The sequence below is a fragment of the Pogoniulus pusillus genome, chromosome 11 (genome assembly GCF_015220805.1).
Source record: "Pogoniulus pusillus isolate bPogPus1 chromosome 11, bPogPus1.pri, whole genome shotgun sequence".
In the NCBI taxonomy this organism is placed as follows: domain Eukaryota; kingdom Metazoa; phylum Chordata; class Aves; order Piciformes; family Lybiidae; genus Pogoniulus; species Pogoniulus pusillus.
This window is the reverse complement of record NC_087274.1, coordinates 14,264,947-14,332,641: the sequence shown is the minus strand read 5'-3', so window position 1 is coordinate 14,332,641 and position 67,695 is coordinate 14,264,947. Positions and strand designations below refer to the sequence as shown.

Here is a 67,695-nt window from a genome sequence, read left to right as displayed (position 1 = left end):
ACATATCAAGTATCTCTCTCCCAGGACACAGATAGACTGATTTTATTACACAAATACACAGCTTTGTTACAAAACACTCCCCAAATTCACCCATTGCAAGAGGTTTCTCACTCAATAAAGAAAGCAGGTGTCACACTGAGGAAAAGATATTATCACCCAGCCCAGCAGCACAGTCAGCCCATGGAATGCCTTGGGATTGCCTGCAAAACATTTTCTTCCTATGAATTCTCAGGTGAGAAATGGAGACAGCAAAGTGTTACTGAGAAATAGACCCAACTGAGAAGCGACCTGCAGAACCTCACGGGCAAAGGGGACAGGGGAGTTGGGATTCTTGTGCAAGGGGCATTCTGCTCCACAGGTTGTGAGGTGGAGATTCTGTCCCTCTGCTGCGACCTCCCTGCAGCACTGGGGCAGCTCTGGAGCCATCAGCACAGACCCCTGTCTGCGGGAGCAGGGCTAGAGGAGGCCACAGCAGTGCTGGCAGGGCTCTGCTGTGAGGCCAGGCTGAGAGTTGGGCTTGGGCAGCCTGGAGAAGAGAAGCTCCAGGGAGACCTTCTGGAGGCCTTGCAGTGCTTCAAGGGCTGAGCAGAAAGCTGGGGACAGAGTTTTGAGCAGGGCCTGTGGTGCCAGGACAAGGGGGGAGGGTTTGAACTGACAGAGGGAGATTGAGAGTGGGGAGAAGGGAGAAATGTTTGTCCCGGAGGGTGGGGAGAGCCTGACCCAGGCTGGGCAGAGAGGTGGGAGCTGCCCATGGCTGGCACCAGTGCAGGTCAGGGTGTCTGGGGCTGTGAGCAGCCTGCTCTCGTTGGGGATGTCTCTGCTGGCTGCAGGGGTCGCACTGAGTGAGCTCTGAACATCCCTTCCAACCCAAACCATTCAATAATTCTAAGTCCATAGAAATGGATTCTGTCACCTGCTGTTTTCTCTGGGCACCTTAACAATTCCTTCTCCTCTTTGATTCATCTTCTTAACCTTCAATTCAGTCCCCAGTGTGCCAAGGGAAGTAGGTCAAAGTAGGAGTGCACACAGAGACACAGCAGAGGACAGCAAGAGAGGAGCAGGGTGTAGAAGCAAAGGGTTCAAGCAGAACTGATCCTCTCCCGTGACACAGCAGGTGACAGGAAGAAATTCAAGTAAGGGTTTGTCTTTTCATCAAGATTAGTGGAGATACTTGGAGAATGTCAAAACACAATGATGGTAATTGAAGGAGAGCAGCATGGGAGAGAAGTGTCATGCTGGAAAGATTGCAATGAGCAGGCTCCAGAGCGAGTCCCAGTTCTGCAGAGCTCTGAATCAGAGAGTGACAACGAGTGTTTAACTCTGGAGAACTGCATCTTCACTTCATTTTAGCAACACTGCTACAGCTTCCTGGCTGCAAGACAGTGTCAGATCACCTGAAGGACTCTGGGAGGGAAAGGTGATGAAGCTCCAGGTGACTGAGTTATCAAAATGCAAGGAGTGTGAAGAGGAAAATTAAAAGAGCATATGCCATGGACAGGACAGCAACTAACAGTTAGAGAAGCTGCAGAAAGGATCATTTATCATCTTTGGTAAAGAACATCACAGGCAGTTTCAGCTGCTGGGGAGAGGCAGGAGAGTTGCAAAAACCAACAGTCACTTTACAAAAGCCTGAAGGAATGACAGTAATAAAGCAGCAAGAAATCACAAAGGGTGAAGGACGAAATCACAGGAGGAACCTTTCAAGCTCTAACCATACACAGCCCAGGTCACAGTGCTGAGCAGGACTGAAAGCTGTTTGCAGCTCATCACTGACCAGGATGTAACATTCCCCACTGCATAGAACCAGAGAATCACATAAGCACAGAATCATCAAGGCTGGGAAAGCCCTCTAAGATCCAGTCCAAACAGCAACCCAACACCACCATGCCCACTATACCATGTCTCCAGGTGTCATGGCCACAGGCTTCTTGAGCACTCCCATGGATGGGGACTCCACCACTTCCCTGGGCAGGCTGTTCCAGGCCTCAACAGCTCTTTTAGGAAAGAGATTGTTGGTTGTGTCCAATCTAAACACCCCTCGTGCAAATTAATGCTGTTCCTCTCCTTCTATCACCTGAAACTAGGGAACAGAGCCAAATCTCCACCTCTCTGCAGCCTCCTTTCAGGGAGCTGTAGAGAGCAATGAGGTCTCCTCTTCTCCAGGCTAAACAACCCCAGGTCCTTCAGCTGCTTCTCCCAGCCCTGTTCTCCAGACCCTTTCCCAGCTTTGTTGCCCTTCTCTGGACCTACTCCAGCCCCTCAACATTCTTCTTGTAGTGAGTGGCCCAAAATCAAACGCAGGATTTTCAGATGTGACCTCACCAGTGCCCAGTACAGGGGCACAAGCCCTGCCGTGGTCCAGCTGACTACACCATTACTGTTGCAAGCCATGATGCTGGTGGCCTGCTTGGCCACCTGGGCACACTTTGGCTCATTTTGTGCTTGTTTGCAAATAGCTAGAATGTTTTGGTGAGAAGAACTAGATTACAGGCTGTGGAAAGAAAATAATGGTGATGTCTACTTCGCTCATAGGCTTGCTGAGATGTATAGGAACAGCAAACAAAAACATAGGTAACGCACTTGGCATCACTCTCACTCGGGCTGCTGGCTGAACTGCATCTCTCTAACCTCACCCTCCATTTTGGGCTAATCCACTTTGCTTCCTAACCCTCTGTCTGAACCTCTATTCTTCCTTGGGACTGGGGTAAGGCTGAGAGGGGTAGGGGGAAGGTGAAGGGGTGGTTGAGAGTCCCTCCTGAGGACTCAGGTTTCTGGGAGGAAAGGTGTGTTTCTGTATTACCTTTTACCTTGTGTATTTATGTATATAGCTGTATATACTGTAAATATCTGCTTGTATATTCTGCTAGCTGTAAATAAATAGCTTCATCCATACTCCCAGAGCCGACTGAGTCTAGCCTGGGTGATTTCTAAAGTAGGGGTGGGGCGGAACACACATCTTCAACCACTCCCAACCAGCACGCCTAGGTCATCTGCTGCTGGGCAGTTTTCAGCCCCAAGCCTAGAGTTTACAGGGTTGTTATGCCTCAAGTGTCTTGAGGCTCACACCACTCACCTCAGCCCATCAATGCAGATGAAGATGCTAAACCCATGGCTCGGAGACCTTAACCAGAGAGCTAAAATTCAGAGCAGACAGTGCAAGAGCCATTCCTGCCACAAGGTTCTGTGAGCTGACTTAGAGGTAAAACAGAATCTCAGGAGGATAACAGAAAACTGTTTCAGGAAGCAGAGTGCTCATTTCAGGACTTGGAACTAGCTTCTGCCCTACCCAGCCGGGGGGCCCACCAGGCCCCCCGGCCTTTAGATCCCCTCCACCATTCACCCAGTGCACACCATGAGGACTCACCAGTGACGATGGGAGGAGGATCCCTCTGCCCAAATGGGCAAGCTTAGGGCTTGCCGTTCCTAGGGCTGATTATAAAGGGGAGTGGGGAGGGAGGGCAAAGTGGTCACACCTGGGGAGGGTGTGCTGGATGCAGGTGGTCCTTCCCAACCATAGTGATTCATAGTGATTAGATGTTTGATTTAGCCAAGGAGTTGTCAGTGTGAAACTGATGTTTGGAGTCGATGAGCTTCAGGGTCTTCTCCAGTCTAGGAGATTCTGTGGCTCTGTGGTTCTGTGAATGTTTCTTCTCCAGATAGTGGGATTGGTGTCACCTGGGTGTAGCAAACAACATCTTATCTAGACACTCTTGACTTGCTTGACAACCAGGGGAGGGAAGAGACACTTCTGGAGCATGATTCATCCACCCCAACATAGCTGCCTACCTAAGGAGGAGATGAATATACGTTCAAATACCTAGAGCTCCTGTCAGCTATAAAGGGAATGTGGACTACCTCAGAAGTAAATATTTGCATTGGAGGCATCTAAATCTGTTGGATGAATCCTGCCCTAGGTCACTCAGACAGAAATTATACTGCTAAGGACATAACCTCACCAAGAAGAAAGAAAACAGGGAGATGAAGAGAAAGCAGAACTGAAGACAAGTATTATCATGATAAAGGAGAAGCTGAATTCCTGGGAAGGAGGCAAATGCTACAAAGGAACTACAAAAGTAGTTTTGATCCTGTCAGAAACCAGGAAGAAAGAAAACCATCACAGAATCACAGAGTGGCTGAAATGGAAGGGACCTGAAAGCTCATCCAGCTCCAACCCCCTGCCATTGGCAGGGACATCTCCACCAGCCCAGGTTGTCAAGGCCTCATCCAACCTGGCCTTGAACACCTCCAGGCAGGGCACATCCACAGCCTCCCTGGGCTGTGCCAGTCTCTCCCCACCCTGAAAAGGCAGAGCCAAGCCCAGACTCTGGTGTCAGACAGGTAAGCAGGCTCTGGAAGATTCAGCTTTGTGGCTGGCCCATGTGGTTTGGTTCCAAGAAGGAAACTCAGGGCAGTGCTGCTGCTGTCAGGGGTGAGCACTGGGATCATTAGGGAACATGGTTGCTAACTGTGTCCTGCAGTACACACGTGAGGTGCCTGTGGGACAGGCAGTATTCAGCATGGCAGTGACAGGCAGTGGATGGCACTGGGCTGCCAGACCTGGCCATGTTCTGCTCAGGTCTCCTGCACCAAGCCCAGGGGGATGTGGGCTCCTCACCAGCCCTGTTCTCCGAACCCTTCACCACCTCTGTTGCGTTCCTCTGGACAATGTCCTCCTCGGAGCGAGAAGCCCAAACCAGAACCTACTACTCAAGCTGTGACCTTACAGTGCCTAGCACAGGGGCACAGCTGCCTCACTGCTCCTGCTGGCCACACCACTGCTGACCCAGGCCAGGCTGCTGGTGGCCTTCCAGGCCACCTGGACACACAGTGGCTCGTGCTCAGCTGCTGTCAACCAGCACCTTCAGGTCCTTTTCTGCCAAGCATCTTTCCAGCCACTCTGCCCCAGGCCAGAAGCACTGCGTGTCCAGTCTCCTTTGGAGCCTCATGAGAAATATCTCCTTGAGGAAAGACTCTTCCCACAACATCCTTCTTCAAAAGGCTCTGGATCCCTCATTCCCTCAGGCTGGCAGGGAGAGAGCTGGTTTTCCATCTCAGTCTTATGAAACACCTTTCCCACACCACTGCAGACATCATTCTCAGCATATCTCATGTACCATAACACAAACTGAGATCAGGTTGATCACATCAGACCTACCTTCTCTAAGGTCGTCGACTACAGCTCAATAAATTCTCCCTTTCTTGACAGAATCTCATCTCAGCTTTTATGGTGTTTCCATCACTGAGGTCAGTCTCCCAAGCCTGCAGGCATTGTCCATCTGTTTGGCAGAGCATTAACACTCTTCTGAGCTTTGAGAGCAGAGTCAAGTGGAGGGACTTAGGGGTGTCAGTTGGTGCCAAAGTGCCCAGCAGCCAGCACTGGTCACTGGCAGCCCAGAGCCAGCTGTGTGCTGGCTGCAGCCAGAGCAGGCAGAGCAGCAGCACAGGGAGGGGGTTCTGCTCCTCTCCTCTGCTCTGCTCTGCTCAGATCTCACCTGCAGCAGTCTCCAGCTCTGGGGAACCCAGCACAAGGAGGGCAGACTGAGAGTTGGGGCAGTTCAGCTTGGAAAAGAGAAGGCTGCAGGAAGACCTCAGAGCAGCCTGCCAGTACCTGAAGGGGCTCCAGGAGAGCTGGGGAGGGACTTTGGACAAGGGCTGGGAGTGCCAGGATGAGGGACAATGGCTTTGAGCTCGGAGATGGGAGAGTGAGAGTGGAGATGAGGAAGAGATTGTTGAGAGTGAGCTGAGGAGAGACTGGCACAGGCTGCCCAGAGAGCCTTGGATGTGCCCTGCCTGGAGGTGTTGAAGGCCAGGCTGGCTGAGGCCTTGAGCAAGCTGTGCTGGTGGGAGGTGTCCCTGCCCATGGCAGGAGGCTGGAACTGGATGAGCTTTCAGGTCCTTTCCAGCCCAAACTATCCTGTGAATCTCCGAACCATCTTCCATCATTCCCAGGTGTGTTGGTACACCCTGCCCTAGAGCAGGCTGCCCACAGCCTCATCCAGCCTGGCCTTAAACACCTCCAGGGATGGGGCCTCAGCCACCTCCCTGGGCAACCCATTCCAGGCTCTCACCACTCTCATGGCAAACAATTTCCTCCTCACCTCCAGTCTGAATCTCCACACCTCCAGCTTTGCTCCATTCCCCCCTAGTCCTGTCACTCCCTGACAACCTAAAAGGCCCCCTTCAGATACTGGAAGGCCACAAGAAGGTCACCTGGGAGCCCCCACTTCTGCAGACTGAACAGCCTCAACTCTTTCAGTCTGTCCTCATGGCAGAGGTGAGAGCCTGGCCCAGGCTGGGCAGAGAGATGGGAGCTGCCTCATGGCTGGCATCACTGCAGGTCAGGTTGTTTGGGGCTGTGAGCAGCCTGCTCTGGTTGGGGATGTCCCTGCTGGCTGCAGGGGTTGGCTGTGTAAGAGGGGTGCCTGTGTATCACCTGTGCAGACATCTACGAGCAGCAGCAGCAGGAGATGAGCCATGAGAAGATCCCAGTTGTTAACATCTTGTTGCCGAGCAGATGATCACAACTCAGGCAGTCCCCCAGGCAGTCGGAAGGAAGATAAAATCTGGCTGCTGCCTGTGCCTCCAGGTGCCTCCCTAAGATGGAAAGCTCATCCTGATGGAGACACAAGACACTCTTCTAGTGAGGTCAGAGGCAGCAGAGTTTAACCCAGCCCAGCAGAAATGCCAAGCAGCAGTGCCCAGCAGGTTTCCCAAGGCCATGACAGCCCAGGTCAGTGCTTGCCCCATGGTCACTCACAGAGGTGACATCAGGGAAACTGATGTGGCCAGAAGACAAGGACCTGCCGAGAGCATGCCAGGGTATGCTGAGATTGCAGCTGGTAAATAAAAGACTGGCAGGGAATGGTCCAGGATTGCCTGCTCCAAAAGCACAGTTGAAGAAGAGGGGGGGCTGGGTTTCTGGAGTGCTTCCACTCACAGCCACTTAGCACATTCACTGGGCAAGGTCAAAATCCCAGGTGTGCCTTGCCTCTCCTCCACACTGCACTCCAGCAGCATCCAGCTGGCACGTGGAGGCCAAATCACCCATGGAAAGGGATGGCAGAAGAATGCTGCTATCCCAGGCTTTCTCAAGGTTAGACTCCGACAAGGACACAAACCCAGGTCTTGCTCCCTTCAGATCAAAGCCTCGGTGTCTGCCATCACTCCTGTGGTCACATTTGGTGGCTCTCTGGCTCAGGCCAGAGAGGTTGCAAGTACCAATGGGGTAAGGCAGGAATCACATCAGCTTCCTCCCTCTTGCCAGGGCTGTTCTCACCAGGTACATGTGCTGCAGGAACGACTCAGGCATCTCTGGGATAACTCCAAAATGTAGTCTCCAGGGGCTCAAAGGAGGGTGGAGGAATGCTCCTGATGTTTAGTTGATGTTTAGTTTAGGTGTCTGCCATGTGCCCAATGCCATGTGGCACACCTGAGCCCTAAGTGTAGGCATCCAAATGCTGTGTGAACTCTGCCAGTTTGCCTTTAGCTTATCAATGCTGATTTACACCAGGGGAAGGATGGAAACCTGAGCCTGGCAGCTTGGGAATGAAGAAAGAGTACCTATGAAGTTCAGAAAAGACAGGTGTAGGGTACAGCACCTAGGGCTAGCCTGCCAGAGGCAGCTCTGCCCAGCCCTGGTGGACAAGAGGTTGGCCATGAGGCAGCAGTGTGCCCTGCTGGGCAAGAAGGTTCCTGGGCTGCATTAGCAAGACTATGGCCAGCAGGTCAAGGCAGGTTCTCCTGTCACTGTGCTCTGCTCTACTGGGCCCTCACTGCAGCACTGCTTCTAGCTCTGGGCTCCCCAGTTCAAGAGAGACAGGGAACTGCTTGAGAGGGGACAGCAAAGGGCTGTAACGATGATGAGTGAATTAGAACATCTCTCTTATAAAGAAGAGATTAAGGGCTTGGGGCTTCTTAGCCTGGAGAGAAGTCTGAGGGGGGATCTCATCAGTGGTGTCAGGAGGATGGGACCAGGTTTATCTCAGTGGTACCCAGTAACAGGAGAACAGGCAATGGGCACAAACTGGAGCATAGAAAGTTCTATCTGAACATCAGGAGGAGCTTCCTTAGCTTGAGGGTGGTGGAACGCTGGAACAGGCTGCCTAGAAATATTGTGCAGTCTCCATCTTGAGTCACTCACAGCCCACCTAGATGCTGTCCTGTGCAATCTGCTCTAGGTGAACCTGCTCTGGCAGGGATGTTGGACTGGACAATCTTCAGAGGTCCCTTCCAACCCCACCATTCTGTGCAAATCCAGTGTGTTAGAGAGAGACCATTCCCCATTCCTCTCCCCCAGCCTGCAAGTGCAAGAGATTGTCTCCTGACTTTACTTTCAGGACAGGAAACCATCCTAGACAAAGGATACCTGCAGCTCTCAAAGGCTGTGATCCTGGCTGAGCTGTCTGGAGTCCAAGCCAGACAGAAAATTATGATCTCACCCTGGATTACATTGGCTCAGCCAGAGTAAGTGCTAGGAACAGGAAGAGACAAGAATTATGGGTCACCCAGCAGCAGGAGGGCTGCTGAGTGTGGAGGGTCTGAGCAGTGGCGTGAGGTCCAGACAAGCCTGGGGAATATTTCACCTGGCTGCCTCTTGCTTTGTTGGGGAAACAAAAAGGTACAGATGCTGGATTATAAATTACAAAGCAATTCTGCTTGAACCTGCTTTTGAACTGAGAAGAGAATCATTCATACAAATGTATTGAGAAATTCTGCCTCTGGAGCCATCCATCTTCTAAGAGGACATCCTGACAGCAGCTGAGTCAATCCAACGTCCATTGTCGCTCTGAGTGTGCTCATCCAAGGCTGAGGTGACATTTCTTTTGTTGACAGAGCTCATAGCTCACGGTGGCCTGGCCTTTAGAATTCCCTGCACTGCTTCAGCAGCTGCACAGGAGAACCTGCTGCATGTATCCATTCCATTTCTTCAAGGTCTGTTTCCTAGAGATTCCCTTCTCCAGACAGGGACAGTATTTCTCTGTCCATCCTGGAGTTCAGTTGGAGAAGGATTCTTCAAAGGCCAATGCTGCCAAGTTCTCCAAGACACAGGAGCAGTTGATTTAATTTCAGAGGCAGATATATAATAGTGAAATTATTGATCACCTTCCATCCCAACAGATTGTTCTCAAAGCCTGACTTTGACAGACAGTTCTGCAGGTGGGTCTGGATGAGCATCATGCACCAGGGCACTGCTGGACAGAAGCATGACAGGTAATTTGAACACTGTCATATCCAAACCCAAACCTCACACACACTGTTGGGATGAGGATTCAAGTAGACAACTCTGCTGCTTCTGCATGACAGAATCTGCAATGAGAGCAACCTTCAGTTGTGTAAGCAGTGTAGCTGACCTGGGAGCCCAGTCTGGAACAAACCCTGAACTCTGGCTCAGGAGGTTGGGAAAGTGCTCTGGAAAGCATGATCACAGATCACAGTATCACAGATCACAGTATCACCAAGGTTGGAAGAGACCTCACAGATCATCAAGTCCAACCCTTAAGCACATCTTGGGCCTGTTCTGGTGACCCAGACACTGTCTGCAGATGCCCCTCAGGGTCACCAGTTTCACATGACACTGGAACATGCTTGTGTTATTTTCTCCAGATATCAGTTAGTGTGGACATAGCTACGAGCACAAATACTGCTCTGCAGGTTGTTCCTTTGGCAGCCAGCAACCTGTGCCAGGCTGAGAACCTTTTCAGGGGAAGAAGTTTCTTCCAATATCAAATCCCCTGGTGTGGCTTGAGACCATTTCCTCTTGTCCTATGCATTGCCCTGTTTAGTGGAGAGATGGGGCTGAAGCCCACCTATTAGGTGACAGCTGGACAAGTTTTCTGTGGCTCTACTGATCTGGACCTTATGATGAGGTCAAACACCACCATCCTCAAGCCTGGACTCCCTCTTACCCACCAGAGTGTGTTACATGGGTTATAACATGAAAATGCCTCAAATCCAAACCTAACTGGAGCAGCAGCCAGGAACTCTTGCCCTGTCCTTTGGCCCCACTTTCTTCAGTGGTGCTCAGTGACAGGACTACTGGGCACAGATTTGAACAAAGAAAGTTCCATCTCAACCTGTGGAGCGACTCCTTTACTTTGAAGGTGGCAGAGCCCTGGCACAGGCTGCACAGAGAGGTGATGGAGTCTCCTTCTCTGACACAACAGTCCAGCTGGCTGCAGGGAAAGTCCCTACAGAGACACATGCCACACACATGCTTCAGCTTGGCTGGCACCCAGGCTGACATTATGTGTCCTCCCTGTCTCAGCCCCATCTCAGGTCACAGGCTCTGCTCTCTTTCCTGGAGGAACACAAGGAAATACTCTCTACCACGTCAGTGCTCTGCTGCACCTTGCCTCATATTGTATTAAAGACTTACATGGGATTTTGCACACAGCTGCCCAACCAATGCCCTGCACAGCACAGCTCCAGCTCTTTAAATATTCACAAGGCTGCCTAATTGAATTTCCTCTATGACTGAATCAGTTCTTTTCCCATCTCCTGCAGGAAAGGTGCAGATGTGTAGAATGTCTCCAGCCAGGATGGACTGCCAGATTCTCCAGCCCCTGTTCGAAGAAGGGATAACATCAAAGACAGAGGAACTTGCTCAGAGTTGCAGTAGAGCTTCAAGTATCCAAGGCTGGAGACAACACCCTTGTCTGTGCCCTTGCTCCAGAGCTGAGACTCCTTCATTTTGCAATGTTTGTGTTCCTTTACATTTATTGCTGTGTCTGTTGCCTCTTGTCCTCTTACAGTGCATCTCCATCACGAGCCATGCTCCAGCTCTTCTCTGACCTCCCTCAGGCAGCTGGCAGCAGCAGCAGCCTCTCTTTGAGCTTTCCCTTGTTCACATCAAGCAATTCCAGCTCGCTCAGCCCTCCCCTGCATCCCAGCACAGTCACCCTGTGCCTCAGCCCTTGAACTAGATGCAGCATTCCCGATGTAATCTCACAACTGCTGAATAGAAACAAACCACAGAACTCGGATGGAAAAGCCTTCTAAGAGCACTGAGTTCAGTCATCAACCTAACACCACCACGGGCACTAAATCACGTCCCCAAGTGCCATGGCAACAGGTTTATTGAACACTTCCAGGGATGAGGACTCCACCACCTCCCTGGGCAGCCTGTGCCAATCCCTGACCACTCTTGCAGCAAATAAACGTTTCCTCATCTCCCCTTGAGCATGTTTTCAACCACACACTTGGCAGCATGCTCCATCCCATGAGCCAAGCTGTTAGAGAAGACATCAAACAGCACTGACCTCACTACCAGCCCAAAGGATGCTGCAAGCAACCAGACACCAGCTGGACTTTGGAAGGCTGATTACAGCACTTTGAACTTCAGGTTCCAGGCAGTTTTCTGCCCAAATTATCATGTCAGTCTGGTCTGGCTGTGAGGATTCTAAGGGATTAATGGAGATGTTTTTGCTCCTGCTTTGCTCCAGAAAATGAAGATCTTGAAGTCCCACTCTGAAATGCTCAATGTTTTTGCTTAGATGATCTAGAAAGTCCCACTCAGGAGGGATCCATAACTCTGTACAGTCACACAGAATCATGGATCACAGAACTATTTCTGTTGGAAAAGACCTCTAAGTTCCAACCATCAGCCCAACGTCTCCATGGCCACTAAACCAAGGCCCCAAGTGCCATGGCCGCACCTTTCTGGAACACCTCCAGGGATGGGGATTCCACCAGCTCCCTGGGCAGCCTCTGCCAGTGTCTGACCACTCTTGCAGCATGGAAATTTTTCCTCATGTCTAACCTAACCCTCCTCTGGCACAATTTCAGGACATTTCCTCTCCTCTCATCTGAGCCTAGGGAGCAGAGCCCAACCCCCACCTGACCACAGCCTCCTCTCAGGGAGCTGCAGAGAGCAGTGAGCTCTGCCCTCAGCCTCTTCGTCTCCACACTGCACACCCCCAGCTACCTCAGCTGCTCCTCCCCAGCTCTGTTCTCCAGACCCTTCACCAGCTTCATTGCCTTTCTCTGGACATGTTCCAGCCCCTCAATGTCCTTCTCTTCTGCACTGTTTCAAGGCTCTACAGGTGTTTTGAGCCCCAGGACCATGTGAGGTGTGTGACTGTAGCCTCACTGCTGCAGTAGGCAAGCAGGCATTCAAAGAGCAGCAGGGAACTTTAGTCTTCCCCAGCCTTCTATGTGCCCCAGGCAGCAGAATTTCCCCCAGCTCTTCAGAATTAGATTCACAAACTTTATAGCACCATAGAATCACAGAATGGTTTATGTTGGAAGGGACCTCAAAGATCATCCAGTTCCAAACCCCTGCCATAAGCAGGGACACCTCCCCCTAGAACAGGTTGCTCAAGGCCTCATCCAACCTGGCCTTGAACACCTCCAGGGAGGAAGCATCTACAAGTTTCCTGGGCAACCTGTGCCAGTGTTTCACCACCCTCACTGCAAAGAACTTCTTCCTAACATCCAGTTGCAATCTCCCCTCTGCCAGTTTAAACCTATTACTCCTTGTCCTGTCATTACAAGACCTTGTCAATAGTCTCTCTCCAGCCCTCCTGTAGCCCCCTTCACATACTGGAAGGCCACTCCAAGGTCTCCTCAAAGCCTTCTCTTCTCCATGCTGCAAAGCCCCAACTCTCTCAGCCTGTCCTAATAGCAGAGCTGCTGCAGCTCTCTGAGCATCTTCATGGCCTCCTCTGGACTTGCTCCAACAGTTCCATGTCCTTCTTGTGCTGGGGGCTCCAGAACTCCAGAACTCCAGGTGGGATCTGAGAAGAGCAGAGCCAAGGGGCAGGATCCCCTCCCTTGCCCTGCTGGCCACACTGCTCTTGCTGCAGCCCAGCACAGGGTTGCTGTCTGGGCTTGACTAAAGTGCCACAACCAAGAAGTACACAATGGCCTGAGGAAGCAGAAAGTGAGGACTGCACCACTTCCATCGAGTAACTGAGCCAGCACTTTAAAGTGTGCTAAAGCTTATGCCTTCTTTCTAGTTGTCTCTTTTTTTTCTCCACAAGAAAAGAGTGCTCCGAGTAGCACAGAATTTTCTCTACATGAAGACTTCTAAAAGAAATTCTCTCTTCTTCATGTTTTCCAGCCTTGAGTTTGTCTCTTCATTAAATTCCATCTCCAATTTGAAACGGAACTGAGAGTGACTCTGCAGCTTCTTTTTCTGCATCCCTCTGGTCAATCCACAATGGTAATTACTCTCTGTTGGTGGAAACTAGCTGGATCTTAAAACACAAGTAGATCTGTTCTTTTGTGGAACTTCAGTCCAGAATCTCATCTGCTAGGATACATCTCCATAGGTCCTGATCCAGGGCAGCCCTGCAGAGAAGGACCTGGGGATGCTGGTGGGGGAGAAGCTGGACAGGAGGCAGCAATGGGCACTGGCAGCCCAGAAGGCCAATGGTAGCCTGGGCTGAATCCAAAGCAGTGTGGGCAGAGATGGAGAGAGGGGATCCTGCCCCTCTGCTCTGCTCTGCTCTACTCTGGGGAGACCTCACCTGCAGGGCTGGGGCCAGCTGTGGGAGACCCAAAACAGGGAGGACCTGAAGCTGCTGGAGAGGGTCCAGGGGAGGCCACAAAGTTGATCAGAGGCTGCAGAACCTCTGCTATGGGGACAGGCTGGGAGAGTTGGGGCTGTTTAGCCTGCAGAAAAGAAGGCTCTCAGTGCCAGGGAAACTGATGGAGCAGGTTATCTTGGGGGTGATAAGAGCACACCTAAGGGATGGCAAAGGGCTCAGGTCCAGCCAGCATGGGTTTAGGAAGGGCAGATCCTGCCTTTCTAACCTGATCTCCTTCTATGATCAGGTGACCTGCTTGGTGGATGTGGGGAGGCCTGTGGATGTGGTCTATCTGGACTTCAGCAAGGCCTTTGACACTGTCCCCCACAGCAAACTCCTGGCTAAGCTATCAGCCCATGGCTTGGATGGCAACACCTTGTGCTGGATTAGGAACTGGCTGGAGGGCCGGACCCAGAGAGTGGTGGTGAATGGCGCCACATCCAGCTGGCGGCCAGTCACTAGTGGTGTCCCTCAGGGATCTGTGCTGGGCCCCATCCTCTTTAACATCTTCATAGATGATCTGGATGAGGGCATAGAGTAAGTCATCAGCAAGTTTGCAGATGACACAAAGCTGGGGGCAGATGTGACTGAGTTGGAAGGCAGAAGGGCTCTGCAGCGGGACCTTGACCGCCTGGACAGATGGGCAGAGTCCAATGGGATGGGGTTCAATAGCTCCAAGTGCAGGGTGCTGCACTTTGGCCACAACAACCCCATGCAGAGATACAGGCTGGGGTCAGAGTGGCTGGGGAGCGGCCAGACAGAGAGGGATCTGGGGATACTGATTGATACCCACCTGAACATGAGCCAGCAGTGTGCCCAGGTGGCCAAGAGAGCCAGTGGCATCCTGGCCTGCATCAGGAATGGTGTGGTCAGCAGGAGCAGGGAAGTCATTCTGCCCCTGTACTCTGCACTGGTTAGACCACACCTCGAGTACTGTGTTCAGTTCTGGGCTCCCCAGTTTAAAAGGGACGTTGAGATGCTTGAGCGTGTCCAGAGAAGGGCAACGAGGCTGGTGAGAGGCCTTGAGCACAGCCCTATGAGGAGAGGCTGAGGGAGCTGGGATTGGTTAGCCTGGAGAAGAGGAGGCTCAGGGGTGACCTTATTGTTGTCTACAACTACCTGAGGGGTGGTTGTGGCCAGGGGGAGGTTGCTCTCTTCTCTCAGGTGGCCAGCACCAGAACGAGAGGACACAGCCTCAGGCTGCACCAGGGGAGATTTAGGCTGGAGGTGAGGAGAAAGTTCTTCCCTGAGAGAGTGATTGGACACTGGAATGGGCTGCCCGGGGAGGTGGTGGAGTCGCCGTCCCTGGGGCACTTTAAGGCAAGGTTGGACGTGGCACTTGGTGCCATGGTCTAGCCTTGAGCTGTGTGGTAAAGGGTTGGACTCGATGATCTGTGAGGTCTCTTCCAACCCTGATGATACTATGATACTATACTATGATACTATGATCTTAGAGCTGCATTTCAATATCTGAAGGGGGCTACAGGCAGGCTGGGGAGGGACTGCTCCTATGTGGGGATAGGTCGAGAGGCAATGGTTTGGAACTGGAGCAGAGCAGAGTTGGGTTGGACATCAGGAGGAAGCTCTGCACAGTGAGGATGAGGAGTGACTGGCACAGGCTGCCCAGGGAGGTGGCTGAGGCCTCACCCCCGCTGACATTGAAGGTCAAACTTCGTGAGGTCCTGAGCGACCTGCTCTAGTTTCAGTCCTTCTCAGGTAGAACAGCTTGGAGAGCCTTCAGCAGCCGGTGAACAGCTCTGCCCCTCAAATACTTCTGAACTACTGGAATGCAACCCCAGGCTCCAGTGCTCAGGGGAAGCTCTCCGGCGCCCTCTACTGGCGGCACTGGGAACGGTCCTTTTCCAGCCGCCTGCCTTTGTCACCCAGACCGAGCTCCCAGAAACCTTCCCTGTGTGCTTGCCCCATCCTTTTATGCACAGAATCCCAGAATGGTGGAGGGTGGAAAGGACCTCTGGAGATCATCCAGTCCCACCCCTGCTCCAGCAGGGCACCCACAGCAGCTTGCCCAGCACCACAATGCCCAGCTGGCCTTGGGAACTCTCCACACAGGGAGGTTCCACAACCTCTCTGGGCAGCCTGCTCCAACCTCCAGCACCCTCACACCATCAGCTTTCTCCTCCTGCTCAGGTGGAACCTCCTGGGTGCCAGGCCCTGCACATTGCTCCTTGTCCTGCCCCTGGGCACCACTGACAAGAGTCTGGCCTCAGCCTCTTGCCCCCCACAGCTCCTTCAGCTCTTGCTGAGCCCCAGGGCTCTCAGCCTTTGCTCCTCACAGAGCTGCTCCAGGTTCCTCAGCAGGTCCCTGTTTTGCTTTACCAGCTCTGTTATTGTCAACTTTAAGGCACCAACTTATGCACATCCCAGTCTGGCCAAGCGAGTGTTTGTTCAGCCTCTGACAGGACTCAGGCTTCCACTGGCTGCCTATATAGTTACTGGCTGCAGGAGAGAGTATTGTGAAGAAACTCTGACCTTCTACCCATGGGCTCTCATTTCCCTTTGCTATCACCATCTAGAAATTTGGAACACAGGGATGCTTCATCCTGCTGGCCCTGCCAATCTCAGCTCCCCATCTCTCCAAAGAAATCCAAGTGTGGATTACTCTGCTTGCTGGGGACTGCTCTGAGCTGTATCTTCAACACACTATACAGAAGGCAGCAGTGTGGCAGCTGCATGGAAGGCAGTGTGACCAGCAGGATGAGGAGGAGATTCTGCTGCTCTGTTCTGATCTGCTCTGTTCTGCTCTGCTTAGACCTCACTTGCAGCACTGCCTCCAGTTCTTGTGCCCCCAGCACAAGAAGGACCTGGAGCTGTTGGAGAGAGTCCAGAGAAAGCCTGACGGGGACGGGCTGGGAGAGCTGGGGCTGTTCAGCCTGGAGAAGAGAAGGCTCCAGGCAGACTTCAGAGCAGACTTCCAGTACCTGAAGGGGCTCCAGGAGAGCTGGGGAGGGACTTTGGATAAGGGCTGGGAGTGCCAGGTCAAGGGACAACGGCTTTGAGCTGGGAGAGGGGAGACTGAGAGTGGAGATGAGGAAGCAATTCTTGAGAGTGAGGATGAGAAGAGACTGGCATAGGTTGCTCAGGGAGGTTTTGGCTGCCCCATCCCTGGAAGTGTTGAAGGTCAAGCTTGCTCATTGAAGGTTGGAACAGCAAGCTGGGCTGGTGGGAGGTAACCCTGCCCATGGCAAGAGGTTGGAGCTGGATGAGCTTTGAGATGCCCTCCAACACAACCCACTCTGTGTTTCTATGATTCTGCTCAGGATGACAGAGTAAACCTGCAATGGCTCAGCTTAAGAGAGCCTGGACTGAGATTTAGTCCTATTTAGGCCAGGGTGTTTGAAGCACCTCCATGGGAAGGTTGTTCTAGCAGGGCTTCTGAGCAGGCTGACAGTGGGGAGCTGCTGTCGCTGCTTCCGCTCTCATTTCCCTTTCCTCACTTTGTCAGGCAGACCTTGCCTAAGTGCTGCCCTTCTCCTCATTCAATAGCAGATGAAAGTCAGGCACAGAGTGCTATAAAGTGGCTCCACAACAAGCTCCATTCCCTGTCAGCCCATATGTTGTGGGCAAGGAGAGCTACGCATCCCAGAGGAGAATTAAAGAGTTTTAAAGAGAATTAAGGAAGCCTCTGAAAATTCATCAGCCGAGCTCCTCAGCGCAGGGAGGCTGCAGGGACTGTAGAACAGGAGCCCAGCGCCAGCCAACAGCTAAAGATCTCCACCTAGTGCGATGCAGCGACAGGACAGCTCCGGGCGGGGGACGGCTGCAGCCTTCCTGGGAACACCAGGCAGAAGGGCAGAGAAATGGACCAAATGAAATGGCAAGTTCAACATCTAAACCCTGCCAGAGAGCATCGGGGCCGCCACAACAGCTCTGCTGACACCATTCTCAGTGCCACATCACGCTGCAATCAACGGCTGCTGCTGCAGCTTGCAGGAGGAGTGAGGAAAGGTCTGGAGAGCAGCTGAGGGAACTGGGAGTGTTTAGTCTGAAGAAAAGGAGGCTGAGGGGAGACCTCCTGGCTTTCTACAGCTCCCTAAGAGGAGGCTGGAGCCATGTCGGGGTTGGACTCCTCTCCCCCAAAAAAACAAAAAAACAAGAGGAGACAGCCTCAGGTTGCACCAGGGCAGGTTTACTTTGGGCATTTGTTCTTCCAAGGGGTTGCCAAGGCCTGGCCCAGACTGTTCAGGGCAGTGGTGGGGGTCTCCATCTCTGGAGAGGCTTAAAAGCTGTGTAGCTGTGGTGATGAGGGCCATAGGTTAGTGGTGTCCTGGCAGTGGTGGGTTGCAGCATGGACTAGATGATCCAAAAGGTCTCTTCCATCCAAAACTATTCCATGATTCTTTGATCTGACCCTGGGTGCCTGCAGGCAGCCTGGCACTGTGATGGCAAGAGCCATGACTTGCACAAAAGGGACAGTGCAGGAGGTTCTGGTTAACTGCTGTGGCAAGGCTCCATTAGGAGAGCATTAACGCTGCCCTCCAAGCCCTAACCCTTACCCAGGGTGATGGAGGCTCGGCATGAACCATAACCTGACAAATGACACTGCAGTAATGAGGGCTTTGGGCTGGGAACCTTTTCAGCAGATGACATTTCTCCTGCTGATGGATTCCCCCTGCCATTGCAGGCAGAAGGTAACTGTAATTTCCTGGCCTGCTCTGGAACACATAAAGGTCCTGTAACATCTTCCACATTAGTGGACAATTGTGTGTTGTGAGCTGGGAGAAAATGACTGGCCACTCTTTGATGGGTTTGCATATGATTAAATCCCCAGGGTGGTGTTTCCAATTCATCTCAAACAGGTCCCATGCACTCTATTGGAACCATCACCCTCTTCCCTCCCTGCACTGTGAAGCTCAGTCTGTCCTGCTGAGCTCAGCGTGTGAGCACACTGCCCAGCTCTGCTCTGCTCTCTCTGCACCCAGCCAGTGCTATGTGCTTCTTCACTACCTCCAAAGGAAGCCTGTCAAATGGAGGAGGCAGACTGACACTGTGCTGGCTTGGTGAGCAGCTGCTGAAAACCAAAAAGCAGTTGTCAGATATGGTTGCAGCAGAAGGACACTGTAGCAGAGGTGGGGCTATGGACCTCCAGCGTTACAAACTCATGCTCATAGCATCACAGAGCCCTTTTGGTTAGCAGAGACCTTTTAGCCCATCAAGTCGAACCATTAACCCAGCATCGTCAGCTCACCACTAAACCATGTCCTTCAGCACCACATATCCAAGGCTTTCTAACCCCTTCAGGGACAGAGACTCCACCACTGCCTTGAGCAGCCTGATCCAGGCCTCAGCAACCTTTTTGGGGAATAAATTGTTCCTAATGTCCAACCTAAATCTTCTCTGGGGCAACTTGAGGTCATTTCCTCTTGTCCTATCACTTGTTTTTTAGGAGAAGAGACCAACCCTCCATTCAAAGAGATCTAGAGAGACAGAAGCTCTCCCCTCAGCCTTCCCTCCTTCAGACTAAACACCCCCAGTTCCCTCAGCTGCTCCTCACAGGGCCCGTGCTCCAGTCTTGTGACTGGACTTGGGATGATGTTGCCAAGCAGTTTCCAGCACTGGGCCATGCTGAGGTGTCTCATTTCATTCATGCTTTGTCTTCTCTAAAAGATAACACCACTGACACCTTTTCTTTGCAGGCTTCAAACCTTTTGTTCTCCCAAGAGGAGAACTGATGCTTTGTTTTCCCTCCTGAGATATACTCCCAGAACAGCAATTCTCTGCCTTGTCAAAACAAGATGTCCCTTTCTCCATCTGCTGCTCAAGTTTAGGTCATAAATGAGTAACCCATCAGATCTTTATTTCTACCTCATGGTGTCCAAACAGTGGTGCAGGCAGCATGGATCAGTCTGGGGTGGTGGATGTCCATCTGAGAAACCACTGAGCTACAGCAGCTTATGGAGTCTCCTTGTGTGGAGAGCTTCCAAGGCCAGCTGGGCATTGTGCTGCTGGGCAAGCTGCTGTGGGTGCCCTGCTAGAGCAGGGGGCTGGACTGGATGGTCTCCAGAGGTCACTTCCAACCTCAGCAGGAAGCCTCTGCCCTCAGCCCTGATGACTGAGGTCTAAGAGATTGACAAATCAATCCTAAAAGGTTACTGTGAATTGCTTTTAAAACATGCAAGCACATGAGCAAAGGAGGTGGTGCTCCCTAAGCATGGCTGCCTGCTCCCTTCTCATATGCTGCCAAATTAGATATTACATCCACAGATAAGCTAAATGAGTTGATCATGGCTAATGTCATTAGCAGGAGTACCAGAGGGATCAAAGATGATTAGCTACTTGTCATAGCACTGAGGAACAAGGGAATTAATTTGTCCCACTGACCTGTTCTTGTTTCCACGTGTCTCTCATTGATGTGTGCTGGAAATATAGGAAATAAACAGGGAGAAGTGGAAAGATGAGAGGATAAAACAGCATCAGCACAGGGGAAAGAGGAGACCTGGAAGTGGGGATCTAAAGAAGCAGGAAAGTGTAAAGTTAGGGACATGAACAAGATGGAGAAGGAGAGTTACTAAGCAGGACCCATGCTCCCTCCCAAACTGGATTCTCTTCTGACTTTTAAGTAGCAATTCCCATCAGAGGGTGCTCTTGGGAATCACCTTCCTAGTCTAGACCCGTTAGCACCAGCTCTTGCTTTCATGTGTTGGAAAAGCCCAGTCCAACCAGCAATTTAACACCACCATGGCCAGGAACCATGGCCCCAAGTGCCATGGCCCCAAGTGCCATGGCCATAGGTTTCTTCAACACCACCTCCCTGGGCAGCCTGTTCCAATTCCTGACCAGGCTGCCCCCTCTCCTGCCCACAAAGCATCATCTCTCCAGATTAATAGGACTGGAGACCTTGTCCTTGCCCAGTCCTGCCTGCTGCTTGACTTTCCTTCAGCACTGCCTTCCTGGCCACAGCTGATTTCCCAGAGGAGATGGATTGCTCCTCACAACCACTCTGCTTTTAATACCTGCTATTTATCACCCAGCTTGTCACTCAGAGGGAGGGAGTGCACAATAAATATGCAAAACCCTCCCCTGCATTTAGTTAATCCTCTGGTGGCCATCAATAAATACCAGGGACTTGGGAGTAATTCAGGAAGAATTTTAATAAATAAAATATTTACATAAACATTGTTTTATCAGGGCTCAGCTGCTCACCAGCCTGTTCCATTTCAAGGTTTGTCAGCACAGAGCAACTCCGCTGGTTTAATCAGGTCAGCCTGACAAAGTAAGGAACTTTGTCAGGAACTGGTTGCATCAGTCCTGCTGTGTTGGGGTGGGAATCTATCAGAGCAGCACCAGTGATCATCTCTGTGATGTAACCATGGCCTACAACCAAACATACAACGGTGGGCTTGGAAAGGATCTCTGGAGATCATCCAGTCCAACCCCCTGCCAAAGCAGGGCACCCACAGCAGCTTGCCCAGCAGCACAATGCCCAGCTGGCCTTGGAAGCTCTCCAGAGAAGACTCCACAACCTCTCTGGGTAGTCTGCTCCAGGCCTCCAGCACCCTCACACCAAACAACTTTCTCCTCCTACTCAGGTGTAACTTTCTGGATGCCAGTCCCTGCTCTTTGTCCCTTGTCCTGTCCTGGGCACCACTGACAAGAGTCTGGCCCCAGCCTCTTGTTCCCCTATAGCTCCTTCAGCTGTAGCTGAGCATTGCTCAGCTCCCCTCTGGGGCTGCTCTTCTGCAGGCTCTCAGCCTTTGCTCCTCACAGAGCTACTCCAGGCCCCTCAGCATAGCCTCCACGGAGGCTCTCTCCGCTGTCTCTCTTGAACTGGACCCAGGACTCCAGATGCATCCTCAGTGTGGCAAAGTAGAGCAGTAGAACAACCTCCCTTGGCCTGCAGGCCAGAGTGTTCCTCCACAGGGGCAGGACCCTACACCTGCCCTTGTTGACCTTCACGGGGTTCCTTTGCCCAACTCTGCCATCTGGTCAGGTCTCACTGAATGGCAGCACAGCCTTATGGGTGCCCCCTCACAGAGAAGATGAAGACACTTGCCCAACTTGACACATATTTCATGCACTGCAGTTTGATCCAGGTGAAATTGTTTTCTCTTCATGAGTCACCAGACAGTGCCACATTCTTTTAATTGTCGTTCTTAGACCTGTCTCATTTCTGCACCACAAATACCTCATCACAGTTGACTTTCTTAAGTACTGCTCAGTTTTTTATACAGACACTTCTCAACTCCTTAGACTACTCCCAAGTGATCTCTTTAATCATGAGCAATTCACTGAGAAAAAAAATAAAGTAGTCCTCTCTTACTCCTTATTAGAAGGAGAGGACCAAAGTTTTGTATAAGATGAATAATGAGGCTTTGATAAGGATGTTTGGACAAGGAAGGACTGATGGTCTGCAGAATATTCACGCTCTGGAAGCCTTCCTTGGAGCTCTCAGCAGTTTTCTCCCTACCTGAGCAATGCACAGACTGCCAAGTGCCAGTGAAGACACAACAAAGGTTTATTTGCATGAGTCACTCCTCCCTGAATGCTCAATGGCTTCCAGAAGCCATCAGCTGTACCTTTGCCTGAGTTTCAGCCTGTGAGGGTGTTGTAGACATTAGTTATTGGTTATGAAGCATTAATACCCATTTTGGTATGAACAGTAATTTTTATTATTACTATTCAAAAACTCGGGGAAATTCCCTGAGGTTCTTTGGGTTTTTGGTTGACAGGAAGTAGCTGCACCAAGGGTATTCATAAACACAGAATGAAACACTTCAAACAATCAGGGCTTGGAAGATAGGAATGTGGACACAGGACAAGTTCTAACTGTGCCCATGGAGTCTTAGCTCTAGCTCTAGCAGATGAGCTCATGACGCTTTGGTCCCCGAGTAAGTTTGCTGTACAAAGATGCTTCCAAAAGCCACCTTAGTGATCCCAGGGTAAAACACAAAATATTCCAGGCAGAGGGAAGAAGAGCTGAGTTGCTGCTGAGCTGCTGGGGCAAGCTGCAAACACTGTGGCCGCCGTGATTGCCGGTTAAGGAGCCGCCAGTGGGGTGCTGCTCCCGGTGGAGAGTCAGAGGGAAAGCAGAGCTCCCAAATCACCCCCACTACATAGATCAGTTTGAAATGAAACTGGGCATCTGGCACTAGCATCCTTGTGCTGGCCAATGGATTCCAAAGCTTCGTGCCTCCTGAAATTGTCTGAAATTGTGCCAAGGGAGGGTTAGGTTGGAGACAAGGAAAAACCTCTTTGCTGCAAAGTGGTCAGGGATTGGCAGAGGCTGCCCAGGGAGCTGGTGGAATTCCCCATGCCTGGAGGTGTTCCAGAAAGGTGTGATCATGGCACTTGGGGACAGGGTTTAGTGGCCTTGGTATTGCTGGGTTGAGGGTTGACTCAGTGATCTCAGAGTGCTTTTCTAATCCAAACAATTCTGTTATTCTACAACAAAGGGCTGGCTCCAGCAGTGCTGCCCATAAGGTGAACATCCAGGGCCATGGACCTGGCTGGCACAAAGAAAAGCTCTCTGATGCCTGCACAGGCTGCAGTTCCTTTCAGCTATGCTCTTGTTCTACACTGTGTGAAGTACCTGCAGGAGGACACTCAAAGGTCACCAGCACAGGTCAAAGAGTCTGAGATAACTTCGCAGAGAACAAAAAAGCCACCTCCAGAGAGCACAATAAATTGCCATCTCCTTCTCAAAGGTTCCTGTGAAACTCTTGAAGAAGTGATCTCATTAATTAATGAGATGGGTTACAACTCTCTGCCATATGCTGCTCAATTGCACTTCTGCCATTCCCAGTGAATTCTTAAAACCATATTGATTATTCCAGGCTCTGTTCAATCAATAAAGCAATAAACCATGTATGCTTTAAAAAGCAATTAAAAAGCTAAGTACAGGAGACATCTTAAAGGAGCCATGTCTCTCTGTAGCTCCGAGCAAGCAATGGGTAAAGATACTCTGGTGTCCTCATCTAATTGAAATGAGGAACTGGCTCATAAATTCATTTTAATCTCTAATACATGTTCGGAGCATTTCCAAACACAACTCACCCACATACTAATGCTTTCCCTCCTCATGCCCTAATGGCTCTGTGCCCTGCACAACTGATAGTCACGGATGAGCAGGGACGGGAGGTGGTGGCCAACCAGTGAGAGCATGTCAGCCTCCTGTCTTGAGGGATGAGAGGAGGCTCCAAGGTGACCTTACTGTGGCCTTTCAGTATCTGAAGTGGGCCTACAAAAAAAGCTGGGGAAGGACTTTTCAGGATATCAGGGAGTGACAGGACTAGGAGGAATGGAGTGAAGCTGGAGGCGGGTAGGTTCAGGCTGGATGTGAGGAGGAAGTTCTTCACCATGAGAGAGGTGAGAAGCTGGAATGGGTTGCCCAGGGAGGTGGTTGAGGCCCAGTCCCTGGAGGTGTTTAAGGCCAGGCTGGATGGGGTTCTGGCCAGCCTGATCTAGGGTATGGTGTCCCTGCCCATAGCAGGTGGGTTGGAACTAGATGATCCTTGTGGTCCCTTCCAACCCTGACTGATTCTGATTCTATGATTCTGAGTAGGGGACCAAGGAATCCCAAAGGACAAGTCTCCTTGGGAAGCTGCAGAAACATCACAACACTGGAGCTGAAGTTTCCTTACTGCAATAAAAGCACCTGTGTCCTGCTCTGTGGGCACAGAGTAGAACATGGAGTAACCCTACGAGCCCTGTCTGGAGATACAACTACTGGAGCCAAAGGATCTAGCAAACCCATTCCTCACTGTCTTGGCGTGAGCTGGAGCAGAATCCATCCTGCTCAGAGCTGTCCCTGTGCAGCTCAGGCTCTGCTCTCTGAGGCACTTTCTGCACTTCAGGCCAGCTTGGCACAGCCAGAGGCTGCTGCTAGCAGGGAAGAGCTGATGGGGACACCTCCTGACAAGGGCTGGGCTGCAGAAAACCCCTGCCTTGGAGTGGCTCCTGGACACACCAAGGACACTGCCACAGCTTGTGCCACACCTTGGGGGCAGGAAGGCAGAGGTGGCAGCTGTGGGGAGGAGCAGCCAGGACAGGGGACCCTCAACTGCCCAACAAGGGATTGCAGCCCATGGAGGGCATCTTCAGGAGCAAGCTGAGGGATCCCCAGGCTCAAGCCTCTGCTTCCCTGGCCAACATCCCAGCAGGACTCTGTCCCTTCTGCCTCCCAGCCACATCCCTGTGCTCCTGAATCCACTGCCAGAACCCAGCTCCTGAATCCGGTTCCCATATGCTGCTGAGTCCAGGCTGGGCCTTGCCCAGTGCCTGCCCCCAACAGCAGTGGTGCCAATGGTGCCATCAGTGTCATCAGGGGCTGGGTTCCAAATTTGTGTCTCTGTCTCTAGCCCAGCTGGCTCAGTCTCTTTCCCACCCCATCAGTCTCCCTCCTTCCCTTTCTATTCCCTTTAGGTACAGAGAGCTCTGGCACTCAGCTCCTGGCCAGGCCAGTCAGAACTATTGATGCTCCTTTCTCATTTTTTCTGTCTTGGTCTTGGTGTGGCTGATCCTTCTCCAGCTTCACTTCTTCGGGACTTGAGTCTCCCTGTCCTGAGAACTCAGGGCATCCCGCCAGGGAACCCTGTAGAATGTTGCTTCTCCTTCTCTTATGGAGCCACATCACACAGCAGTGAGGAAGGGAGTTTGGGCTCAGTGATCTCCAGAGGTCCCTTCTAATCCCTATAATTCTGTGATTCTTTGTAACTTTTAAGTAGAAAGGATCCAGTGTAAGAGCTTGAAGCTCAGGAGAGGGGGGAAAAACAAAATGAAACAAAAAAACCCCAAAGCATCTCATGGCTTGAGGTATGTTTATCACTCTTCCTCTTTTTTTTTTTTTCCTTAATTGAAAACATGGTGATTTAACAACTCCAGGTGTTGTTGAATAAATAATGTGGAGAACTGGGACACACTGAGCTCTGTGATTGCATAAATATTCAAACTCCAAAAGAAATCCAAGATTTCAAAGTTGCAAACCTAATTAGGCTGCTGTTATATCCATCTGCCTCTAGTAAGTCAACACAGTCAGCACTTCCCTATGGATTGGTGAGGGACCATAGTGCATGTCTGAAACCCTGGATCTGGGAGTCATGGTGGCCATTCAGGTCACCTCACCTTCACACACGATCTGCTCAGATCAACTAACACTAAAGGCACAACTGCAACCTACCCCACGTTCCCCCAGGAGCAAAGGGCTGGAGCTCATATCCCCTTCCTATTGCATTATCTTCATTCATCATTTGCTGCGTACTGATACCTTCACCTTGCCTCTCCTTGCAGCCCTGCTACTGCTGAGTGCCATGAGGACATGCACAGCCCGGCAACCTCCAACAACTACCTGCAAGGAATCAGAGAATCCTTTGGGTTGGATGATACTTTTAAAATCATCCAATCCAACCATTCTCTACCAAGCCTGGTCCTAAACCATGTCCCTAAGCACCATGTCTCTGCCTCTTCTAAACACCTCCAGGAGTGGGGATTCAACCACCTCCCTGTGGAAATTAATTTGGAGTGAAGCTGGAGTTTGTGTCTTCTCCCAAAAAACCAAGTGATAGGAGTTGTGGTAGGCCTGGATAGGCCAAAATAGGCTTATACGTGTCCTGTCTTGCCCAGACATGCTTTGCTGCTCTCCCTCCTTATGCTATGGAGAGAAGCAACTGCAAGAAAGAGGACAAAGAACCTGGAGCCACTGAGCCTAAGGACTCTGGCTTGCCCAGACATGTTCCCCTGCTCCCCTTCGTTCTGTGCTGGGGGAAGCAACCACAGGAAACAAAACCAAAAGCTCTGGCTTCACCTAATACGAACAAGCTTGGCAAAGTGCCATTCTGATTGGCTAATTTGAGTTCAGAGGCCCATTAGTCTCAGACTACACTGGTAAAAAGAGATGAGCAGGTAACACGATGTGCTCTGCCGCTGTATTCGTGCTTGCTTGCTGCTTGCTACTGCCTGCTGCCATTGTTTACTGCCTCAGTGCATCCTGAACTGCTGGAAACTCCACTGCCTCGAGTTTACCAGGAACAGGCTCTAAATGCCTCCATGCAATCAGCCTGTATAGCCAGCATGACATCATGCTGAGACTGCACACTGCAAGACATCCTGCCTACACCTGCGGATGCCCCTGCCTGGAGGTGTTCCAGGCCAGGCTGGATGAGGCCTTGAGCAACCTGGGCTGGTGGGAGGTGTCCCTGCCCATGGCAGGGGGTTGGGACTGGATGAGCTTTAAGGCTCTGTCCAAACCCATTCTATGATGATTCTGTGATGATGAAGAGGGTCTGGAAGAGGCCTTCTGGGATGCAGGTTCCCCTGCCAGAGGGCTGACATGGACAGAGCACTCCTGAGATATTGAGCTGGATTTCACCTGCTTCTGCAACAGCTAGACAAAGCACAACCATTCGGACAGGACAACAGCACCATCTGCTGCTGTGAGAACCAGACATGCTGCATAGATCTGCTCTTGCTTCTGCTCCTGCTCCTGCTCAACGACAGCACTTTCAGTGTGCACAGCTCCAGCACGATGTTCCTTCTTCAGCCTGGCTATACCATGTAACAGCTTCACACCCATCAGAAAGTGGTCTCCTCTCCCGCCAGAAAGGGCTGTGACAGGGCAGATGCTCTTGTTACAGCATAAAGGTGCTCCCATTGAGGAGTGAGCTGTGGGGAGGTTGGTGGGGATACCTCATCTTCTGCAGAGTGGACAGACAGCAGCAGAGCAGCTTTCCTTTCCTCCTGGCCCAGGCACCTCTCAAACAGGTCCCTGGAGCAACAGGAAGGAAAAAAAATGCTGGGTTTTTTTTTTCCTTAATCCAAATGAAAGAACTGTCTCACATAATTTGAGCTGAGCTGAGACCTGAACAGAAACATGCCTGCCTGCTTGGACTCAAGAGTGTCTGTGGATAGGCCACTCAGGCCAACACATATCTCAGAGCCAGGTGAAGAAGGTCAGGTCTCCTGTCACCCACACCTCCCTCTGCCCCTGCAGGAGATACAGGGATCAGCTTTATTTACTGGGGGGGTGCCCTGACCCAGGTGCAGGACCTTGTACTTGGCCTTGCAAAATCTCATGAGGTTCCATTCCAACCCTATCCTACTTTGCATCACCATGGTGCTGAGCCAGCCACCCAGAGCAGTGCAGGGGACCTCTGAAACTGCTGCATTCTCTGGACACAGGCTTATGACTGGAATGGGTTATAGCACCTTTATTTCAACCAGGAAAGGGTTAATGACCCCTGGCTGGCTTCATCAGCACCTGCAAGTTTGGATGGAGGGATGAGAAGGAAGGGAATAGAAGTAGGCCCAAGGATGTAATTTGTTGTCACTGTGTAGGGTAGTGACCATATCTCACCATCCAAAGGGTCTGGCAGGTGAAGGAAACCCTTATTGATATTCTGTGGCTATTGATATTCTGTGGCCACCAGGGAGCTGGCAAGCAGGCCAGTGAGCAATCAGGGCACACAACTCCCCAGAAAGGGTTGTGCTGCAGCTGACACAACTCCATAGGGCTGGTTACACATGAAGAATCTCCCCACCCCCTGTGTTTAATCACCTCTACAAGCCAAATCACAGAACTGTTTTGGCTGGAAAGAGTTCAACCACTAACCCAGCACTGCCAGGGCACCACCATGTCCCTCAGCACCACATCTACAAGGCTTCGAAACCCCTCCAGGGCTGGAGAGGGGCCTGGGAAGGAGCTGGGGAGTGGCCTGGGCAGCCTGGGCCAGGGTTTGACAAGGCTTTGGGGGAAGAAATTGTACTTCATGCCCAACCTAAACCTTCCCTGGTGCAACTCGAGGCCATTTTCTCTTGTCCCAAAACTTCTTGGGAGAAGGGACCAGCCTCCATCTCACTTCAACCTCTGTTCAGGGAGCTGTAGAAAGACAGAAGGTCTCCCCTCAGCCTCCTCTTCTCCAGGCTGAACAATGTCAGGTCCCTCAGCTGCTCCTCACAACAGCTGTGCCCCAGACCCTTCTCCAGCTTTGTTGTGCTTGTTAGGACCTGCTTCAGCCCCCTCAATGTCCTTCCTGGAACGAGGGGCCCAAAGCTGAACTCAGCATTTGAGGTGTGGCCTGACCAGTGACTAGCACATTGGTATAATCCCCACCATAGTCCTGCTGTGGGTTTGCCATTACCTGTGTTACTGAGGTGCTTGGAGGTGCCTCTGTCCATGCTGCAGACAATGCTGTCCCTCACTGCCTCCATCTCTGCAAACACCACCCTGCATGCATGGTGTTGCCCACAGGGAGCTCAGGGTGACACGCTCTGTTGATGTGGCTGCTGCTTCCCTTCACCACAGGCCGTCAGGTGGGCAGAGCAGCTGACAGTCCCTCTCTCTCTGGCACTGCTCATCCAGCATCCAAAATCCTGGAGCGTCAGCTAGTGCCAGCCCTGGCTCCTCAGCTGCTGGCTTACCGACCTCTCACTGCCCAGTCAGTCCCTGCCCTGACCTTTGATCCCCAAGGAAAGACCCTGCAGAACACTTGCCTCCCACCCTGGGGTCCCCAACCCTCCGCCCGCATTGGGCTGCTCCCCTGGCAGCAGAGACACCACTGCTGCTCCAGCCCAGGGCTATCCACTTGCACAGGGAAGACAAGGGCACTGCCCCTGCCCACGATGCAGCTCCTGGCACGAGGCATTGCCTCCTGCCCCTCAGCCCCGGCTGCAAGGCACTGAGAGAGGCTGCAGCAGCAGGCAGAGAGGACGGTTCGTTTAGGAACTGTGGTGCCCGGCAGAGCTGGCAGAAGGTTAGTGACCCACGGCACGCAGAGCTGCAAGGAGCCCAGAGATGGCCCCAGCAGGGGGTCTCGGTCCAGGGCCACACAGAACAAAGCAATTTGGATCTAGGCTCTTTCCTTTAGGTTTTAAGCCTGACTGCTCCACCTTTCTCCTACTGGGCCAGGAAAGGGCTTTGCTTGAAAAATGCTCCTGGAAAGGAAATGGTAGCCCAGATTCTAAATCCTGTTCTGAGATGTTCCTTGAAACTCATGCATAGAGCAAAGCAATTTGGGGCTAGGCTCTTTCCTTGAGCTTTTACGCTTGAGTGGTTCATATTGTTGTTATTCAGTGGAGAAAGAGCTCTGCTTCAAAACTGCTTACCTCTAGCTCTAGCATGAAATGAAAGTGTTAGGCCTGAATTGTAAATCTCATTTGTGTACTTAAGTATCATGCATACATTGAGCATCAATCATACATTGAAAATTTGGGGATAGCCTACACAACTCCATCTCAGGTTAGACTCTTGCGTTTAGAGTTTACACTCGAGATGTCCACAGTGCTAATATTCGGTCCATAAAGAGCTCTTAGTGAACACTGCTTATGTCTAGTTCTACCTCACCACAGGAAACTGGTAGCACTGAAGTCTAAATGTCATTCAGGGACACTCCTTGAGACTCATGCATGGAACAAAGCAATTCAGGGGTGGCCTCTTTCCTTTAGCTTTTACACTTAAGTTGTCTACTTTTGGCCGAGAAAGTGCTCTGAACAAAAACTGCTTCTGTGTAATTCACCTCCAGAAATGAAAGTGCTAGGCCTGAATTGGAAATCCCATTCCAGGACTCTCCTTGAAGCCCATGAGTGGCACAAAGCAACTTGGGGGTTGCCTATATCCTGTAACTTTTGACCTCCAGCGGTCCACGTGCCTGCTGTTTGGCTGTGACAGGGCTCTGCTTGAAAATTCCTCTCGTCTACTTCCAGATACTGCAAGTGGTAGCTCTGAATTATTCCAGGATGTTTCTGGAGATCTCTTGGGCTGTTCAGACATCAATCAAACACTTGGAGCACATGGGGAAACGTTCTGTGCTCCATCTCATTCCCTGTTGTCTTTCTCTTCCCGAGTGCCTCCATTTACCGCAGCCACAAGGAACAGCTGCTCCAGCATGTGAACACCAACAGTTCTCTCTGCTCAGGCATTCTGCCCCGAAAACAGATTCTAACTTTTAGTTGCACAACAAAACATTCCCAAAAAGGAGCAGCATTCTTCTCTGCCTCAAAAGAGCACAGGGGATAGAGCTATCTGGTCACACCCTGGGAGAAGGAGCGACTGGATCCCAAACCCTGAAAGAGCCTCAGAGAAGCCCTCAATCTGCTGCAGTGGCGGCACAGAGCTAACGCTGTCCTTGCACTGCCTCTGAAAACGGTGATCTGTGGCCTCTTCCTTTCCCACCTTCCTTCTCCTTCCACACAAACTCTGCAAACACATCACCTGGAGCTCTAGCAGTTCATGAAGCAGTTTGACCTCCTGCTTTAAGAGGCCTTACAAGCTTCTTAGAACATAGCTAAGGACAGCTACCAATGCCTTTGCTCGGCTGTTCTAACCACTGACAGATAAGCAAAGCAGATACGTCTCTGACAAGTTACTTGCTGTCAGCCTTAGTGATCCAGGTGTTGCCCAGGCACTCTTACAGCCCTGTGCCGCTCAGCCCTTCAGCCAGTACCAGCACTTAGTGTTCTCTCAGCTCCAGGTGCCACAGGCTGTGCCCCCACCGCCTGCCATGGCCTCTGCCCAGGTTCAAAGGCTCCACGCAGACGGCCTCAGAGTGGATTCTCATTCCCAACTCCTGACAACTTGCACCACACAGATGAACACCTATCCTTTTGCTGCCACCATTATCCCAATTTCCTCCCTTTTTATCCCTATTCTCTCTCCTTTTATGCCCATTCCTCCCTCACCCCCTTTGCCATTTATTCTGTTCTTCCCCTGCACGCGGTTCGGGTCCCTGCTGGAGGGGCACAGCCAGAGACGGGGCCGTGGAGGAGGCACCCGGGGGACTGTGCGGCACTGGGGGTATCGGGAGTGCGCGTCCCCTCCCCGCCAGGTTGCCTGCTTGTGGCGCGGCTGATCCGCGATTTCACGCTGGAGAGACTCCCGCACTGCCCCGCACCCAGCCGCCTGCCTGTCGGGCACAGCTGCTGCGGGCAGCCCCAAGCAAACATGTGGCGGCCCCCTGTGCCGTCAGCGCCTCACTTCAGCTCACAGCCCCATTTCCTCCCCCCGGCGCAGCGCTGCTCTCCTCTTTGCGCAGGCGCGGCTGGGGCCGGGCGGCGCCGCTCTCGTTCCTGCCGCCTGCGGCCGTTGCGCGGCCCCGCTGGAGCCTCCGCGCCGGGAGCGGCAGCCGTTGCCCAGCCCACACGGGGAACAGCTCTGAGCTGGGCGCGGCTGGCCATGCGTGCCCTGCAGACCTGCACACGAAGGCTGTAGCCGACTGGTCCCACGGCCGGCACTCGCTGCGGGCGGAGCCCCGCTGCAGGGGCACACCGTGGCCCCGCAGCTGCCCTGCTGTGGCTGCCCCGCGGAGGGAAGCGGGAAGCAGCGACCGTATAGGCGCCAGGGCCGCCGTTGCCTGCGGCTGCCTTCACCCCGCCGTGCTCGCCTACACAGAACCATGGCGGTGTGTGGGTTGGAGAAGCTCTTGCAAAGCATCAAGTTCAGCCATTCTCCAGCTCTGCCAGGGCTGCCCCATGGCCCTTAGCACCGCACCTCTGCGGTTTTGAAACCCCTCCAGGGGTGGAGATTCCACTCCCTGGGCAGCTGCTCAGTGTCTGAGAACCCTTTCAGTGAAAAAAGGGTGGTGAGATGCTGGAACAGGTTGTCCAGGAAGGCTGTGGATGCCCTACCTGGAGGTGTCCAAGGCCATGCTGGATGGGGCCCTGAGCAACCTGGGCTAGTGCAAGGTGTTTGTGCCCGTGGCAGCAGGGGCATAGGAGCTGGGTGGTCTTTAAGGTCCCTCCCAACCCAAACTATTCTGGGAATCTATGAAGAAAGACCTCAACAAACGTATTTCCAGAAAAAACGTTAACAAATGTATTTACAGGAAGCTATCAACAAACATATTTACAAGAACTTCTGAACTGAATTAAACTAACTTTACCTAACTTTACCTAACACAACCTAACCTAGCCTGAACTAAACTAAACTACTGAAGGAACAAGAAGCAGCAGGAAAGAACTGTCAGCCCTCTAAAACGAGGGGCCGACAAGAAAGCCTGAAGGCAGAGGAAGCAGTTGGCCGTGGGCTCTGGGTCCCTTCCACGGCCTGCCATGGTGGCACTGTCCACAGCCAGCATCCTGCAGAGCTGCAGGTCCATGCCGCAGACAGCTGCAGGCCGAGTTCCAACCATGCCTGTTCCTGCCCCCGCTCTAGCGGCGCCTCCTGGGCCGGCTGTAGGGGCTCAGCTCCGCACGGCGCTGCAGGCGGGAGCCCACTCGCACCCAGGTGGGCCCGGGGGCAGCGGAACGGCTGCTGCCCTCAGGCCCTGGGGAGCCCTGGGAAGGCTCTGGTCCTGCCTGGCTGGCACCGGCAGCTGCAAAGAGAAGCAGAAGGGTGAGGGGTATGGCCTCCATGCATGCAGCAGGACAGCCCAGAGCAGTGCCCCAGCCCTCCTGGAGCAGAGGGGCTCTGCCAAGCCAGCCTGGGCACTTGGTGCCAGGACAGCAGCCCAGGGGCAGCCGAGTGCTGTGTTTCTTACCATTGCTGGGGCCAGCACAGCCTTGGCACTCCCAGCTCTCTGTGCTGTTGCTCAAGCTGGAGCAGCTCCTGTGGGTGCCTTCAGCTGCACAGGAGCTGCATAGCAACAGCTGCCAGGGCCTGTGGAAGCAAAGGGGTTGCTGGCTGTGAGGACAAAGTGGCAGCAGCAGGGCACTGTCCAGCAGAGCTCTCCATCTTGGGCCATCTGCTTTGAGCCCTTGGCCAGGCAGAGACCCCGTGCAGAGCCCTGAGAGGCAGCTGCAGCAACTTACCCTTCCTCTTCTGCCTGTTCCCTGCCTGCTGGGCACAGGCACTGGGTGGCATCACACTGGCTGTGCCTTTCCATCAGGCTTTCAAAAGCCTCCAGGGTCTCCCATGCTGGGGGTCTGATGGAGAAAGTTGCTGACCCCTTGCTGCCCCAGCATGGGGCAGGTGCAGGGTGTCTGTCCCTGCCTCCCCCCTGCCCTGTTTCCTACCCCCCCCTGTAGCTGAAGCCCAGACGCAAGAGACAGTGGAGGGCCAGGTGAATAGGGACAGTCCCTGGCCTGGCACAGCCCTTGCACCCTCCTGTCTTATGAGCAACCAACCTAACAGGGATGTGGATGCCCATCCTGAGCATTTCTGCCTGGAACAGTTCTTTGTCCCTGCACAGCATGCACCTGAAGGCTGAGGAGCCTGCATGCAGAGCATGGGCCTGCAGAAGAAACAGCAGGAGTGTGAGGGAGGTCCTGGTGCTGCCTTGCCCCTGCCTTGCCCCTGGGCTGAGGCAACAGCTCCTACCTGGATGCAGTTCCTGTGGAACCAGGCATGCTGGCACGCTGGGCACACCATGGTCCTGTAGGACTTCCTCTGGCCCACGGCCTCCAGGCAGAGCAGGCAGTGGGTCTCTGGCTCTGGGTCCCTGCCCACCATCTGCTGCGGGCGGTGGCGTGAGCAGAATGCCCTGTGGGGAAGAGCGAAGGGATGGGTGAGGTGTGTGGTGCTGTGCCCTTCCCTGCTAGTGAGGAGGGTGGTAGGGGAGCTCTGAAGGAGCTGGTGAGCTTGCCTAGCCCTGTGCTTGGGCAGGGGCAGAGTCACAGCAGTTTCATTTCCCCTTTGCCTGAGGCAAGACAGGGACCGAAGGTGAGAAGCACTCTTGGGCAGGGGCATCTGCCCTTACCTGCAGTTGCCAAAGAACTGTGTGACACATCGCCCCCGCAGGGCACAGGGCAGATGGAAGCTGCGCTCACACCTCTCGTCGCAGCAGTTGATGGCAGCGCCAAGCCTGCCACAGACATAGCATATCTGCAGAGAGCACAGCAGCCTCCATCAGCATCTGCTCAGCACCTCCACAGCCAGCCCCACGCCACTTAGCAGGGGGCAGGATGTGCCCACTGCTGTGGACACCCCCTGCAGTTCTGCCTGGCAGATGAGACTCCTGTGCTGGAGCCTCTGTGGAGCTGCCAGCAGCAGGATCTTTGTCCCAGGGCTGCTTGGTGGGGCTGGACTTGCTTTGCTGGGGTCGTGGCTAAGCTCCTGCAAGCCTCTCCCGGCACAAATCTCCCTGTGCTTGCCAGGTCCTCACCTTCTCTGCCGCCTTGTCAATGACTGTTTGAATGTCATCATCAGAGTAGCTCACCCACTCTGATGTAATGACGGTAGGAGAAATGCCGCTGGCGAAGTACTGTAGGGAACAGAGAGCAGAGACAGAGCTGCTGAGGAGACTGTGGCCGGGCCAGGCTGTGGGAAAGCAGGAGGGAGCCCCTAGGGCACTCACCAGGCAGAAGTCATGGGAATACAGCCCGTGTTGCTCCCTCTTGAACCCGTAGAGGTCAGGGTCCAGCTGTACCTGGTGGCACAGCTGGCAGGCTGCAGGGGACAGAGCAAATGGCAGTGGGATGAGCACCGGTGTGGGGCTGGGGAAAGCCTCCCGAGGGGCTGCCCCCACCCGGCCCTCTGCCAGGCTGCGGGAGGGCAGCTTTGCTCTCACCCTGCTCCACAGGGTTGGTGTCCATCTCGCTCCTGAACTGGTCACCGCTGAGCTTCGGAGTGTCTCTCCCACCACGGGGCTGGGGATCTCCTCCAAACGCTCTGCTGACACTGAGGGAGAAGCAGCACAGGGGTGAGGGAGCAGCAGCACACAGCAGGGCTGAGCTGTGGGGCCCACTCCTCCCTCAGCACCCCCACGCCAGGTCCTGTCCCTCTGCTGCCCTCTCCTCACCTCGCCAGGTTCAACAGACCAACAACCTGAGCTCAGAGCTGCCTTTTATAGGGCAGCTGCACAGGTCACTGTGGCCATTGTGACACTGGCACCGTTGCCATGCACGCAGCCCAGCTCTGGGCACCGATGCCCTCGCCCAGCAGCCCTGATCTGGCCCAGGAGCCGCCTGCTTGCCGCAGCTGGGGCTGCTGGTCCTGGATCCAGGGATGCAAGGAAAAGGCCCAATGGCACCTGCTGGGCTCAGGTGCCAGGGGAAAGTGGAAAGGGCCCAGCCCTGCCTGGCTGTCACTGCTGGGCTCACACCTTAGTGCCGCAGTGCTCAGATCTGTTCAGCTTTCCCTTCTGCTTCAGCTCTGGGCACTGCAGGGGTGTGCCCCAGAGACATCTAAGACTCCTGTATGGTTTGGCTTGGGAGGGACCAGAAACATCATCCAGTTCCAAACCCCTGCATTGGCAAAGACACCTCCCGTAGCCCAGGTTGCTCAAGGCCTTCAACACTTCCAGGGAGGCAGCATCCACAGCCTCCCTGGGTAACCTGCTCCAGTGTCTCCCAACCCTCACTGCAAAGAGTTTCTTCCTTGTATCCATTCCAGCTCTACCCTCCTGGTTCACCCTCTGGGGTAGACCAGGGCACTAAATGCATCAGTGCATTTCAGGTGGCTCCTGTGGCTCATGCCTTGGAGTCCCTCAATGTTTAGGATTGCATCTGTCCACTTAGAGGCCCTGGTCAGTGCCCTCCTTAGCTGCCCAGTGCAGTGTATCCTGCTCTAACTCAAACACTTTACTACAGCACCTTCCCTTGGAACTCAACAACTAAACCAATTTTCTCCTGCAGCCATCTCCAGAGCCCAGAGAAACCTGGAAGCAAAGGCAGCAAGAGAGCTGTTGGTGCAAGGATCTGGGCAGTGCCAGCTCCTGCTTCCACCCAGGCTCAGACTGAGCCAGCAGTGTGGAGGACTGTGTAGGAGGACCCTGACTCCCTTCCAGTCTGTGATGGACTGGAAGAATGGAAATGTATTTCTTGACTTTTGGAATGTGATCCCTGGTTTCTGGAGCCTCTCTAGAGAGTCTTCCCTAAATTCACTTGGGAGCATTCCCTCTGTGACACTGCTGTGTTCTCATTCTCTTGGCTCTCAGGTAACTCCTTCCCTGGGCTGCTTTCAGTCAGGGCTGCATGCTTGGAAGAGCAGCCCAGACAAAGTGTCCTTTAGCTGTGTAGCTGTGCACAGCTCTGGCTGTCACTGGTGAGGAGTCCCTGGAGACAGCTCTGTGCTACAGAGTGCCCCAGCTTCAGGGGCACTTGGGAGCCCTGTTAGTGCTCATGACTGGGGACAAATCCATCTGCACAGGGCTGGGCTGACCCAGCACAAACAGGACACTAGGGAGGAAATTGGTTGTCTTTAAGCACCTGGATTAGGGAGCTCATCTTAGGTATCCCGCTCTGGCCATCCTCACCTGGAACCATGTCCAGAACAGTCTCTGCAATACACTACTGGAGGCACAGCAGCTTTGCAGCTGTTGGCAGGTGACAAGATAGCAAACAACATAAAAAGCCCCCAGGTTCCAAACCATGTTGTGTGCCAAGCCAGCACCACGGAAGATCAGTAGAAAGGTCCTGTTGGGCCTGACTAAACTAACATACTGAAACTACCTAACTAAACTAAACCAAACGAACTAACCTACTGAAACTAGGCAACTGAACTAAAGTAACTAACCTACTGAAACAACATGAAGAACAAGCTAAGAACAACTAAAACAATCTTCTTCTGCAGCTGACTCCTTGCCTCTGAGGAATCTGTAAGCAAAGGCAGCAAGTGAGCTGTTGGCACAAGGAGCAGCCCCTGGCCCAGCAGAGCTGGAGCTTGCTGAATGGCTCAGCTGCAGCTCAGGCACTGGATGTGCCAGGTGCTGGCACAGTCTGGGCAGAGCAGGACTCTGCTGCCAGCACTAAGTCCCACTGGCCTTTGGCTTACACCTGGGTAGCTGAGCCCTAAGGAATTGCTGCCTGCCCAAATTGTGTGGGTGGTGATGGCAGAGCCATGGTGGCAGTGGTGCCAGCAGGACAAAGGGACAAGGTGCTGTGTCCCTGCAGTGGGGGCCACCCACCCCAGCTGCCCTCCCCCCCAACCCCCCCCGCCTGCTAGGGAGTGACCCAAGCCAGCTGTGGGCACAGGATGGGGCATACATGCCTGTGCTTGTGGAGGGATCCAGTCCACCTCCATGGGCTCCTCTCCAGGCTGGTCCACATCCATTTGCTCCTCTTCTACTGCACCATTCACCTCCATCTTCTCATCAACCTCCTCCATCTCCACATCCTTCTTCTCCAGCCTGGTTCTTCTTAGGCATATCCTAAGCCAAAAGTCAAGCAGGAAAGGTCGTTGGTCCTGCCCTGCCACAGCCAAGCAGACCTGTGGAACAGGGTCCTTGGCAGCCCTGCTCCCTTTTGCTGCCTGGCAAGATGCATCAAGCAAGGTGGGCCCTGAGCATGTGCCCAGCAGGAGCTTGCTGCAGCCTGGGTGGCTCCTTCACCACCAGCACCCACTGGCTGTGGCCAGCCTGTTTCTCCAGCCACCTTCTCCTCCTGAGCTCCTTCCTCCTGGACTCCTTGGAGGTCTTGTGGATCTGCCAGAGCAGAGAGGGCAGAGGTGAGTGGTCTTGCTCACTCTGCCTGTGGGGCCCTGGCCACAGAGCCTGGCTCCGTGCCTGCTTTGGCACCCAGAAGCTCCTTACCCTGCCCTGGTGGCATCTGCATGCTCTCTTGCACTGCGAGGGGGCCTGGCATCCCGAGGGACCGGCCTGGAAAGGGGCACAAAAGGCAGCAGCTCAGGCTTCAGGCAGGAGGCAGCTGCTCCTGACAAGCATCCCTGTGCTGTGAGCTGGGGACACTCAGGGCTTCTGCCCCCATCATCTGCCCAGAGGAGGGTCCCCACCCCGTGCCATGCCCAGGGTGCATGCTGAGGTCTGCCCAGGCAGCTGCAGGGTGCCCACCTCCTGCAGTGCAAGTTTCCTCTTCCTACTTGTTTCCATCTTCCGCAGGGATGATAAGAGGTAAATAGGGAAGGTGCTGGGAGAGGTGAGAAGGGCTGGGCGAGGGTTTGAGGCACGGGAGAAGAGCAAAAGGGCTGGGCCAGGAGCAGGGCCTGGGGAGTGAGGCTGAGGCTGTGGCACAGCTGATGGAAGAAACTTGCAGACTGGAGCTGCCTGCAGCCGTGGCCGAGCCGATCAGCACCGCTGAGAGGACAGCAGTGCTGGAGCTGTCCCTGGCTGAGAGGGCTGCAGCCCGCGGAAGGGCCATTTCTGCCACTGCTGCCAGCTGACACAACCTTCCAGTGAGGGTCCCTAACTTGAAGGAATGCTCTGACTTTGAGCTGGGAGGAAGTGGTGCTTGAACCCTAGCCAGCCCTCTTGGGCTGCCCTACTCGCTAGAGGCCCAGCCCATGGGATTCCTCCAAGCGGCTCTTTGAAGAGGACAGAGTTAGGCCTCCTGAAGTCCAGGGTTGCAGTGCTGCTTACTGACCTGCTTTCTCCTCGTGTGATCCTGAGCTCCACCATCTCCTGGTCACTACAGCCAAGGCTGCCCTAAGCTTTACCTCCCAAGCCCATACCCTCGGTGTTCTAAGTTAATACCAGGCTCAGCAGCACAGCTCTCCTCGGTGGTTCCTTAACCACCTGTATCAGAAAGTTCTGGACAGTGCTGCACAGGAAGCTTGTGGGCTCTGTGTGTCTTGCTGTGTGGCCTGTCTGGCAGACATCAGGCTGGCTGAGGTCACCCCTGAGCACCAGGGCATGCGATCTTGAGGCTACTTCTTCCCCATGCTGCATGTGCTGGGCTTTTTGCCCAAGCACCAAGTCCCTGCTCCATAGCAGCTGGGCTGGAGGTGCTTGCCGGCTACCAGCAGCCATCGCAGGCTGCAGTGGGGGGGAAAAGGCAGCAACTCACTTTTGTTTCTTCTTCTTCTGCCTCCACCTTGCCAGGAGGCACAACAGAATGGTGACTGGCACAGAAACCACAATGGAAGCTGTGGTGACCATGTATGAGAGCTATGGCACAAGGAGCAGCCCATGGCCCAGCAGAGCCTGGGGTGTCCTGGATGGGTCAGATGCAGCTCAGGCACTGAATGTGCCATGGCCCTGGTACATACCGGCCAAAGTGGGACTCTACTGCCAGCACTAAGCCCCGCTGGCCTTTGGGCTACACTGAGGTAGCTGAGACCTAAGGAATTGCTCCCTGCTCAAAGTGAGTGGGTGCTGAGGTCAGCACAATGGTGGCAGTGGTGGCAGCAGGACAAGGGGACAGAGTGCTGTGTCCCTGCACTGGGGGCCACCCACCCCAGCCACATCCCAAACCTGGCAGGGGGTGACCCAACCCAGCTGTGGGCACAGGATGGGAATACATCCTGTATCCAAATACAGGTGGAGATCTAGTCCACATCCATGGACTCCTCTTAGGAAGATGCCATCTCCAGGAGGCAATTCACATGAGGGACATCAAGAAGGCTGACAAAAGCAGCAGAGGGAGGGATCCCAATCTTGTTCTCTCTCCATTTGCTCCAGCACTTCCCTGATGGTTTTAAACACCTTTCTGGCCTGGGAAGGGGCTCAGGGAGCAGGGAAGGTGGAGACTGCTGAAGCTGAAGAGGGGCCTGGGGAGCTCAGGCCCACAGAGCAAGCTCTCCCTGTTGTGCTGGAGGGAAAACCTTCACCTGCTCCTGCTGCTCACAGTGGAGCTCCACCAACAGCCCTGACTTGCAGGGCAAGGATGAGGAGGATGGTGAGGAAGAGGTGTCTAATGGGAGCCACGGCTCCACTTTGAACCCATGCTTCTGCTGCTGTCTCTGCTCTGACTTTCAGGCCTGTGGCTGCTGCTGCTGCAGTTGAGCCCAAAATCTGCCATGGTTCCACTTTGAATCCATGCTTCTGCTGCTGCCTCTGCTGCCAAGCTGTGCTGTCTCCAGAGAGGTCCTCCGAGTCCAAGCACACAGCCCCCACTGGCTCTGTGCCATGTTGGTACCTTTGGTTAAGCAGTGCATGCACACTGTGCCTCAGATTAGAAGTGCAGCCAGAGAGCTTTCGAACTTCACTGCATCAATACCAAATATCTGTCGCCTATTTCTCTGAAGGCTCCCTGCTTGGCTGCCACCTCGGCTCGGCCGCCGTGGACCATGTCGAACCTTTCCCTAGTGGACAGGTGGCAACATTGCCGCGGAAGCTTCCCAGTATAAAGAGCTGTTTATTAAAGTGCTAATCCTGCCCCTGTGCTGTACCTTTTCATCGTAAAAACATCTTCACAGCTGAACAAACCACGCCTTAATAAATTTTGGCACGATTTGATAAGAATAAGTATTATTTTAAAAATCAATATAACATCTGCTTTATAAAAAAATAAGTGATACCACAGGAAAGCTGAGGGCCACTGCCACAGCGAGTGAGGAGCTCCTCTCTGGAAGCTGTTGTCCAGGTGGCTGCTCCAACCATCCGGTGCGTTCCAATGGTCCAAGCCTGGCATCCCTGCAGCACCCTCCAACCGCCTTGTACCTAAAAGAGATTTGATTCTGTAACACAAGGCAAGAGTAGAGCAAATTCTTCAGTTCAGTAAATGACTGCAGCAAATAAATAAAAATAAATAAATGGTTTGTAGTGCTAGGATGAGGGGCAACGGTGTAAGGCTGGAAGAGGGGAGATTGAGACTGGAAGTTAGGAAGAAATTCTTTCTCAGTGAGGGTGGTGAGACATGGAAACGGTTTGCCCGGGAAGGTCATGGATGCCCCCTCCCTGGATGTGTTCAAGGTCAGATTGGATGAGGCCTTGAGCAACCTGCTCTAGTGGATATTGTGCCTGCCCACGGCACGGAGGTTGAACCAGATCATTTCTAGGGTCACTTCCAACCCATTTGCTCATTCCCCGATTCTTCTGAGCCATAAAGCTTGCAGGGATCTGCCTGGATAGTCCACTGAGACAAAGTGCAGTGTGCACTTCTCTTCCCGTGCTGTAACCACCTGTAAATACCTTTTCTGGTCACTGATAATCATTGGCTTTTACAGACAATAAATACTATTGCTGAACTCTCGGTGGCGCGGCTGCTGGAGCCCTTTCAATCCTGGGCAGCCGTCGAGGTTTAGAGGCAGAGTCGCAGCTGGGTCAGGCAGTGCAAGTGACATGTCAGCAGAGCGGAGCAGAGGGCAGCACCCCCAGGGCAGGCAGCAGAAGTAGCTAAAGAACGGGCGGCGATGGGTGGCTTACGCTGCCCGCCCCGCCCGCAGCAGGCTCCGAACCCGGCCCCGTCCCGCCCCCGTGGCCGCGCTCGGGCGGTGGCGGAGCGGCCATGTCGGGCGGGCGGGCGTCGGTCTGCCTGTGGCGGCTCTGCAACATCCTCATGGCTGCGTTCTTCGGGCTGGCGGCCGCCGTGCAGGTGAGGGCGGTGCCGTGTGAGTTGGGAGCGGCCGGCGGCGGCCGCGCCGCGCTCCTGTGCGCTGCCTTCCCGCGGGCAGCGGCCCCAGCCCTGGTGGCAGCTGCGGGCTCTCAGTGCGCGTCTCTCCGCCGCAGGTGAACGACCCCGACGCCGGGCTCTGGACGGTGAGTACGGCAAGCACCGAGCAGCTGTAAAGGGGCGGGCGCCGTGTTCGGAGCTGGCCTGCCCCCAGGCCCCGGCTGCACTCAGTCCGTCCCCGCGGGTTGTCGCCAGCCGCAGCCCCGCGGTGCTGGCCTGGGCCGACCGGTGGCCGCCGCAGGATGCCGACGGCTGCTGTCAGCTGGAGAGCAAGGAGGCGCCAGGAGAACCAGCGCTGCCCTGCGGCGGCTGGAGCCGCCCCGCGATTCGAGACTCCGTCTCATTCGGGCCCATTTGCGCACTTGCCCCGGGCTCAGCGCTGGTTCCCCGGGCAGAAAGCACCCAACAGCTCCTTGTCTTCGTGCTGCCCTTCCCCGGGATTCCCTGCCGGGGCCATCTCCCGACTCCTAGCCAGCTCTGCTTGCCGCGGGCTTCAGCAAGCTTCCGCTAGCTCGGCAGGGCCGCCACAGTCCCGATTCGAAGCGTCCTCGCAGGCAGCTGCCGCAGCCTTCCTCGGTGCCCCAGCCCCGGTGCTGAGGGGCAGTGAGCGATGCCTGTGTGTGCCTACTTTGGTCCACGGTAGGGAATGGGGGCTCTGCTGCCGGGGAAGACGCCCAGTGCGGGTGGAGGGGCTGGGGACCCGCGGCGAGGGGTGAGTCTCCCTCAGGGGCTTTCCTTTGGGGGTCAGGGTGCAGGGGTAGGGCAGGCTGGGTAGCGAGCCATCAGTAACCCAGCAGCTGAAGAGCAAGGGCTGGCACTAGCTGATGCTCCAGGATTTTGGGGGGTGGTGCTGAAGATCAGCAGTGCCAGAGGGAGCGGGGCTGGCAGCTGCTCTGCCCACCTTACAGCCTGTGCTGAAGGGGAGCAGCAGCCCTGTCGATGGGGCTGCTGCTTCTCTTGAGAAGCTCTCTGCAGTCATTCCTGTTTCATCAACAGGTTGTCTACTTAGCGCCAGCTGCTCTGACACTGCTTGTCAGTATAAACCCCTCAATAACAGGTATGGTCCTGGTGTGCACAACAGAGTCTCTGCTCCAGTTGTGCCTCAAAATGTGTGATGGTTTTGTTTGCTTGTTTGGTTTTTTAATTGAATCACAGATTAAGACCAGGCCATCTGGAAATGTCCTACTGCTTTATGAGGTAAAAAGCTGTGGCGCTTGGCTCTTCAGAAGCTGGTCATTGTTTCAGTGCTAGTGGCTGGTTGTGCTGCAGGTGAAGGGAGGAGCCCTCCATGAAGCCCTGCTGCTGGCAGGGTCTCACCTTTGCACCCTGACTCTGGAACTCAGCACTGAGCAGAGTCGAAGGTTGAGAGCATGCTCCAAACACGGTTCTGGAGCTGCAACCTTCATTCCCTTCCAGGAGGCTACTAAGACACTGGAACAGGCTACCCAGAGAAGTTGGGGATGCCTAATTCCTGGAAGCATTTAATGTCAGGCTGGATGAAGCTTTGAGCAACTTGGGCTAGAGGGAGGTGTCCCTGCAGGGGTAGTTGATACTAGATGATTTTCAAGGTCCTTCCAGGCAAACCTATTCTAGAATGGATCTAGATGATGGGGATTGTCTTGGCAAGCTCCTGTGCCGGCACTCTGGGGGGGGGATCCCTCTTAGGACAGTGGTCAGATTGAGTTCTAGCAGGAGTTTTGCCATTCTGCTTTTCTCTCTGCATGACTTAAAAAGATCTCTGAACAGAGAAACCCAGAACTTTTCCACAGCTTCTCACTGGACCTGAGCACTCAGGCTGCATTCCATCAGGGCCCATGGATTAGTAAGTGTTCACTTTGCCCAAATGGTCTAACTGACCAAGGGAGAGTCTTCCATTCTCCATACCCTTTCTCCTATTCCTGGGCTCTGGGATTCCTGGGGTCCAGCCTTGGCAGCAGAGTGACACAAAGAAGTCATTCAGTAACTGTGTCTCCTCTGCATCCTCTGACACCAGGGCTCCTTCCTCACTCAGCTGCAGCCCTCATTTTACCTGCTCTTCCCTCACTACTGATGGATTTGAAGAAGTCCTTCTTGTTCTCTTTTACTTCCCTTTGCTAGATTTAATTGCCAGAGGGCCTTGGCCTTCCTTCTTGCATCCCTGCATTCCCTGACAGCATGCCTATCATCCTCCCAGGTGACCTGTCCCTTTTCCCACATACTATGAACTTCTTCCTTGCATGGGAGATTTTGCATCAGCTCCTTGCCCATCCGTGGAGGTCTCCTGCCTCCTCAGCTTGACCTTTGACTTGAAGGAATGCTCTGACTTTGAGCTGGGAGGAAGTGGTGCTTGAACCCTAGCCAGCCCTCTTGGGCTGCCCTACTCTCTAGAGGCCCAGCCCATGGGATTCCTCCAAGCGGCTCTTTGAAGAGGACAAAGTTAGGCCTCCTGAAGTCCAGGGTTGCAGTGCTGCTTACTGACCTGCTTTCTCCTCGTGTGATCCTGAGCTCCACCATCTCCTGGTCACTACAGCCAAGGCTGCCCTAAGCTTTACCTCCCAAGCCCATACCCTCGGTATTCTAAGTTAATACCAGGCTCAGCAGCACAGCTCTCCTCGGTGGTTCCTTAACCACCTGTATCAGAAAGTTCTGGACAGTGCTGCACAGGAAGCTTGTGGGCTCTGTGTGTCTTGCAGACATCAGGCTGGCTGAGGTGGCCCCTGAGCACCAGGGCATGCGATCTTGAGGCTACTTCTTCCCCATGCTGCATGTGCTGGGCTTGAAGCACTGCAGAGACCTCATTCTGGAGTGCAAGCGTTGAGCAAACGTTGCCAAGTATCCCACCAAAGCTTGTCCCAGAAATCCTCTTTATTAATAACAGGAAAAGGGGAGGCTGAGAAAGGGGAGGGGGTTGGGGCTGTTAGGGTGGGGGGAATGGGAGGGTGCAGGGAGCAGGCTGTGGGAGGATGGGGAGGAGGGCAGAGGGGCTGTGGGGAGGCCTAAGGCTGTGTCAGCAAAGAGCTGAGCTGCGGCGCCTTGCGTTGGTTCTGGCTCTCAGGCTGGCCACGAGTTCTCTGCCAGCCTTGTGCTCCTGCAGCGCCTGCTTTCCTGCGGAGAGAGGAGGCTGTTGAAGTCCTCAGCTGCTGGTGGAGCTTTTTGCCCAAGCACCAAGTCCCTGCTCCATAGCAGCTGGGCTGGAGGTGCTTGCCGGCTACCAGCAGCCATTGCAGGCTGCAGTGGGGGGGAAGAGGCAACAACTCACTTTTGTTTCTTCTTCTTCTGCCTCCACCTTACCAGGAGGCACAACAGAATGGTGACTGGCACAGAAACCACAATGGAAGCTGTGGCAATCATGCATCTCTTCAGCACATTCTCGGCACATGGGGGCCTTTGGGTGCCACGTACACCATCCCCATTGGCACTTCTCTCGTTGGCCATATCTGGAGGAGCAATGGGAAGGTTAAGTCTGACCTGTGCACCACCAGCAAGCTTATAGCACCCTGGCTCTGGCCAGGAACTTCCTTGCCCCCTCCCAACTGCTTGTGCCTAGAAACACAGTCCTAGGCTTTGGGACAGGTTGTCCCACCTAGTAAAACTCAGAAGGTTAAAAGGAGAGGATGGGGAGAGGTGCAGCTGCTTGACCAGCTGCTCCTTCCTGGGAGATGGCCAGACCTGTGTCTGCCACCTCCCTCTGCCCAGCCTCAGGCTAAGGAACAGTGCAGGATACCAACCCTGTTCTCTCTCCAGGTTATCCACCAGTTTCCTGAGGGCTTCAAAAGCCTTGTGGGAAATCTTTTCCTCCTCAGCTGCATCATTTGCTCTTGCAGGACCTAAAGAGGAGGGATTGAGCTGAGTTTCACAGGGATAAAATGCAGAACACCAGCTCTAGTCTGTGAGCTCAGCTGGGACTCAGCGCTGCGACGCCAGCTGGGCTGCAGTGCACGAAGCAAGGGAGGAGCTGGGAAAATCCTCCCTGCAGGCACACGCTGCAGGGGCTCCAACGTTACACCAGGATCCAGCTGCTGAGCTGGATAACCAGGGAGTCCTCCATCCTCATCTAGAAGCAAGCCCAGATGAGAAACCTTTCATTGCAGCTTGGGCCCCACTTCTGCCTCAGTGACCTGCGGGTGCTGGAAGGGGCTCAGGTAACAAGGTGGGAAGGACAGGAGAGCACAGCTCAGAGCTCCTGACAGCTGCTCACTGGTGCTGCTTCCAGCAGCTCAGGAGCCTAACCAGAGAGCGAATGCCGACTGCAGACAAGCACAGGATGCTCTCCTCTAGGCAGCTTCCAGTCTGGAGCCTGCTTTGACGGCTAAGGGGAGTGCAGGGCTCACAAGTCCCTTTCATTTTCGATCCTGATGGATGCTGCCACCTGAGCACGGGACAGCAATTACCTGAGGTGGGGCTGCCTGGAGGCACCTCCATTTCTTCGGCAGGGGCTGGCAGAGAACCTCTGCTTCCTTCCAAAACCTCCTCCTCCTCAGCCTCTTGCTCTCTCTCTGAAGAAGGCAAGCAGGACAGTTGGGTTAGATGGAAGCCTTCCCCGTCAGGAGGCAATGCAGCTCAGGACACTGAGAAGGCTGACAACAGCAGCAGAGGGAGGGATCCCAACCTTGTTCTGTCTCCATTTGGTCCAATATTTCCCTGATGGCTTCAAACACCTTTGGGGAAATCATCCTCCTCTTGGCTGGGTAATTTGCTCTTGGAGGACCTAAACAGAAGAGACTTAGCTGACTTTCACACAAATACAATACAGCAAAGCAGTGCTTGGCCTGTGAGGACAGCAGGGACTTACTGCGGGGATGCCAGTCGGGCTGCAGTGGACGAGGCTCGGGGGGCAGTGGAAGAGTCCTCAACTCAGTCTCCTCTGCACCTAAACAGCCAGAGAAGATTCCATCACCTATTGGCAGCTGCCTGGGCAGAACTGGCTGGCAGAAACCATCAGGGGCTCATGCAAGGAGAGGCCACCACAGGCAGGTCTGTGTCCTCATGCCCACCAAGGCACCCAGCCAGGTGACCCTTGGGCTTGGAGCTGGCATCTCTCAAAGGGAGGGCAGAGCCATGACCTACCTGTGCCACCTGCCAGAGCCTCAGTTGTGGAGCTGGGCCAGGAAGCTGGAGTGTCTTGGCCTACAGGCACACCTGCAAAGAGCACAGCAGAGAAGAGCCTCTGGGACACAGCTGCAGACTCCTCTGCAGAAGGCAGTGGCACTGAGTGCCAGCCAGAGCCGGGCACTCCACGGCACTCAGCTCTGCCCTGCTCTCAGGAGGAGCAGGCTGTGGAGTTAGCCCTGCCTGCAGTGGCAGCGTGCTGGCACCAAACTGAGCTCAAAGCTCAACCCCAGCCATGCCTCTGGCTTGGCAGCCAGCACCAGCAGCAGCTTCTACTCCAAGCGGCCACAAAGAGCTTCTCTAGACAAAGCCCCCTGGGGCACAATGCTGAGCCCTGCTCCCTCCCTCTCTGTTCCTGTTCCATGTCTGCTCTGCTCCTCTCCATGCCTGTACCTCTACCATGGAAGGGGCAATCTGCATTTCACAGGGGCAGAAGAGTAAAGGAGAAATGCTCCTTCCTCCAAGGGCTTAGCTGTGGGATTGTTCTTGGCTCCAGCTTCAGAATGGGCCAAGAGGAGGAGCAGTGAGCAAGAGAGCATCTTAAGGCAAATTGTACAAGAATAAGCTCTTGCCATATTGTCAAGGGACATGGAGAACTTACCTCTGTGATGCTTCCAGGGCTTGACACCAGGCTCCAGCTGCTGAGCTGGATAGCTGGGTAGGGGGAGTCCTCCATCCTCAGCTAGAAGCAAGCAGAGACGGGAAACATTTCATTGCATGTTGGCATCCACTGCTGCCTCAGTGGCCTGTGGGCACGGGAGGGGTCTCGGGTAACAAGGTGTGAGCAGGGAAGGTGGAGATTGCTGAAGCTGCAGAGGGTCCTGGGGACCTCAAGGCCCCAGAGCAAACCCTGTCTGTGGCACTGGAGGGTAAACCTTCACCCCACACTTCTTGCGGGGAAGAGCCTGCTTGCCAAGAAAGGCTGCCCCAGCACTGCCTGCTTACCTCCTCCAGCCCTGACTTGCAGGGCAAGGATGACAGTCATGAACAACAGCTGAGTAGTTGTAGCCATGGCTTCTACTGCTGCTTCTGCAACCTGTGGCTGCTGCTGCTGCAGTTGAGCCCGAGGCCTGAGGGGCAGGTTTTTGTAGAGAGCAAGGCTTTATGACATCAGAGGGTGTGTTGTGACCTCACAGCCAGGCACAGGCCCATGGTAACAGCTCTTGGTGTGCTGCTGGAAAGCTGCTGGAGCACACCTAGAAAGCTTCCCTCCTGAGGAGGGAATCATATCTTGTTGGGCAGCTTGCTCAAGGGCTGGACACAGGATGCTGTGCTACAGGCAGCTTCCAGGCTGCAGCCCAGTTTGACAGCTTAGAGCTCACAAGTCCCTTTCACTCTGTCTCCTGACAGTGCCATTCTGTTGAAGCTACACCTGTGACACAAACCTTGTTGGAGACTCTGCAAGTTAAACTCTCCAGTGGGCTTTTGCTGCTTGTGCCAGGCTTTGTGGAAGTTGACTGAAGCAGCACAATTGTTGTATCTCTGGACATTGCTTTCCATTCACCAGGAGGATTTGCCATTTGAGTCTGTGGGAGACTCAGTTCTGTGCTCCTGCCTCTGCTGAGCTGCAGAAGTTCAGCCAAATGGGGAATCAATGCTGACTCAGTTGTGCTGAGCTCTGGAGTTCTGGCAGCTCTTCATCTTCAGTGTTTGTCTGGAAGGGTCAGTCTGCTTTGAATTTAATGGGTGGTGCTGTTGGCATTGCTGAGCCATCCATGTCTGCTCACCTCTGCCCCATGAGCTCTGGGAATGGAGATGGAAACCCACCAGAACCTGTGAGTCCATTCAAATGTTATTGTATTTCCTTGTGGAAAAAAAAGCAGGCCCCAGGCAGAGCTGTGATCATTGCTCATCACCATGGGAAACCTCAGGTAGAGGCTTATCAGGCAGCATGAGGGAAGATGTTCCCCAGAGTGTGGTTGCTCTAGCCCCAATGGCTGGAGCTGGGAATGGCTCCCCTGCACCCCAGTGGTGCTCATGCTGAGCATCTGATTGTATCTGTGAGCTCCAGAGAGGCCATTCCTCATGCTTAGAACTTGCATCTCCAACCTGCTGTGTGATTGGTTTCCATGCATGTGGAATGCTGGAGCAAGGTCACAGGTTTCTTGTGTTCTGTTTCTCAACATCACTTGTGAGCAGACTTCCCTGGTCACAAAGATGCTGCTGTCAGTTCCACCTTCCTGCCTAAGCTGTGTGTTTGCTGGGGGCACCTTTTCCAGCAGTTCTTTTGTGCTGCAGTTGCTGGCAGTCTATTTTTCCCTCAGGTAACAGTGTTTGGAGGCTCCTCTGCAACCTTCATTCTGCTGGTTGTGTTGTTGGGATCATTGCCTTGGCTCACTCTTTGTTTGCTTATGCTCAAGGAAACATTTTGCACGAAGAAGAAGGCAGGTAAGCAGCACTTTGTGTTTTCCCCTGCCCCAGTGCAGCCAGGCCATCTCCTTCTGCTGTTCATCTCTGTCTGCTGGGCTACTGCAGTTGAGCGTTGCTGGTCCAGGGCAGCCAAAGTGAAGAGGGACCACAGGAGAGACTGGGTGGACAAAAGAGCTGAAGGGAGAGGACAGTGGTGGCTGCCTCCCAGAGCAGGCAGTTGAATTTCACTGGATGCTGCTCTGCTCTGTGCTCTGGGATGTAAGTTTAGCTTGCCCAGGGAGGTCCTGGATGCCAGGCTAGATGGGGCCTTAAACAACATGCTCTAGTGGATGATGTCCCTGCCCATAACAGAGGGGTTGGAAATAGATTATCTTCGGGGTCACTTCCAACCCAAAACTCTGTGACAGAGGGAGTGGAAGCAGGGATTTCTGCAGCTGCATTGGCTCCCACGGTGGGAAGCAAAGTTACACCATGTAAATGTAATTGTAGTTATAGTGAAAAGGCCTGAGCAGCTCCAGAGGAGCAGACACTACTGGGTTGGAGGCAAAATCTGATTTTTAAAAGCAAACACTTGCTTGTATTTTCTACTCTGGTTCTTGCTTGATTTTGTAGAGAGCTGCTTGGTCTGGCGATTATTGCAATATGGATGAGTCTGTGTCGTAGTTCAGCCAAGTAAGTGTGGTTGCCTTTTGTGTTTGACAACACACAGCTGGTTTGGGCCACTTGTTTTTCTGCCCTATGCCTAAACCTTGGCTTGTAGCTAAGCAGAAATCGCTGCTGCTGCAGCATCTTGCAGAGAGAAAAATCTCTTGAGGGAAAGTAAAGGTAAGGAAAGGGGTTTGGGGCTGCCTCTGCAGAGAGCCACAAGTGCTAATGAACTGTCAATGAGCCAGTGAAGCCATTTCTGCCACTGCTCCTGGTTGACATAACTTTCCAGTGAGGGGCCCTGGACTGCTGTCTGCTGCATCAAGCAGCTGATGCAGAGCTGCAGAAGGCTCCATGCATTCCCCTCCAGCCTCTTCAGAGGGCTGTGCTCCAGCATCTCTGCTCCATTGCTGTTAGCTAGGAGCAGGAAAAATCTCCATCTGCCAAACAGTGCACATGTGCTGGGAGAACATGGCACAGATGCTCTGGGCAGGCAGGGTGGGGTCTTGTTGATGGAGCCTCAGGTGGCAGAAAAGCTCTCCCTGCTGGCCCCCAGTGCCTCTCCAGTCAAAAACTCTGCTGAGGCATCCGCGGGAGCTGCACCAAAGAGGCCAGAGGCTACCTGCTGGCTTTCCAGCTGCAGCCAGGGCTGAATGTTTCACAGCACTCTGATCTGAAGTAGCTCTCTTGCATTTGTTTCCTCATAGGAGCCCACTGGCTGGAGCTGGCTTGGTCGCTGCAGTTGTGGTCGCCCTCTTGCCCTTTGTTTCCTGGTTGTACATATCTGTGAACAAGGAGATGCGAGCCTCTTGGCCCACACACTGTAAAACAGTCATTTAGCTGGGTGGCAGAGTACAGAATGCATGCCCTGGAGTGACTGGCTATTTATTGGGTCTTAAGGGAAAGTCAGCATCAGCCTGAGAGCACCTCAGAATCTTTGGCTGCTTCTAGCAGTGCAGTTTGGAGTTGGCCAGGAAACCTGAGGACCACTGTCACAGCAAGTGAGAAATTCTCTGTTGTTCAGGTAGCTGCTCCAACCATCCAGTGTGTTCCAGTGGCCAAGCCTGGCATCCCCGGATCACCCTCCAGCTGCCTTGTACTTGAGGAATTTTGTTCTGTAACACAAGACAGGAACAGAGCAAATGCTTTGGTTCAATGCATGACTGCAGTAAATAAACGACTAAATAAATTATTTGTAGTGCTAGGATGAGTGACAGTGGTGTGAGACTGGAAGAGGGTGATGAGACATGGGAACAGGCTTCTCAGGGAGGGTCGTCCCACCCAGGAATACTCAGAAGGCCAGAAGGAGAGGGGACAAGGAGGGAGTGCTCCTTGACCAGCTGCTCCTTCCAGGGACATGGCCAAAAAGCATCCTTGCAGAAGGGAGTACCAACCCCTCCATCTTCTGCCTCTCCCTGGGCCAGCTCCCACATCCTGAGAGGACAGTCAGGCCTTCTCAAGGGGCACTTAAGCCTTGCTCCCCTTTCGGCCTTTTCATCAGTGTGGGCACTGCTTTTCAGCTCAGCTCATGGAGCTTAGATCTGGTATCAACCCCTTGACTTTCTCCTCCCCATCGGGCTACAGTGTCTCAGGCCTGTGTCTTCAGCCTCCTGCTGCTGAGACTCACCAGAGCCTTCATCCTCCCCATGGCCCCTGTGCCCACTGTCCTCCCTCAGACCCACTCCCAGTGGCCTTGCAGCTGGAGCACCAGCCTGGCACACCACAGCGCAACCCATAATGTCCCACCAGACCTGGTCACTATTGCTGTTCCCAACAGCTCAGCAGCCTGGACAGGGAGTGACTTCAGTCTGGAGACAAGCACAGGATGCTCTCCTGTAGGCAGCTATCAGGCTGGAACTCACTTTGACACCTTCAGAGAGCACAGAGCTCACAAATCATTTTCCCTCTGGCAGTGCTGTTCACAAGATCGCAGGATATTAAGGAATGGAAGGGACCCAAGGAGATAGAGTCCAACGGCCCTGCCAGAGCAGGACCACACAATCTAGCACAGATCAGAGGAACACATCCAGACAGGCCTTGGAAGTCTCCAGAGAAGGAGACTCCACAGCTTCTCTGGGGAGCCTGTTCGTGTTCTGTGATCCTTACAGTACAGAAGTTCTCCCTTGTGTTGAAGTGGAACCTCTTATGTTGCAACTTACATCCATTGCTCCTTGTCCTACCCCAGGGAGCAAGTGAGCAGAGCCTGTCCCCCCACTCCTGACTAGCCCTCAGATATTTATAAACATTTATTAAATCCCCTCCAGTCTTCTCCAGACCAAAAAGCCCCAGGTCTTTCAGCCTCTCCACATAAGCCATGCCCTCCAGTCCCCAATCATCCCTGTAGCTCTCCACTGGACCCTCTCCTCGAGTCCACTCTCGGCGACTGCAGCCCTAGGCACGTGCGGGTGCCACTACTGTTCTGCGGCTCGGCTCGGGGAAGCTGCCTGCTGCACCTCAGCAGTGATGAGCTTCTAGCCACAATTTTGAGGCACATTCATACAATTTTCAGTCTCTCAGAGGGACGTTTGCCACTGGGGGCTGTGGGAGACCTAGATTCTGTGCTCCTGCCTCTGCCGAGCTGCGGGGAAGTTCAGCCAAATGTGGAATGGATCACAACGTTCAGTCGTGGTGAGCTCTTGAATTTTGGCAGCTCATCTTCAGCGGTTGCCTGGAGGGGTCAGTGCCTGGAAAAAACGCTGCTTTTAACTTCACAGGTGTTGCTGTTGGTAACAGCAGCCCAGTCCCATTGTACTTGTGTCAGTGTCCCTAGCTCTGGAGAGGGAAGCACGGTGAGAGCACTGGACACACAGGCTGGCTGGGAGAAAGCCAGAGCAGGTCCTGATGCGACACAGTGACAGGTGGTCTTCCCACATCAGGGCTTCATAAGCTGGTACTGCTGCAGGTGTGTACCCACAGCATTCCATGATGCAACACCTAGAGATGGTCTCCATTTTCCTTGGGCTTGGCTTTTTTCTGAGGTGTCCTTTAGTCTGTTAAGCCAATGCTGCATTAGGCTACAGGGTGCAGTGACTCTGCCAGACATGAAACTTTACTGTGATACAATAAAATAAAATGAAATGTGACTGAGCAGGCACAATTCTGCATTCTTTAATTCTGAGATATAAAAATACTAATATAGTTTGCACTTTCCCACAGTAAATAACAACCCAGGCAGGATCATGTGTTTCAAGTCAACTCCATGCATTCATTTATTTCAAACACTACTACTGGCCTTCTCTGTTCTCCAGGAAGAAGCTAGCTCTGTTTTCTGACAGAAATATCTGTTTCTAAAATTCAAAGGATAGGAAATATCCAACGGAAAACTATGTGTTTATGCTAAAAGGATCAACCATGCACGTCTTCCTTGTAAGCTTTCTTACAAACTGAATTCCCTGCTTTTTAGTCCAACTCCTCCCTGAAGAAGAGCGATTTGTATTTGCTTACCATTCTCAGAAGTGCATAACTCTGTCTGAAATTCTGCCCCTTCCCTTTAGGATCATTTTGTCTTTGTAGACATAAATAGTTCCAAAGGCATTGCTGTCTGATGGTGTTTCAATAACCCCCTCCAAAGTCAGATGGTGAACCCCATGCGAGTCCAGAAAATACCCTCCGTCATGCATATGCCCTGCAAGGAAGCAGACCACGCACTGGTGGGAGTGTATGACCGAGAGGGCCTCTTGGTAATTCCAGGCTAGGGACACTATGTCTGAAGCATCCGGATGAATGGGCAGATGACCTGCAGTTCAGAGGGAAAGAGGCAGGAAAGTTACTCTAAGTGTAACCAAACTTTGCCTTTGCTGCTGCAAAGTTCAGATATCTAACTGTGCACAGAAAGCTCACCCAGTGTCAGATACAGGTGCTGTTCTGCCTCATAGGCTGCATCTGCACCTTAGTGGAGCTACAAAGCTGCTCTGTGCTTTCCTCAGCTAGCACAGGCCAGCTACATAACTTTTTTTGGCATAGAGCCCGAGATACACCCTTTCCACATACCTGTAACTACAACTTTTTCTTGGTTCTCATCAGAGAGCCTGAGGACTTCATTGAACCAGTCCAGCTGGGCTTGACTAAATCCTCCGTTAAACTCTACAAACTGAGGTTCCTGGAGCCCTGCAATGAAGAAGAAGGTTAGGCACAGGTGCACATACCTCTTGCGGCTTCCCAGCCTGCCTGCCTTACGCCAGTCTGCTTACAAAAACAGATGGTTTATTCTTAGAGCCTTTTTTCTGTGTGTGCATCTTCTGGATCAGGATCTCCTTGGGCAAAAAAGAAGACTGTCGTGTGGTGGGGGTGGTCACATTGCACACACAGGAGCTCCATTCTTGGGTGTCCCGCCCCCCGCCTCCCCGGCATGGTACAGCGTGTGCATTGCTCCATACTCTACAGTAGCAGCTGCACCAACAGCTGCCTTGTGTTCTGGTACTGCAGGGCACACAGCACAGCACAGCACGAACCCATCCCAAGAGCGCCAGGGCAGCATGACAGGTATGGGAAAGCATCTCCTGTGCCCACCTAGACAGCGGCCGGCAGCAGGCAGGTGAGGTGGAGGAAATCGGCAGGGAGGGGCCACATGCTGCATCCAGCGCCCGGCAACCCGATGCTACCATCGGAGGTTACTTATTGCTCTGAGAAGCAGAGGTTCGGTCGTCCGCGGTCCCTGCCGAAGGCTGCAGCCAGGTGATACCTGCGGGGTTGTTGAGGTTGTCGTTGGGGTTCTTTTCCCGTAGCAGCCGCAGGGCCTCCTTGTAACGGGGGCTGTCCGGCTCCCTGCCCAGGGTGCTCAGGTCGTAGGCGTCCAGCAGAACGACGCGGAACCGCGGAGCCGGGCTGAAGTGATAGGCCTGGCAGTCCCGGCAGTCCGCGGCTGGCGGCCCGGCCGCGGCCCCGGCGGGTCGGCTGCTGAGGCCGCTGCGCGCCAGGCGGGCACGGCTGAAGTTATACAGCTCGTGGTTGCCCCACGCGTGGTGCACCGGCACCGGCAATCGCCGCAGTACTGCCAGCACCTGCGCCAAAGCACCCTCGGCCTCGCCGCGGCGGGCGTTGAGACCATCGATACTGTCCCCCAGCTGTAACACGAAGCTGAGCGGTGGCCGCTCGGTGGCCCAGGCTTCCACAGCGTTCTGTAGCAGGGCGAGGCTCTGCCGGTAGTACCGCCGGCGGCACCCGCTGAAGTCGTAGCCATCTTCCGCGTCCGCATACTGGACGTCCGCAATAACTCCGAAGGAGAAGAGCGGCGGTGCCGCCTCCATGGCAGCCGCTGCCGGCTGGGGGCGGAAGGGGCGGGCGCGGAAGAGCGGTGGGCAAGATGGCGGCGGCCGCGCTGTGCTGCCGGCGTGCGGTGATGCTCTGGCGGCTGCCGGGCGCAGGGCTGGGACGCCGAGGGCTGCTGGCCGCGACCGGCAGCCGCCTGATGTCCCGTCTGCCGCCGGGGAGCGGCCAGCGTCAGGGCGCGCAGAGGAGGGTGAGTGAGCGAAGGAGAGAGGGAGGCAGCCCGGGCGGCGGGAGGGGCCGCGCCCTCCGCTCTGCTCAGTCACTGAACGGCTTTTCTTCAACAGCTGGTGTCGTGGCGGTCGCTGGCGGCCACCTTTGTGGTGTGCGGGGGACTGCTGGCTCTCATGAAGAAGGTGAAGCGGCAGAAGGAGGAGGGTGAGTGCCGACCCCAGCCCGCCTCGGCGGGAGCCGACCGGAGCTGCCGGCGAGTGGCCTGGCGGGAGAGGCTTGGCAGCGCCGAGCGCTGTGTCCGTTGGCTGCTCTCTGTGTCCCTTGGGTGTTCTCTATTCGGATCATGCACTGTGTCCGTTGGGTGTGCTCTGTGCAGATCATGCACTGTGTCCCTTGGGTGTTCTCTGTTCGGATCATGCACTGTGTCCCTTGGGTGTGCTCTGTGCAGAGCATGCACTGTGTCCCTTGGGTGTGCTCTGTGCAGATCATGCACTGTGTCCCTTGGGTGTGCTCTGTGCAGATCATGCACTGTGTCCCTTGGGTGTTCTCTGTTCGGATCATGCACTGTGTCCCTTGGGTGTGCTCTGTGCAGAGCATGCACTGTGTCCCTTGGGTGTGCTCTGTGCAGAGCATGCACTGTGTCCCTTGGGTGTGCTCTGTGCAGATCATGCACTGTGTCCCTTGGGTGTTCTCTGTTCGGATCATGCACTGTGTCCCTTGGGTGTGCTCTGTGCAGAGCATGCACTGTGTCCCTTGGGTGTGCTCTGTGCAGAGCATGCACTGTGTCCCTTGGGTGTTCTCTGTTCGGATCATGCACTGTGTCCCTTGGGTGTGCTCTGTGCAGATCAGGCACTGTGTCCGTTGGGTGTGCTCTGTGCAGATCATGCACTGTGTCCGTTGGGTGTGCTCTGTGCAGATCATGCACTGTGTCCGTTGGGTGTGCTCTGTGCAGATCATGCACTGTGTCCCTTGGGTGTGCTCTGTGCAGATCAGGCACTGTGTCCCTTGAGTGTTGCTCTGTGCAGATCATGCACTGTGTCCCTTGGGTGTGCTCTGTGCAGATCATGCACTGTGTCCGTTGGGTGTGCTCTGTGCAGATCAGGCACAGTGTCCGTTGGGTGTGCTCTGTGCAGGTCAGGCACTGTGTCCCTTGATTGTGCTCTGTGCAGGTCAGGCACTTTCCGCCTTCACAGGATGCATTTTCTGCGTTCAGACGTATCCTACCCGCGCCGGCACCCGCCGAACCGCGTCACGCTTTGCCACTTTGTGCCCTGTGTGTATTTAAGCGCCCCAGAAAATGCAAAAAAGCCCCAAAGCCCCTTCAAGTTTAAGCTTTTAAAATTCTTCCCTATGCCTCCTTTTGCTCTCGCAGTGGTGTCTGGTTGTGCAGGCTGCTGCCAGTCAGGGAGGGGCTCTGCGGGTTGGTTTCGTTTCCCTGGCTACCTGCTGGTGCAACGAAATAGAGAATCTCCACCGCTAAGACTGTGCAGTAGGTAGTGAATAATTCCTGTCCCGTGCTAGACACAGCGCTGGCCACACGGGAGGTTTCCCCTCCAAAGGAGCGTGGCCGAACACCAGTTCTGCAGAGTTAATACAGGGGTAGCTACTACGTATTCATGCTGTTTCCTATTCGTTTAGGTTCGACTCCTCCCATCCGTACTTGCAAACGCTGGGAGGCTTGGGAGGGTCGTGTTCTTAGTGGCATTTTTCCTCCCCACGCATGTTCTTTTGGTGTTTTTTTCCTGTTCTTCTGCTCACATCTGGAGGAACATCTAGTCTGTCCCTTGCCTGTTTCTCCTTATCTATGCATTGTCTTAGAGAAGCATTCCACAGGTTCGCCTTCATCTAAACAGTGTAGTGTGGCAGCTTTCTTCTGTATGGGAAACAGGCCTCAATCTTAGACAGAAAGGCAAAGATTCGCCTCTTCTGTTCTTTCATTTCACACATTAGAGGCACATCGTGGTACACCATCGTCCTGCGTCTCAGATTCTCTGGTAACTGATCTGTGAAACCCCAAAACTCGCAGAGAGTTACAAAGTAGATCTGTTTATTGCAGTGCTGGGTACTGGAGGGATTACTCCGCCAGTCCTGCGCACCCCTTGCTGGCAGAAGCCACAATTTGTGTTGCAAGAGCTGATACTTTCATAAAAAGAGGTAGGGTTATTACCAGTACTTCTTGGAGCTCATTAACATAGGTATTTTCCCACTCTCCGCTCCGGTTCCTCCACCCCTGGTGGTCTTGGGTGGTCATCTGGGATGAAGGCTAGCAGTCTTCCTCACAGGGTTTTTTCATCTCTGATCAGCGGGCCTCTCTTAATTGCTTTATTGGTCTGATGTCAGGATATTTCTGCTCCTCCTTTATCTCTTTCCTGCTTTCCTTAGTCTAAAGAATGGAGTCCTGAGCCTTTCAGGATCATGTATCACAGCTCTTCAACTAGTGGCTGCAAACAAACACTTCTGCAGAGGATGCTGTTAAGGTTTGCATATTATTAACTGACTGCTACAAACAAACACTTTTACAAAGTTTGGTGGTTTATAGTTTGATACAGGCATCCTCAAAAAAGTGCATCTAGTCTGTAAGGCCTTTTTCCAGCACTCTTTTAATTTTTCTTTATCATTTCCATACATTCATTTAGCTTCTTTTATTCTGACTTCCATGCATTGGTTTAGTTCCTGGTATTCTGGCTTCTATGCATTGGTTTACCATAGGTAAACAGTAATTCAAACCAGATGAATATAAAAACTTCACTGCCCACAGGTGGCATTTTCATGCTTTCAGTGTTACTATGATACACATTGAAGTTGCACATAGACATGTTGCCTACGTTGGTATTACAGCTTTTGGGGTGCCTTCAGTTTGCAAAGGATTTGCTAACTTCTCTGTTTCACATGTAGCTGGGTACCTGTCTCTTCTCTTTAACCTTTAAAAAAGAAAAGAAAAAAGAGAAAGAAAATGCAACCAGATGACAGCAAAAGAGATTTTTGTGTTTCAAAGAAGGTTAGTGACATATTTGATTTAGCACAAAGTGGAATGCTCTTTGTGTGAGTAAAATGGTCTCTCACTAGAGCTTCATCTTTACCATGAAGACAGAGGAGTCCTGTAAAGCTTTATTTGAATAAAGGCAGAGTCCCCGGGGCAGGTCTTTGTAAGGTCTCTCTGACTGCTGGAAGGTGCAGTTTCCCTTTTATCCTAAATTCCCAGAGACAAATTTTTCTCTCCCCACAGGCTGGCATTCTTGGAATTTACAGACTTTCTGCTCCACTTACTATGTGCTCACCCTTTATATGCACACCTCCCTGCATCGTACATCCCATGGTTGTTTAAAGTATGTTCTTCACTTCTCTGGGTGGGGAAGTTACTATCCAGTGGCCTATTGAGCCTGTGCTCTGTTCTTAAAGTTCAGACGTTCTGGCTGTGTCCAGTTTCTGCTGCTTTGGGAGGACATCCTGCTGATTTATGGTAAGACCTCTGGTGAGGCAGTAGCAGAGGCTTTTCGTTTGCACGTAGCAGAAATAAGGTTGAGTTGTTGGGATTCCTTTGTTATCTCACCTAGCAGCATCTTCATTTGTAAAGACACTTTCCATCTCAGTCCTGTCATTTGGAAGTCTTGACCTCATGGGACTTCTGCACGAGGGGTGTGGGTGGATCTTGATGCTTCAGCTCGCTGGGCCTGACTAAACTGCTTGCCTGGGAGGCAGTGTGGATTGTGGCATGGGTGTGTTTGAGCCTCTCCTGTTTTTTGTAGAGCTGGAGAAGGAACGAAACAGAGGCATCGGGAAACCGCTGCTGGGAGGACCCTTCTCGCTCGTCAGCCACGAGGGACAGCCCAGGAGCAGCAAGGACTACATTGGCCAGTGGGTGCTGATCTACTTTGGCTTCACGCACTGCCCTGACATCTGCCCTGACGAGCTGGAGAAGATGATCGAAGTGGTCAATGAGATTGGTATGGGAACTCTTTTGGTGTAGTGTTCCTATTTATGGAAAGTCCAGATTTATCCAGAGTTGTTGGGGCAAAATACTGCAGAACACAGAATCACAGAATGTTAGAGGTTGGAAGGGACCTCAAAAGATCATGCAGTCCAATGCCCCTGCCAGAGCAGGATCACACGGGAGCACATCCAGGTGGGTTCTGAATCTCTCTGGAGAAGGAGACTCCACAACCTCTCTGGGCAGCCTGCTCCAGTGTCCTGTCACCCCCACAGTGGAGAAGTTCTCTATATTCCCATGGTACCTCCTCTTTCCAGCTTGCACCCTTTGCCCCTTGTTCTGTTGTTGGGCATCTGCGACCAGAGCCTGGCTCTGTCCTCCCAATACTGCTCTGCACATCTTTGTTACAGCAGTGAGGGTAGCCCTCAGGCTTCTTGCTCCAACCTCCAAGCCTGCAGCAGCTTCATGGCTCTGTGCCAGACCCTTTTAAGCAATTCCCTGAGATCCTTCTTGAAGTGAGTGGCCCAGAATCCAACAGAATATTCCAGTATTGCCTTTCCAAGGCAGAGTAGAGAGGGAGAAGAGCCTCCCTGACCTGCTAACCACTCCCTTTCTACTATACCCCAGCATGCCTTTGGTGTTTTTGCCACAAGGGTGCATTGCTGGCTCAGGATCATCCTTCTGTACACTAGGACCCCCTCCTCTCTGCTCTCCAACAGGTTTATTGCTAACCTGTGCTGGCATGTGCTGTTGTTCTTTCCCAGAGTGATGGTAACTGGTGATCTCTTACAAAATGCTGTTGACTGCTCTTCAGGACTTGAATTAATTGTGAAGTGATACAGACAACAGTCTGCCTGGCACTAGAAGCTGGTAATTGGAGCATGACAGCAAAGATCTTTCCATGACAGGGATTTCACCTAGAAAGGTTGGACTAGGTGATTCCTGGAGTCTCTTCCAACCTGGCATTCTCTAATTCTGTGACTTCATGGTAACAAAATATGACTTGGGAGGTTACAAGGAATGGTGCTTTTGCCTTGTATTGTGGTGGTGGGGTGGATTAAGGGTGGAGTGTATGAGGGGCTTTCCCCCCTCTATTTTATTTCTTCTGAGAACAAATCCCTGTGAGAGTTTCTTCTGAGAATGACTGTGCTGCAAAGTGGTGGCTAGGGGAAAGCTGATGGAAGTGGTTTTCTCAGCCTGCCAGTCCTGAAGAGTTACTCTACAGGGGTAAGAGGAACCAAACCAGGTTGGGCAGACTAAAGTGAGGAAGATAGTGAAGGCTGCGGCTGGAGCGTGAGGGGAAAAAGCCTCGGTACTGTCTTCACCAACCCTCAGCCCGCCATCAGCCATGCTTTTGCTGCAGCCACCACTCTGCTTTGATATGTATGTCCCACTGTGGCACTGGCAGAACCAGTTTGTTGCCACCAAAGCAGGGCAGGGTGTCCAGATGGGAGGCTGGAAGTGCAGCACAAAGCAGAGTGCTGGATTTCACATGGAGCTTTTGCTTCATTCCCAAAGCATGGAAACTAAGCTGCCCAAATGAGCCTTTTATTGTCATGCCACAGGAGGTGAGCTGTGAGCTTGTTTGAAGGGAGATGAGAACTCATGATTTTTGGCTTTCTAAGAATACTAGTGGCTGTTAATGTTACAGATAGGATTCCATCTTTGCCCAATCTGACTCCACTCTTCATCACCATTGATCCTGAGAGGGACAACGAAGAAGCCATTGCCAGATACGTTAAAGGTACTGCTTCTTTCTTCCTCCGTGTTTTAAAGCATGGAACACAGAGCTCTGGAATTTCAGCAAGGTCCTGGTGGAATTCTGGTCACTAAGATGTCTGAATGTCTTCTTCCTCTCTAGAATTTTCTCCAAAGCTGGTGGGATTGACTGGTACCAGGGCACAGATTGACCAAGTGGCCAAAGCTTTCCGCGTGTATTACAGCGAAGGTCCCAAGGATGAAGATGATGATTACATAGTAAGTGAATGCAGGGCCTTTGCCTTATTAAAGACTTTGGTTAAGAGCAGCATATAGCTTTTAAAATCAGAAGGCAGCTGTAGCAATGTGTGCTGGAGTTGGCAGAGCTCTGCTGCAACCGATGCATTCAGCTGTGTTATAGAGGTCTTAGTCAGAATCAAGGTGCTTCCTTAGCAGTCTCACTGAAATGTGTTCTACACATGTGCAGTCCCAGGCCTGCATACAGAGCAGCATGTGAGCTAGTAAACTTGTCAGTCCTTTCTTACTGTCAGAATATTTCTGTCTGCCAGTTTCCTTCTGTGCTCCAAAGTGGAAATGGAACTGGGAAATTGAGGCAATAGGAAGAGGGAGAAATGAGAGATAACAGTTACAAGTCATTCTCTGCCCCACTGGCACCCAGCACTGGGTTATTCCTAGCAGGAGACTCAGGTGATGCAAAGTCTGCCTGCAGGTACTGTGTGGATCTTCCTCCTGTACCAAATGACCTGGGAGAGAGAATGTTCATGCTAAATTCCATGGGAATAAAATGCAGGGAGTAGTAGTGTGAAGGCTGGGGGGGCTGAGGGTTGAGTGAGGCTAAGCTGACAGATCAGTCTTGCACTCTGGAAGTGAATAGGGCTCAGAGCTACAGCCAAGGCCTTCCTGCCTTGCCATATCCTAGCAGACTGGGAGAGTACAGTAGGTACAAGTGATATAGTGGCCAGGCATTGGCACAGGCTGCTCAGGGAGACGCTGGAGTCACCATCCCTGGAGGTGTTCAGGAAACCTGTGGATATGACACTGGGGGATATAGTGTAATGATTGGGTTGATGGTTGGACTGGATGATTGCATTGGGCTTTTCCAGCCCAAACAACTCCATGATTCTGTGATAGCACAAATGAGGAGACTTATTTTCTTCATTACAAGAACTAAGGGCATCAGAGAAAACTAAAACGAGGTTCAGAAGTAAAGGTGATGGTTCTTGGCACAGTGGGCATGCGAGAAGTGGAATCTCTTGGCACAGATGCAAGTGGCAGAAGTTCATGGGAGTCCACAAGGAGAATTGTTGTTAGTCTTTGGGAAAAACAATCTGTTGAGGGCTGTGAAATACACAGAAATCTTGCCTAGCTCAGGAAGCCCATGGGCTAAAAATACTTAGACACTGGGAGGTAATAGAGGAAGACAGTACATCTTTGGTGTTGGCCTTCTACTAAAGCAACCATTGTGTGCCAGTGAGGTCAGGTGCTGAGACAGATTTGGTTGGGTCATCTCCAGTATGGTCTGTTCTTGATGTCTTTTGTTTAAAACCACCTAACTGCAGCAAATCAGTTAGCCACATGGACAGAAAGGCTGGTGGGACAAAGATAGTGCATGGAAAGAAACAGCAAGGGCATGGGAAAATGGAGTCACAGTGGTGATGTGCACTGCTATGCAGTACTGAAAGGGGTTTGAAGAGGGAGACCAAGAACTTGTTACTACTGAAAGTGGTGATTCAGTAGCTACAGAGTCTGTGTTTGAAGGGAGGAGAGAAGCTTTCTGGAGAAGCTCAGCACCAGTGTAAATCAGGCTGGCATCAGTGTGAAATGAGTCTTGGGACACTGCTTAAAATCAGCTTTCTAAAGGGGGCTGGGGCAATGCAAGGAGGGGTCAGTGGGATAGAGTCTAGTCGAAGGTCTGTGTCTAATGGGGTCCCTCAGGGGTCGGTACTGGGACCAGGTTGTCCAATTCCCTTGTTCTGTTCTGTAGTTTGCAAGGCTGCAGTGACTCTCAGGTGCTGTTCTGAGCATTCATGGGAGCAGGGCAGTCTGCAGACACAGGTTGCAGAACACATCTTTTGCACACAAGCTGCTCCATCCGCGCTGTATTTAACCCTCCCTAGGTTTGAGCAGTTAAGGTGCTCTGAACAAGCTACCTGATTTTTTTAATGAAGTGTTTTGTTTGGGTTTTTTTTAGTCTAAAAGGATTTAAGTTGTGATTCAGATTTGTTGCAAACATTGTCCCTTAGAACTTGATTTTGTGACCTTGAAAGTTTGATGCTTGGGGAATTGAACTTGCTTCAGTACAAGTTGGAGAAACACTCTTTCAGGGACAGATGTGCCACAGCGCTTAATGTGTCCTGCAGCTTGTGGTGCTGAAGGTGTTTCTGTGATCTCTTAGTTCCAAACTCAATTTTGTTCTCAGTACAGAAATGCTCTCCAGTGGCTCTGGGGTGATTCAGTCCTGAGCAGTCACAGATTCCTGGCTTCCACTTGCAGTGTGTTTTGTCTCTGCTTATCAAGCTGTTGTGGGATGCAGCTGGTACTTGAGTGGCACCTTAAGTAGTTTTTCAGTGGTGTTAGGTTTTAGATAAATGAAGTTGGAGTATCTTAGAGGTTCAGTGATGGTTGCTGTGAAGGTTTTTAAGGTCCTTTCCTTGCAGACAGCAGAGGGAGCCCCCTGCCAGCACATCTGTTTCCCTCTGGCCAGCTCCTCTATCCCTGTGATGGGCTTGGTTCCAGTGTTTGCAGTGGCAGTGAGCTTGGTTCAGAGCAGCACCTGTGTTTGGTTGGATTTACATCATGTTAGCAGCAGGAGCTTGGGTACCTCCTGGGAGTCATGGAGTATCGTGACAAATAGAGGGAAACTGGGAGAAGTGAGGGGGCAAGACCATTCTGCCCAGCCTTGCCTGTGCTGCAGGAAGGGTGCCAGCAGCTCAGGGAAGATTCGTCTGCATTGAGTGTTCCTTCAGGCATTCTGAGCATGCAGCTGTTTGTTTATTTCCTTGGGTAAATAGGAGGGGATCACCAAGGTGCTGCTGAAGTTTTCTTTACTTCATTTTAGCTTCACAGTGAGAACTCTGTCAGACAGCTGAACTGAAGCTGGGGACACTGTGACTGCTGACTATGGGGGGTGGAGGCTGTTCCAGTGTGTAAAGGGTGATTCCTGAGAAGGTGGAGACTCTCTTTAGCATGAGACTCCCTTCTCAAAAGATATGGGGTGATGGCTGCAAGTTATTACTGGAGAGATTCCAATTGGACACAAGAGGAAGATTTTTCAGAGTGAGAATGTTGACCATTGGAATGGTCTGCCCAGGGGTGTGGTAGAGTCCCCAGCATTGAGCACTTGTGAGATTCAGCTGGACAGGGACTGGGCCAGCTTGCCTAGACTATGTTTTTGTCAGGAAACATTGAGCCAGGTGGTTCTTGAGGCCCCTGGGGTTCTGTGATCTTTGTTACCAAACCTGATGTGCTCTTTTGCAGGTGGATCACACAATAATCATGTACCTCCTTGGGCCAGATGGTGGCTTCGTGGACTATTACGGCCAGAATAAGAAAAGCACAGAGATTTCTGCATCCATTGCTGCACACATGAGGAAATACAGATCCTAAACCATAGCAACTTCAGAGTTTGATGCGAAGATCACCTGTGGGTTTGGCTGTAGTCGGGCATTGGAGTTGAAGCAGCAGCACACAAGTGTCATGTCTTGTCACCACCTGTCTTCTGTCTTCCCCAGCGGGAAGGGAACCAGACTTCTGCAAAACAATCCCTGCAGAGCCTTCCCCAGGGATATTACCTGCAGCAGGACCTGTGCTAGAGAATGAAATTTTTGAACTTCTCTGAAACATTGTTGGGAGCAAAACCTAGAACCCACTTTGTGTGGCTGGGAAAATGCATGTGTGTCTCCTGGCAGGACAGTGGTGGAGGACGCTCACTGTAGGAGGGTGATTGCTTGCAGAAAAGCCATCTGGGCCAGAGTGCTCTCGGAGGAATTCTGCCCTTTCTGCATTATTTTGCCATCTGGGAGGAGCAGTTACAGGATCATAAACAGGAGAGTCCTTATCATAAGCCTGAAAGGTACTTCTTTATCAAGGTGCACCAGCAACAGCAGCAGCTTCGGTGTGAGCCCAGCCCTGCTTGTTCCAGGTGAACACTGTTAAATTGTAAGGAAGTGAGTAATGAGTTGCAGAAAGATTTTGCTTTTGGTCTAAATGATTCAGTGTGTGGAGCCCCTGTGCCATGCTGAGCAGTGCAGTGGGGAGGGTGGCAGGGGTCTGTCCATGCATGAGGCTGTCAATCAGAACCATTTCCTGCAGTGCAGCATCTGGAAATAAAGATTGCTTTGGATAAACTATCATTCTTTTTCCCTGGGTTAGGTTTGACTAGAAAACTATCAGAACTTTCTGTACTGGTAGAGCTTCATATTCTGGCTCTGCTCTCTGGAGAGCAGTGTTTATAGCAGTGCCATCTGCAAGCTGAATGTTAAGAGTGGCCCACAGGGCACAAACCTGAACAGTGCTGGGTGCAGGCCCCAGAGTGTTTCAGACTGAGCATAATAAGTGTTCCTGCTGGTAACACCAGAGTTGGAAGAAGACATTCCTGTCTGAGGGAGGGTGCAGTGTCTGTGATAAATGTTCATCTTTCCAAAATCCTGAAGCCCTGTGAACTTAGCCTGTTCCAGAGCAGCTGCAAAACACAGTCAGGTGGTGCAGGTGTGCATCGTCTGCCCAGTACTGTGAAGGTATTGGAAAGGGTACTGATAGGGTGTGTCTGAGGCTGCCCTCCTGGCAAAGCTCTCAAGGAAGGAAGGTTCCTGAAGTTCTAAGATGCACTTTCATCTTTTGCCTCTCAGGTCTTGGATTGCTTAAAGAAGGTTAGAGGGTTCTTTTTTTATTGTTTCAGAAGCTCAGCAAGAATTTTCTCTGTCAATTTCCAGTGGGAGCTTTAGAAAGCCTCTTAGAATTAGCCTCAAGAACAGAAAAGGAAGTGGGGGTTCTCTTTGTGCTGGCTGTCTTGGTTGCAATGGGCAGCAGGAGTGGTTTCCCAGAGGGAATGTCACACTGCAAGTCTTTATCAGTTAGAGGCTGTGCCAAATCCAAGGTGTTAGCAGCAATACTGGTGCCAGTGGTAAGTGATACCCTGGCAATGAGGGGTCTGTTCTCATGGAGCAGTTCTAAGTGCCAGGGTTGTTTCTAAAGAGCCTTTCCAGGCCTTTTGTTTTCCATTTAATCCTGGGGGTGGCTCATTGTCAAGACTTCCTCACAGCTGACCTTTGGTGCCTGCTGGCTCTGCGTTTCTGGTGACTGTGCACCTGTTTGTTTTGAATGAGAGAGGTTGTGGCTGGCGCTGCTGGTGATACTGCTGTGGGAGGCTGGGCTGGAGCCCTCTGCAGCTCCATTTGGATCAGCCCTTCTGTGTTTCTCTGAAATCTGTCTTACTGAGGCTGTACTCAGTGCTCTGAGCCACCTTGCTCCAAATGAGTGTGTGTCTGTTTCCTCTTCTCATGATCATCAAAGAGAATCCTTTCCTTTTTGGACTTAATGATCACAAAATCATAGAATGGTCTGGGTTGGAATGGGCCTCCAGAGCTCATTCAGTCCAAGCCCCCTGCAGTCAACAGGGACATCCTCCACTAGAACAGGCTGCTCAGAGCACTGTCAAACTTCACCTTGAATATCTCCAGGGATGGGGCCCCAGCCAGCTCTCTGGGTAACCTGTTCCAGTGCTCCAGCACCCTTATGGTGCAGAACCTGTTCCTAAAAACCCATCTACATCTGCTCTTCTCTAGTTTGAAGCCACTGCCCTCATCCTGTCATACAGTCTCTCTGTGGCCTTCTTGTAGGTTCCCTGGTGGTGGAGATAGAGTGTGGAAGGGCAGGGCTGTCTGGCTTCTCCAGGGCCCTCATGTGCTTTCTTACCTGCTTGCATGGGGGAAGAACATTTCTTTCTCTTTGAACATATCAGAAATCACTTGAATGATTTCCATGGGTGCAAAACTTGTCTCACTGCTGCTTCTATCTTAGAAGTCCATTCCTCTCTATTTCTTGAGAATGCTGATACAGAAGACCTAGGGATGAGAAATGGAGAAGCTGACCCATGAGGATTCTTCGCCTCTTTCAAGTATGTTTGTGCTTCTCTTGATTACTCACAAGTGCTTAGGATACCTTGTGATGAAAAAAGAATTTTGATACTGTAATTTGAGGTTTTTAGGGACTGAGAAGGTTCATAATGCACATCTCTCAGCCATGTCTCTCTTCCAAAAGGAATGGGAAGGAGACAATATTCCAAAGCTAGAAAGGCAGCAGGCTGATGGCAGAGCTAAGGGAGGGAGGTGTATTTAAAACTCATTTCACTTAACTGGCCACTGGCAGAGGAGGGGTTGGATTTCTGTGCAGTAGCCTCTGCCAGGAGCAGGGCTTGGCCTGGGGACTCATCTCTTCTGGACGTGGGAATCTGCCCCAGCAGCAGTCACCAGAGTGCCAGGTCTGTGTTGTGCTGTGTGGAGCTTCTCCCTGCTATGCCCACATGCAGCCTCTTGGGACTGAGACAGTCCTTGTGTTTGGGGCCTCTTCATGGGCAGCAGGTGTGAGGGGTGGGCACTTGTACTGCTGAGTGGTGGCATTCCAAGTAGAGATATTGAAAAGAGTCTCAATCAGGATTTTCTAAGAGGTTCTATCCCTGCTAAACATCAGGAGATTCCTCTGCCAAAACATCAGGAGATTTTATCTGTGCTTAGGCATCAATTCCACCTTTCACACAACCCCCTTGTCTTTGGACTCTTCTCCATGACCCAGTTTCTGTATTGCCAGTTGACAGGGTCAGCACAAGGGACACAGACACTGGAGTGGAAGGAGCAAACTTGTCTTTTCGCTGCT

General features: G+C 52.8%; 4 protein-coding genes, 1 long non-coding RNA gene and 1 pseudogene across 5 annotated transcripts in view; 2 read left to right on the top strand and 4 right to left on the bottom strand.

Moving 5' to 3' along the window:
* LOC135179732 (uncharacterized) overlaps positions 1 to 3,402 on the bottom strand; it is a 6,947-nt gene extending 3,545 nt beyond the window's left edge. The window contains exon 1 of the long non-coding RNA XR_010304094.1: positions 3,365 to 3,402. This is a non-coding gene — a long non-coding RNA (uncharacterized LOC135179732). The remainder of the gene's footprint in view (positions 1 to 3,364) is intronic.
* A 29,111-nt stretch (positions 3,403 to 32,513) lies between these two features.
* On the bottom strand, positions 32,514 to 40,313 carry LOC135179799 (PHD finger protein 7-like; annotated as a pseudogene).
* A 1,135-nt stretch (positions 40,314 to 41,448) lies between these two features.
* TMEM220 (transmembrane protein 220) lies at positions 41,449 to 50,931 on the top strand. Its single transcript, XM_064151160.1, has 6 exons — positions 41,449 to 41,558; positions 41,693 to 41,722; positions 42,633 to 42,693; positions 48,989 to 49,112; positions 49,707 to 49,766; positions 50,447 to 50,931. The coding sequence occupies exons 1-6, from the start codon at positions 41,472 to 41,474 to the stop codon at positions 50,577 to 50,579; spliced, it is 495 nt and encodes a 164-aa protein (XP_064007230.1). The 5' UTR covers positions 41,449 to 41,471; the 3' UTR covers positions 50,580 to 50,931.
* LOC135179394 (uncharacterized) lies at positions 44,314 to 48,577 on the bottom strand. The gene is made up of 9 exons (XM_064151156.1): positions 48,110 to 48,577; positions 47,326 to 47,406; positions 46,683 to 46,754; positions 46,408 to 46,485; positions 46,225 to 46,323; positions 46,007 to 46,111; positions 45,344 to 45,442; positions 44,875 to 45,052; positions 44,314 to 44,720 (listed from the first exon to the last, which is right to left on the bottom strand). Exons 1-9 carry the CDS (start codon positions 48,222 to 48,224, stop codon positions 44,612 to 44,614), a joined length of 936 nt encoding a protein of 311 aa, XP_064007226.1. The 5' UTR covers positions 48,225 to 48,577; the 3' UTR covers positions 44,314 to 44,611.
* A 1,041-nt stretch (positions 50,932 to 51,972) lies between the features above and the next one.
* On the bottom strand, positions 51,973 to 55,017 carry ADPRM (ADP-ribose/CDP-alcohol diphosphatase, manganese dependent). The gene is made up of 3 exons (XM_064151158.1): positions 54,421 to 55,017; positions 53,730 to 53,846; positions 51,973 to 53,475 (listed from the first exon to the last, which is right to left on the bottom strand). Exons 1-3 carry the CDS (start codon positions 54,983 to 54,985, stop codon positions 53,189 to 53,191), a joined length of 969 nt encoding a protein of 322 aa, XP_064007228.1. The 5' UTR covers positions 54,986 to 55,017; the 3' UTR covers positions 51,973 to 53,188.
* On the top strand, positions 54,997 to 65,177 carry LOC135179395 (protein SCO1 homolog, mitochondrial). Its single transcript, XM_064151157.1, has 6 exons — positions 54,997 to 55,197; positions 55,292 to 55,382; positions 58,925 to 59,122; positions 60,758 to 60,850; positions 60,968 to 61,083; positions 64,303 to 65,177. The coding sequence occupies exons 1-6, from the start codon at positions 55,042 to 55,044 to the stop codon at positions 64,429 to 64,431; spliced, it is 783 nt and encodes a 260-aa protein (XP_064007227.1). The 5' UTR covers positions 54,997 to 55,041; the 3' UTR covers positions 64,432 to 65,177.
* The last annotated feature ends 2,518 nt before the right edge of the window (positions 65,178 to 67,695 follow it).

What these genes read in the sequence shown, in the direction of transcription:
- TMEM220 (XM_064151160.1), top strand. Translation starts at nt 41,472, where the DNA reads ATGTCGGGCGGGCGGGCGTCGGTCTGCCTGTGGCGGCTCTGCAACATC. An exon ending in TATAAACCCCTCAATAACAG is followed by an intron (nt 42,694 to 48,988) that starts GTATGGTCCTGG and finishes TTTTTCCCTCAG; the next exon opens with GTAACAGTGTTTGGAGGCTC. An exon ending in CTGTGTCGTAGTTCAGCCAA is followed by an intron (nt 49,767 to 50,446) that starts GTAAGTGTGGTT and finishes GTTTCCTCATAG; the next exon opens with GAGCCCACTGGCTGGAGCTG.
- LOC135179395 (XM_064151157.1), top strand. Translation starts at nt 55,042, where the DNA reads ATGGCGGCGGCCGCGCTGTGCTGCCGGCGTGCGGTGATGCTCTGGCGG. An exon ending in GTCAGGGCGCGCAGAGGAGG is followed by an intron (nt 55,198 to 55,291) that starts GTGAGTGAGCGA and finishes TTTCTTCAACAG; the next exon opens with CTGGTGTCGTGGCGGTCGCT. An exon ending in ATGAAGATGATGATTACATA is followed by an intron (nt 61,084 to 64,302) that starts GTAAGTGAATGC and finishes GCTCTTTTGCAG; the next exon opens with GTGGATCACACAATAATCAT.
- ADPRM (XM_064151158.1), bottom strand. Translation starts at nt 54,985, where the DNA reads ATGGAGGCGGCACCGCCGCTCTTCTCCTTCGGAGTTATTGCGGACGTC. An exon ending in CAACCTCAACAACCCCGCAG is followed by an intron (nt 53,847 to 54,420) that starts GTATCACCTGGC and finishes TCTTCATTGCAG; the next exon opens with GGCTCCAGGAACCTCAGTTT. An exon ending in AGAAAAAGTTGTAGTTACAG is followed by an intron (nt 53,476 to 53,729) that starts GTATGTGGAAAG and finishes TCTGAACTGCAG; the next exon opens with GTCATCTGCCCATTCATCCG.
- LOC135179394 (XM_064151156.1), bottom strand. Translation starts at nt 48,224, where the DNA reads ATGGAAAGCAATGTCCAGAGATACAACAATTGTGCTGCTTCAGTCAAC. An exon ending in CTTGCAGAGTCTCCAACAAG is followed by an intron (nt 47,407 to 48,109) that starts GTTTGTGTCACA and finishes GCTTGCTTCTAG; the next exon opens with CTGAGGATGGAGGACTCCCC. An exon ending in GGCTCTGGCAGGTGGCACAG is followed by an intron (nt 46,486 to 46,682) that starts GTAGGTCATGGC and finishes CTGGCTGTTTAG; the next exon opens with GTGCAGAGGAGACTGAGTTG.